General features: G+C 31.0%; 1 protein-coding gene and 2 non-coding genes across 3 annotated transcripts; 2 read left to right on the top strand and 1 right to left on the bottom strand.

Moving 5' to 3' along the window:
- Positions 1 to 16355: 16355 nt before the first annotated feature.
- LOC119607211 (cytochrome P450 4c3) lies at positions 16356 to 46209 on the bottom strand. Its single transcript, XM_037961034.1, has 7 exons — positions 45585 to 46209; positions 22645 to 22760; positions 22460 to 22576; positions 22021 to 22180; positions 21800 to 21869; positions 17192 to 17748; positions 16356 to 17106 (listed from the first exon to the last, which is right to left on the bottom strand). Exons 1-7 carry the CDS (start codon positions 45817 to 45819, stop codon positions 16766 to 16768), a joined length of 1596 nt encoding a protein of 531 aa, XP_037816962.1. The 5' UTR covers positions 45820 to 46209; the 3' UTR covers positions 16356 to 16765.
- An 18342-nt stretch (positions 46210 to 64551) lies between these two features.
- Positions 64552 to 64716, top strand: LOC119607215. Its single transcript, XR_005231716.1, has one exon. It is a non-coding gene; the product is annotated as a U1 spliceosomal RNA (small nuclear RNA).
- Positions 64717 to 70409: 5693 nt separating this feature from the next.
- On the top strand, positions 70410 to 70606 carry LOC119607216. The gene has a single exon (XR_005231717.1). It is a non-coding gene; the product is annotated as a U2 spliceosomal RNA (small nuclear RNA).
- Positions 70607 to 72089: the final 1483 nt, after the last annotated feature.

A 72089-nucleotide genomic window follows, 5' to 3' on the forward strand; every position in this document is an offset into this window, starting at 1 on the left:
ACTTTTCTCCGCTGATACAGGATCTCGCCCGAGAACTTATGTTTTCTCCTCTCAACAGGATTATCAACATCGGATGCAACGGTGCTGAAGCAAGGTCGTGGCAACATATTCCTTGCATCTATTTACCTGCCTTTCGATTCTCCGACACTACCACCAACGTCGGATCTGATGAAACTGGTTGAAGAGGCACAAAGAAAAAATAAGAAAATTGTAATAGGTTGTGATGCCAACTCGCACCATGTAGCTTGGGGTTGTACAAACATCAATCGCAGGGGACAAGCCCTCATGGATTTCCTTAATACTAAAGACTTGATAACATTGAACTTAGGCAATAAAGCTACCTTCGTCAATAGAATCAGAGAAGAAGTATTAGATATAACTATATGTTCAGAAGAGCTTATAAACGAAATTCAGGATTGGAGAGTTTCGGACGACCACTCCTTTTCTGATCATCGGTACATAAGATTCAAAATACTAAGGCCACCACCAAAGCCGATAAAGTTTCGGAATAAGTCTAAAACTAATTGGACAATGTTCGGGACCTTACTAAAGAACCGTTTAGGTCAGGACACTTTTCAATGTCGAAATAAAGAGGATATAGATGCCAAAGTGGAAACGTTCACAAGTGCCCTGGTTGAATCGTTCGAGGACAGCTGCCCTCTGCGAGAGCGGAGATCTGCCCAGGAAAAACCCTGGGTAACTGGGGAGATCCGGAACCTTGGGAAGACTCTTCGCAAACTATATAACCGGGCACGGCGTAAAAAGACCGCAGTATACTGGGATGAGTATCGTAATAAACTTGGTGAATATAAGAAAATCGTTCGAAAAGCCAAACGAGACTCCTGGAAACTTTTCTGTGAACAGGTAGATAGCGTAAATGACGTATCGAAGATAAAAAAAATTCCTATCCAAAACTCATGTCCAACCGGAATCTATGATCGATGAGACGGGCAGGAGGCTTGAGGATATGGAGGAGACAATGAAACTCCTAATGGATTCTCATTTCCCACCCGGTATATCGAATAACATAGATGAACCGATATTGGAGGAAGGGGAGGGTAACACGGAAATAGTTATTACAACTGACATGGTTAAAGGGGCAATCAAGAGCTTTGCTCCCTATAAAGCTGCAGGGCCGGATGGAATTTTCCCGGCACTTTTGCAGATGGAGGCGGGACTGGTTTCCGTACATCTGTCACAGATATTCACTGCATGCTTAAAATTGGCATATACCCCAGTTAAATGGCAGGATGCAAGGGTAATATTTATACCCAAACCAGGGAAACCTAGCTATGCGACACCTAAGTCCTATCGACCGATAAGTCTTACGTCCTTCCTACTTAAAACCTTGGAACGGATAGCATGATTAAAAGCAGCATACCATACAAAGACCTTAAATATAAGCAGCATGCTTATATGAAGGGACGATCGGTGGAAACCGCTTTAAATGAAGTTGCCCACTACATAGGTGAATCTTTCGATAGCAAACTGTATACACTGGCGGTATGCATTGACATCGAAGGCGCTTTCAATAACGTGCACACTGATACCCTTATCCAATACCTAGACCAGTTTTATGTTGACCGGGTGCTCCGTAACTGGATCAATTACATGCTAAGGAACAGATGGATAAGCTGTGAGATGTACGATATAACTATCAGGAAAAAGGTATTTCGCGGTATACCACAGGGTGGCATTTTGTCACCTTTACTCTGGGTTACCACGATTAATAGCCTCCTAAGGACCCTAACCGAGAAAGGACTTAGACCTGTCTGCTATGCAGACGATGTCGTAATACTATTAAAGGGAAAGGATCCAAATTACTTGTGTAGAAGAGCTGAGGAAGCTCTGAATACGGCCTTGAGCTGGGCTCAACCGAGAGGCCTCAATGTTAACCCGGCGAAGACGGAAATCTGTCTTTTCACAAGAAAGACAAAAATTTCTACATATACTGAACCTTGCTTCCTGGGCAAGAAGATACCGGTGACAGACAAAGTTAAGTACTTAGGTGTAATACTTGACCGGAAATTAAAATGGAGACACCACATAGAAGATAGGATCAACAAGGCACATCGGTGCTGGGCGATATGTAGGAGAACCATAGGCATGAAATGGTGTCTTAGTCCTACTATGACAAATTGGCTTTATAAAAGTGTAATTAGACCAATTCTAGCTTATGCTTCAATAATCTGGTGGACTGCTTTGGACAAAAAGTGTAATATCAAACTACTACAGGGAGTTCAGCGTACATGCTGCTTGGGTATAAGTGGTGCCATGTGTACTACTTCAACCAAGGCTCTGGAAACGTTGCTAGATATTCCACCCATTGAAACATATATAAGATATGAGGCGGCGCTTACAGCCGAACGGCTCTCTACTTTAGGCGAACTGGCCAAAAACGGTTATAGGACACGTCATCAATGTATACTGGACACATTGGAAGGTTATACACATTCATCGGACGTGCCTGATCGCATACCAGACACCGAATATGTCGGAAACTTTGAAACGCTAATCCCAGATAGAATGTCTTGGTCAAGCGGAACATTAGAGCAAATACCAGTAGGAATCCGTTGCTACACGGATGGCTCTAAATCAGGGGACAAAGTGGGCCTGGGGTTCTATATTGAAGACCCAGAAACAGAAATATACCACCGTTTACCTAATCATAACACAAGCTTCCAGGCAGAAGTACGAGCAATAACGGAATGTGTAAATTGGATTAGAATAAATATGGCGCCCACAGGGCTTAATATATTTACAGACAGCCAGAAGGCAATTTGTGCGATATCAGGTGATAGAATTAAATCTAAGACCGTATTGGATTGTAAGAAAGCTTTAACTGAATACTCTCCCACAGGTAAGGTTCATATCATATGGGTACCAGGCCACTCGGGAGTAGTCGGCAACGAAAGGGCGAATGTAATAGCTTTAAAGTGAAGGGAGCTCGATGTAGTTAACCTGACAAATGCAAATCCATTCGACGCAACAAAAGCTGAATTAAAAATATGGATGAGAGAATCCCATAAGGCCTCTTGGAATAATGAAACGGTGGGTAGAACCACAAAGATTCTATGGGGTGACCCTGATGAGAGCAAGACAAGAAATCTTCTCAAAATGAGCAAGTCTGAGGTTAGTATGATGGTACGTATTCTGAGTGGACACACAGGATTACGAGCACACCTATACAAAATTGGACGTGCGGATTCAGACGAATGTAGAGCATGTGGAGAGGACAGTGAAACTCTGGAGCACTTTCTTTGCCATTGTCAGGCATTCGTCGAAATTAGATCCAAGTATCTTGGAAGTGATGTTATTCCGGAAATAACATTCTTAACCAACACCGATTGGAAGATTCTTAGGAATTACGTCCAGGAAACTGAGTTTCTAAACATGAAAAAATAATACATTCAGTGAACAATTTTTTTTTTTTTCTTGAATTGGAGCGCACAACAGGCCCGATAGTGGCCTAGGTGCATTTCTTCGGATTTGATGTAGTATACATCCTCCTATCAACCTAACCTAACCTAATAGATTTCAAATCAACAACAAGAATATAAAAAATTCACGATGTTATCAAATCGACAATAAAATAATAATGTATAACCGAAGTGACAACACTATGTTGTCAAACAGAACGATGCATTGCCGAAACGACAAAAAGTGTCAAAAAGATAACTGGGTGTTATTTAAATTTTATACACATCCGTTATCTAAATGTTTTTAACAACGGATTGCATCAATTTCGGTACTTTTCTGCCGGTTTTTTCCTTCTGTACACATAATTACAAAATTGACTTATACTATGTTTGTATCCGAAAATAAATAAAACAAACTATTCTTAAGTATTTTTTTTTAATACCACTTTTAAAATTAACAGTTCAAAAATATAATTTATTTAAAAGAAATTTTACAATTTCTTGCGCATAAATCACATTTTTAGAACAAATTTTAGGTTGGAATGGTTATCACTCACTATTGATTAGTGATGATAAATAGAGTTATTTTATATTATGCATAAGTATGGTCAAAAATAACGATTTTTCAGTTTAAATTTTAATATAAAAAGGTTCCGTCATTTCATTTTCATTCATATTTCCCTACATTCTTAATGATAAATCTTTCAGAATAATTGCAATGCAACTAAAATTTGATTTCCTCTCTATAGATGCTAATACGTATTTATATCACTTGTGATGGTAAGTTACCATCGCAACGCACATTTTACTTGGAGACTGTTCCCACACATTGATTTCAGTGCTTCTCTAACTGTAGTTTTACCATTAAAGTACTTATAATTGCATGCTTTTAGGTGTTGAGATAAAAAAATTACGCTATATATCACTCATTTAGTAAATGACTAATAAGTCTTTTATAGATTTATGTAGTTTAAATTAGTATCATAAAAACTTGTTTTTTTACATTTATTTGATTAGAAAATAATAGTTGAAATACAGGATGATTTTTAAGCTCAAAGTAGAATTTTATTAGGATCAAGGATATATATTTTGTGAGACTGTGCCACAGTTACTGTGGACAATAAATTGATGTGTTAATTTACAATTGATATGTTAAAATACACGTTGGAAGTTCTTTTTAATTTAATCTTCAAGTGTAAATTCACCATATATAAACGAACACCACTGTACTAAATATGTATGTATTAAATGAGTGGTGGAATTAGAATAAGATTCAAACTGTTCTCATGAAATATTCTACTAGCGCTTCCTAAACTGTAAATTATAAAATATCTATTGCATACTCTTAGGATGTTAAATTAACAGTAATAAAACGTGTTGCCAGAAAATATTCAACTCGTGTTAAATCATATTGCAATTTGTAAAAAAAATATAATAAAAGTGCTTTGTCACATGTAAATGACTCCAATGAAAAATCCAACACAACGGAAACTACACCGAGTGGAAATGAATCTAACCACGTGGATATGATCAACTGGTACCCTGCAACCCACACCGGCCCTTTCAACGTTCTGGTCCAATCAGTTGAGAAACTGGCGAATTCTCGGAAGAACATAGAATTGTTTCTTCATGAAAAACTTAGGAGGAATAACATTATGGTTAATGTAACAATCAAGGAGGTAGGTTTCAATTTATACAGACTAACATTTAACAGTGCAGAGGAGGCTAATAATTTTGTTTTGAACGATAAATTGAAGGAAGTAAACTTAAGAGCCTTTATTCCTGACCGGTTTATACAAAGGTATGTCATTGTGAAAAATGTTCCAATATCCTTTTCTGAAAAGGAAATTCAGGAGGAAATCGAAGATAATAATGGCCTGGATGTTATTTCGGTATATAGGTACAACAGGAAAGATGTGGACGGGAAACCTGCACCGTCATCCACGATTAAGATAGGATTTGGATCCCTTGCCTTCCCCAAATCATTGAAGATGTTTAATACTATTGTAAATGCGGAACTGTACGTGCCTCCCTTACGCCAATGCAGAAATTGTGGGCGTCTTGGCCACATTGCCGTTCGATGCAGATCGAAAAAAAGATGTTTAAACTGTGGGAAACAACTTATATGCGACAACACCGAGTGTACGGAACATAGATGCCAATCATATCTGGAAAAGAACACTTGCATCCCAGTATGCGATGAAATGAAATGTGTAAATTGCAACTCCAGGGACCACATTTCGGTAGATTCCGGAAAGTGCCCAACGTGGAAGAGGGAGAAAAATATCAGGGAAATTATGGCTATCTCTAATCTCTCCAGAAAGGAAGTAATCCAAAATTATTCCTTGAAGTCGAATTATTTCGAAATCCTATCAGAGGAAGAATATAAGGACAACTTTCCAAGCCTTAGAGGAAAACAAGCTTCAAATATTAGAAATCAAGACGACGAAATCAATCGAAGAGTCACCCGTATCAAATATAGCAAAGTTGCAGCTATGCGCCCAAAACCTCATTTCACAAGTCTCCAACCGACAACTATTGTCCCCACAGCTCCCGTCTTCTCCCATCCCGGCTATTTTAAAGTCTCGGATGTTGAGAAAATAATGAGCAACTTTATTTCACAACTTTCAACAATCCTACCACAAATTAACAGCGATATCAGCGAGAACCTCCTGGAGGGTCTAAAACAATCAATATCAAGCATTAGATTACAAAAGCAAATGGAAGAAAAACCAAGTTCATCAAAATCAACAGCTTAAACACTCTTAACCACTTTTTTTTCACATTAATTTCTTAAATATCATCTGACTAATGGAACGTATTCTACAATATAACATACAAAGTCTCTCTCGAAATAAAAACTTTCTAGAACACTACTTAAACAGGACAAGTACCGATATCTGCGTTTTGAGCGAAATCTTTAACTATGACGATACAAATAACTTTGGTAACCTTTTGAACTATAACTTATTTATGAAAAAACGAATCAACAACAACTACGGAGGAGTAGCTTGTATTTTCAAGAAATCTATTAAAGTCAAAAAGGTAGTTTTCCAAAGTCCCTTTGAAATCCTTATTTATGAAACCAAAAATCTCTCTACGAATATTACAATAGCATCCGTATACTTTCCCCCTAGCACCAGGATTGGAGAATTCAAGGACGTCATGGTCAGACTAATTGACTTTCTGGAACCGAGGGAAAACGTCTTCCTATGTGGCGATTTTAACTCCCGTTTAACTGCTTATGGAGACTCTATTGATTGCAATCGTGGGAAAGCTCTTCAATCTATCATAATGTCATCCTCTTTCTCTTGTATGAATGACAACAGTTTTACTTTCAAAAGATCTCTTACTGACCCTCTTTGTCACGGATCTGTCTTGGACTTAACTTTTACAAACTCTCATTTGGCTATGAACTGGTTCGTCGCTCAGAACACAATAGGCGGTAGTCACCACTTCCCTGTGCACATTAACTTGGAGGAGATATCTCAGCTCGATTCAAACTTTCTATCTAAGAACAAAGTCCTAACTCTTTTTAGTCAGGCCATTTTGCTACCAAACTTTGATTTCATTGAATCGGAAACAAAGAACATTCTCAAACAGTCCACTGTCAAAATAAACAACAACTCCCGCAGAATCCCGAAAAGCTGGTGGAACAAGGATGTAGAAAAACTCTTCCGTTTGAAAACTGCTGCACAAAAGTCCTTCAATATATGTAAGAATTCAGAAAATGCCAACGCCTTAGTCCTGGCCATCAAAAATTTTCAAAAGGGTGTAGCAATCGCCAAAATAACAGCTTTTGCAAAAAAAACCGATGACTTAAACAAAATTTCTAACACAAAACAATTTTATAAATTCATAAAAGCTTGTAAAAACCCGGGTTCCCGCAACTACACATCAAAATGGATTCATGACAACAACTTACCTTTCCTGGAATATTTACGTGATCAAGTCTCCGATAACTCATCCTTCTCTCAATCTACACTCATCCCAGATAATCCCGATGAACTTTTTTCATTAGAGGAACTATTGTACATCCTAAAAGGCAAGACAAAGGAATCTGCTGCGGGCATAGATGGGGTAACGTACTCAATGGTTAAAAAGCTTAATATTCAGTCAACAAAAGCACTTTTAGCTGCTATGAATCATCATTGGAGAGAATGTTCAATTCGAGATCTTGGAGATCCATTCGTATAGTACCTATTTTCAAAAAGAACAAAGATCCCGATCAATTTACGGGCTACCGTCCGATCGCCTTAATTCCCGTCTTTCTTAAGATAATCAACCTCATGTTCAAGGAAAGATTTTCAAAATTTATTGAGGAAAACAATATTCTTCCCTCAAGGTCGTATGCCTACAGAAAACACCGATCGGCTTCAACCTGTATTAATGATCTTCTACACACCATCACCACAGCGAAGGAGGATAATCGCAAAGTAACTCTGGTCGCTCTGGATATATCAAAGGCCTACGACTGCGTCAATCTTGGAAAATTACGAACGATTTTGGATCAATATTCTTGCCCATCCCACTGGATTTATTGGGTGACGGAATTTCTCAGACACCGCAAGCTGTTTTTGGGTAAAAGCCAGGTAGATATTTTTAATGGGTTACCTCAGGGGAGCTGTTTAAGCCCCCTTCTTTTTAATGTTTACACTTCTGAACTTCATAATATTGCAGACGAGATGACACACATCTTTCAGTTTGCTGATGACTTCACAATTGTGTCAATTCATGAACATTTTAACAACCTACAACGCAAGCTCACGATTTTCAACACATCTGCAAATCACCTCAATCTTGAAATCAACACAGAGAAAACTGTAGCCATGTATGTTGCAAAGGGAGCCCGCCTTGAACTTCAGATAACTTTAAATGACAACCCGGTTGCCAATGTTAAGTGTCTCAAATTTCTTGGAAGACATATTAAGAATAGTCTCACCATGAAAGATCACTTTGAGAAAATAATAGCTGAAACATCAACTGCTACGAGAGCAATAAAAATGTTAACTCCAATAAAAGGTGGCCTTCGTCCGGAAATTGCTATCAATTTAACCAAATCGCTTGTCTTCTCAAAAATTGAATATTCTCGCTCATCCATGGCTCATGCTCCGAGATACATAAATAAGAAAATTACAACTTTTCAGAACCAAATGCTCAGAAGATCGCTGGGACTAAACCCCTACACTAATGTTTTCAAAATTTACGCACTTGGCTTAATACTTCCCCCAAAACAGAGATCCGAATATCTCGCGTTCAAGGAACTATTGAAGCAGAAATTTTTTAACTGCAATCTATACGAGCAAATTGTCGCCAACCCTACAGCTAAATCTAGCTTAGGTCTAATATACCAGAAGTTCCAAACAACCTTTGATAATACGTGTACTCATGCCCACCAAACAAATTCTAATAAACTGAACATTGTGCTTAACTTATTACCTCAGTCCAAAAACAACACACCCGCGGAAGTGAGTAAGGCTATCTTTTACGAACAAATTCAACAATACAAAATAAAGGCTATGCCATTTTTGCAACGGATGCATCGGTAAACTCCGATTCGATCGGCTGCTCTGTGTGTAATATTTCCTGTGGTAATAATCTTCTCTTTCGAATCCCGAATAGAGTCTCTTCACTAACGGGCGAATTATATGCCATCGAGAAAGCAATAGAAAATATCTCAGAAAATGGTTTTACAAATGCAGCTATTTTTACTGACAGTAAATCTGCTTGCCTCCTGCTCAGGAAGAACACTTCTTACAATTTCCTTGTGGTCAACATAATACGCAAAATTGAATCTGCGCCAACTTTAAGAATAGACATAATATGGACCCCGGCACACATAAGCCTTTCCTTTAATGAATTAGCGGATAAGTCTGCCAAGCTTGCGTCGATCGCAGGTCAGGAAATTCAAGCAAGTCTCTCATTCAAAGACGCTTGCGGTATAGTTTATAATGAACTCTGGTCACAATGGAATGCGGAGTATAAAAACATCGCAACACTGAAGGATATATCCTTTCTACAATATTTCCCGAACCTGCCAAAAACACATTGGCATTCTAACTCAAACCTACCTCCTAGTCGTATAAAAACAATCAATAGACTCCTTACAAATTCCACTTACAACAAAGCCTATCTCAACCTGATTGGGGCAGAATCCACCAACCAATGTGAAACTTGTAATACTCTGGAGGATGACAATCACTTAATCTTTCATTGCATCAGATATACCAACCAAAGAGCTAATTTCAATTTCTTCTCACACTTTAACAATATTCATGATCTCCTTAAGTCCAAACGCCTTGATGTATATACTCAGCTTGCCAATTTTATTGCTGTTTCAAAAATCCAACTATAAACTTTTATTAAATCATTCAATCCTCTTGCTGCTCTGTATAATATACTCTTCCGTATCTATATACTGTATCTTGTTACACAAAAGTGTACCAACAATCACCTGTGTTTTCACTACACAATTTTACAACGCTATTTGTTCTAGCATGAAATATCCTCACCGCTTCTGGTCTGAACTTCACCACTTCAAAAGCCTTTGACTTTTGGCTCTATCTGCCTCACAAACCATCCTGAGAAACTTATAAGTTCGGTCGAATAACCTTTAACTATGTATAAAATCATGGATTAAACTAGTCCTGGCATATAAGTAATTTTTTACTTAGCCAACTCAATCAATAAAACAAACAAAAAAAAAATATTAAAATTATTTAAAACAAGTAGGAAAGTATAGTCGGGCATGGCCGACCATATAATACCCTACACCATGGGTATATTTTTAAATTTTTTATTTTTCATAAAGAAACTTTTATGTTGAATTTTACCTTAATTCCAAAGTATTTAAGCAATTTATTAATAAAAAACAAAATTTTCTAAATGAGGTGAGGAGTATAGATCAAACATGGGCCGATCCACATTAAATTTGGGAAAAGGATATATTTTTAAATAAAAGTTAGTTTTGTTGAGTTTTTTGCGATACAAATGGTTACAAATAAATTTTCGACGTTTAAGAAATTTTTTGAAGGGGGGTTTGTATGGGGGCTAGAGTCAAATAAGGGCCGATCATTACGAAAATCTGCAGTGTCATTTATACTTATATAAAACTTATTTGTGCCAATTTTTAGAGAGATAATAGTATATTTGACGTAATTATGGTATAAAAAGCCCAAATCGGGAGGTACGGTTGTATGGGGGCTAGGTGAAATAATGGACCGACTGCAACCATTTTCAATAGGCTTCGTCCAAAAAACATGCTTGGTCCAAATTTCATCAAATTATCTTGAAAATTGCGGCCTGTACCTTGCGCACAATGTTTACATGGACAGCCCGCCAGCCGGACAGACGGACGGACATGTCTTAATCGACTTAAAAAATGATTCTGAATCGATTGGTATACTTTATGGTGTAGGACCAATATTTTTGTGTGTTACAAACATCAGCACAAACTTATAATTCCCTCCCCACTATAGTGGTGTAGGGTATAAAAATTGCTATTGTTTATAAAATTGGCCGGACTACCAATCTATATATATAAAAGAGTAGCGTTACTGACTGACTGATTCATCATCGCACAGCCCAAACGGCTGAACCTAGAATCATGAAATTTTGACAGTAGATGTGTTTTTGGTTATGTAGATCCACTAAGGAGGGATTTTTGGAAATTTGTGCATTTACGGGTAAAAAGGGGAAAAAACGGGTAGAACAGGTTTTCTTAATTATCTTACACAATATTAGTGATACAAGAAAAATTCTAAATGCACTGTATCTACTCTTAAAATGAGCAGATGGGTTTCTGGTACTTTTTTGAAATTCGTACTTTTAAGGGGTAAAAATGTGTAACAAAGGTGATTTTGGTACCTTTTTGGCCCCTTATAACTTTTGAACTAATTAAATTTAAATTTTTGCTATTTCACTGGGGAAAAAAGTACCAAAAAGGGAAAAAACGGGAAATTTAATTTTATTCAAACTCATAGAGCCAATTTTTATAAAATTTGAAAAAGTTGTTTATTTACTCACACAAAATAAGCTGTTGGTATATTATTTTGGAATTCGAGTACTAAGTCCTATATAGGACCAAATTCGAGTAAATTGTTTGGTACTTTTTGAAAGCACTATTTTTCTGGAACAAATGAATTCAGATTTGAATCGTTTGAGTTTTATCTGTGATATATAGATTTAAATAAGGAACATTTTATAAACTTAATTCTCGAAATAGTATATTTCTAAGCGAAAAGGGGAAAAATTGTATTCTTTATTAGTACTTTCCACTTAGGTAAATTTTATTCCACTTTTGGTACTTTTTCTTTCTTTAAATGATACTTTTTGTATGTTCTTTAATATGAATTCAAAACACATGATTTTAAACATACACGGTTCTCATTGAATAAGATTTTTTAAGAGAGAACTTTTTAGTACTTTTTATCTCATAAATGGTACTTTTTTAATTTTCTAAAATATTCAATCTAGGAACATTAATTTTAACATACATGGTCTTGACTGAATAATATTCTGTAAGTGGGAACTATTTAGTACTTTTCTATTCTTCATATGGTACCTTTTAGATTATTTATAATGGTTAACCGCAACACACGGTCCTTATTAAATGGGAATTTATTGAGGGAGATTTTTGTACTTTTTCGTTTTTCCGATGGTACTTTTTGATATTTTTACGATATTGAACATAAAATTTAAAATGTAGGAACCTTAGTGAATGAGAATCTACTGAAAGGGACTTTTGGTACTTTTTCATTCATTAAAATTATTTTTTTTTTTTGAATTGTATATAATATTGAACACAGAAACATAAAATTTTTGATTAAATGATAATCTGTTAGAGGTATTTTGTAGTACTTTTTTTTCAAATAGTACTTTCGAAATTTTCTATAATGTGGAAGCTAAATGAATGAAACTAAAAATACAAGCTCTTACTGAATGCGAATCACGTGATATTGAACGTATAAAACTGAAACATTAAAAAAATGTTTAATCAATTTTAATCTATATATGTAAAATTCTAACGTTACTGACTGACTGACTGATTCATCATCGCACAGCCTAAACGGTTGAAGCTAAAGAGCTGAAATTTGGACAGGAGGTTGGTCTCCCACCAAATAGATCCACTAAGACGGGATTTTTGGAAATTCGAATGTTTAGGGGATAAAAAAGGGTAAAAACGGGTAAATTCGGTAACCTTATATCTCCTAAACTAGAAAAGATACAAAAACAGTTTAAAGCTTATCGCCGTTCATTTAAAAAATAAACGGACAGGTGTCTGGTACTTTTTTAAAATTCGGCCCCTTTAGGGAATAAACGGGTAAAAACTGTATTTTGGTACTTTTTTCGCACCCCATGTATCTTTTAAACCAGTGCACATTCAAAAAATATTTTTGACTCCTTCATAACTTAACGAAAAAATAAAAATATGAATTTAGTACTTTTTGGATATTCGGACGTTTAAGGGGTTAAAATTGTACCTATTTTTGATACTTTTTTCATAAAACATTGTTTTTGGTTTATTAACTTATACATATGAATACATAATAACGGGCTCCCACTACGATGTTGCAACTTTTTGGAATAGAATTTTTATTTCGTTAATGGGGAGTAAAAAAGTACCAAAAGGGGTAAAAACGGGAAATTTGATTTTATTCAACCACAATGATCCAATTTAGATAAAATTTTTAAATTTAGAAACACTAAATATCCTAATGTTGTGTTATTTGGAACCCCGGTATCAAGTGATATTTTTTGGTACTTTTCATTCTCCAACTGGTCCTTTTTGAGTTTTCTATGATATTGAAATAGAAACATTAAATTAATAATAAAGGGACTTTTCGCTACTTTTTCGTTCTACACAGGTACTTTTTTGAGTTTTCTTTAAAATTAAACCTAGAAACATGAAATTAAGCATGTAGAGCTCGGAGTAAATGAGAATCTATAAAATGGGACTTTTTGGTACTTTTTCGTTCTTCAAAAGGTACTTTTTGAATTTTCTATAATATTGAACCTAGAAACATGAAATTAAACATGTAGAGACCGGAGTAAATGAGAATCTATAAAAGGGGACTTTTTCGTCCTTCGACTGGTATTTTTTGAGTTTTCTATAAAATTTAACCTAGAAACATGAAATTAAGCATGTAGAGCCCGGAGTAAATGAGAATCTATAAAAGGGGACATTTTGGTACTTTTTCGTCCTTCGACTGGTACTTTTTGAGTTTTCTATAAAATTTAACCTAGAAACATGAAATTAAGCATGCGGAGGCCTTAGTTAATGAGAATCTATAAAAGGGGACTTTTTGGTACTTTTTCGTCCTTCGACTGGTACTTTTTGAGTTTTCTATAAAATTTAACCTAGAAACATAAAATTAAGCATGTAGAGCCCTTAGTAAATGAGAATCTATAAAAGGGGACCATTTGGAACTTTTTCGTCTTTCGACTGGTACTTTTTGAGTTTTCTATAAAATTTAACCTAGAAACATGATTTTAAGCATGTAGAGCCCAGAGTAAATGAGAATCTATAATAGGGGACTTTTTGGTACTTTTTCGTCCTTCGACTGGTACTTTTTGAGTTTTCTATAAAATTTAACCTAGAAACATGAAATTAAGCATGTAGAGCCCAGAGTAAATGAGAATCTATAATAGGGGACTTTTTGGTACTTTTTCGTCCTCCGACTGGTACTTTTTGAGTTTTCTATAAAATTTAAAATAGAAACATGAAATTAAGCATGTAGAGCCCTTAGTAAATGAGAATCTATAAAAGGGGACTTTTTGGTACTTTTTCGTCCTTCGACTGGTACTTTTTGAGTTTTCTATAAAATTTAACCTAGAAACATGAAATTAAGCATGTAGAGCCCTTAGTAAATGAAAATCTATAAAAGGGGACTTTTTGGTACTTTTTCGTCTTTCGACTGGTACTTTTTGAGTTTTCTATAAAATTTAACCTAGAAACATGAAATTAAGCATGTAGAGCCCGGAGTAAATGAGAATCTATAAAAGGGGACTTTTTGGTACTTTTTCGTCCTTCGACTGGTACTTTTTGAGTTTTCTATAAAATTTAACCTAGAAACATGAAATTAAGCTTGCGGAGGCCTTAGTTAATGAGAATCTATAAAAGGGTACTTTTTGGTACTTTTTCGTCCTTCAACTGGTACTTTTTGAGTTTTCTATAAAATTTAACCTAGAAACATAAAATTAAGCATGTAAATGAGAATCTATAAAAGGGGACTATTTGGTACTTTTTCGTCTTTCGACTGGTACTTTTTGAATTTTCTATAATATTGAACCTAGAAACATGAAATTAAGCATGTAGAGCCTGGAGTAAATGAGAATCTATAAAAGTGGACTTTTTGGTACTTTTTCGTCCTTCGACTGGTACTTTTTGAGTTTTCTATTAAATTGAACCTAGAAACATGAAAATAAGCATTTAGAGCCCGTAGTAAATGAGAATCTATAAAAGGGGACTTTTTGGTACTTTTTCGTTCTTCAAAAGGTACTTTATGAATTTTCTATAATATTGAAAATAGAAACATGAATGTATGCATGTAGAGCCTGGATTAAGTGAGAAACTATAAAAGGGGACTTTTTGGTACTTTTTCGTTCTTCAAAAGGTACCTTTTGAATTTTCTATAATATTGATCCTAGAATCATGAAATTAAGTACGTAGAGCCCGGAGTAAGTGAGAACATATAAGAGAGGACTTTTTGGTAATTTTTCGTTCTTCAAAAGGTACTTTTTGTGTTTTTTATAACATGAAATTAACCATGTGGAGCCCGGAGTTAATGAGAATCTATAAAAGGGGACCCTTTGGTAATTTTTCGTTCTTCAACTGGTACTTTTTTAATTTTCTATAATATTGAACTTAGGAACATGAAATTAAATAAAAGAGGTCTTTTGTTACTTTTTCGTACTTCATTGGTACTTTTTGAGTTTTCTAAAATATTGAATATATAAACATAAATTTAAATAGGGGACTTTTTGATATTGCAGATATATATACATTTACAATAATATTTATTTTATTCCATTACGATGAGGGTAGCGAAGCACACTGGGTATAGCTAGTTTTCTATAAAAGTAAACAAAATTTTGTATGTATTTAATTTAAGTTAGGGTAGCGAAGCACCCAGGGTATGCTAGTATTTTATAAATTTTTCAACGGCAACATTGAAAGAAATCATTTAGTAATTTCTTAATACATATGTATGTATGTACATTGAACTAATTTTGATCAGGTTAACTGACTTTCGGAAGTGTACCTTATATGAGAGCAATTATGGACTGATTCGGAAAAAAGGAATGATTTGTATATACTATTCTGATTTCATTATTTCTTAATTAGCTATATGCATTTAAGTAATTTTCGGAAATGGACCTTATAATGGAGCTATGAATAATTGTAGACCTATACAGATCTACGTTTGTAATATGATTTCCGTTGATATTATATAAATACCTGCAAATTTTTTTAGAGATACCGATATTTTTGAGGAAGTTATTAAAGATAAATTCATTTCCGGGAATTTCTTTGGCAGTTTCTGAGAAAACTACTCAAGAGTTAAGAAAAAACGTAATTTTTGTTTGGGTAGTCTGAAATTTTTACTTTTTCAAACTGCACCGGATAATAATAAATATTTTGGGTTTTTTGGCGCAGACAGTAGTAAATATTAGAAATAAAGTCAATAGAAAAGTAGGGAAAAAGGTATGAATTGAACGTCATGGAAACATATATATAAAATGATCGATAATCGACTTTTGATTTTCTAATCAACATGAATTGTTCATTAAATTTTTAACAGCGTAAAAGAAAATCTTCAAATATAGTGGAAAATTTAATAAAAATCCCTAAATTTTATGTAAATACCAAAATTCCCCAAAAATATTTTTAAATTCCCACATTTGATAGGGTAATAAAAACACCCGAATTATTTAAATTTTTCTTAATTTTGTATGCAGTGTATTTGTATTTCTCTTTGAAAACTTTTTTAAAAGTTTGCAAAACTTGAAAGTAAAACTTAAACATTAATCTTATACAACGCTAAAACTACATAAAATGAAATGTATACATACATACATACATAAAAACTTATAAAACTAAGGCAAACATAAATTTCGTTTATCGTATTTTCTTCTTATAATTAAAATTAGTTAAAATCAAATACAAACACTTAAAACAACTAATATCAAAACGTTATTTACAAAACAAACAATAAATTGAGTGCGAAGGGTTTGTAGGAAGCGGGAGAGGGAATCTAAAATTACATAAATTAATAAATTTCATACAATTAACGGCAAGATAATCTCAATTTGGCCTGGCAGAACGCTTATGCTCATAAAATTTCTCACACACGTTTCGTAATCTTAACACGTAGACCATATTTGGGACGTAAAATCAATTCACCCAAAAGGGTTAAATCCTCACGTCTATCGACTGCTTCAATTTTATATTTACGTAATACTGTAGAGAGAACGGCTTTCTCTTCGAGTATGGCAAATTTCTGGCCAATGCAATTACGGGGACCAGCACTGAAGGGTATATAGGCGAAAGGATGGCGACCAGCACAGTTCTCGGGTAAGAAATTATCAGGATTGAATTGTTCTGGTTTGGGGAAGATGCGAGGATTACGATGCAACATGTAGGTCATAATAATGGCTGTAGTACCAGCAGGAACCTTGTATTCGCCTGTAATATAAGAAATTTAAGAATTGTTAAACAAAAATTTTCTAAATTTGTAAAATATGAAGAACTAATTAAATTTTGAACTTACCAATTTGCACATCTTCACCAATTGAACGTCCCATCATAGGCACCGAGGGGAACAAACGCAAAGCATCCTTAATACAACATTCCAAATAACGCATATCCATAAGATTCTTCATAGTGGCGGGTGTATCACGATCATCACCAAATATCGATTCCAATTCTTCATAAACACGTTCTTGATATTCTGGATGAGAACCCAACAAGAATAGAGTCCATGATATGGCAGCCGAAGTAGTATCGTGACCTTCAAACATAAATGTATCCACCTCCTCACGTATATCATCGTTGGACAAATGTGTACCATTCTTAGAGTATTCAATCAAAAGATCCAAGAAAGCCAAACGTTTCTTTTTACCCAAATCATCATAAGCATCGACAGTGTTATTATTGTTGTTGTTATTATCGGCCAATTCAGCTTTACGTTCACGAATCACACGATTGGAGAAGCCGTGCAGGGTGTTGATGTAACTGGTGTGACGTTTGTAGTCGTCCGTCAAACGGAAAATGGCATCTAAATGTAACCACAATTTGGATTGACGATTTTGGATAATTTCACCAATTCTAAGGGGGGCAAAGGAAAGGAAATAAATTACTTAGAAAAGTCAAAAATGATATAGTGTTAAAGTTGTTTCCGTTTATTTTATTGTGTTAAAAGGTTGGTGGTGTAGTATAGCTGCGAAGATGTTGAGAGATGGTACATGGAAGGGTTGAAGCAGTTTGTTAATCTTATCAATGAATTGTAGTTTGAAGTGTCATTCAATTGGTTTTGTTTTCTTAAAAATAATGACAAATTGTTGCTTTTATTTGTAATCCTGAATGTCATTTATTTATCTCTTTTATAGTTTACACATCAGTAGTCCCCTTTGTTCAAACTACAACTACAACTGAGTGTTTAAACTGCTTTCTGAGTTTCAGTCTATTGAAGGCACAATAGGGTCCAGAGCAGAACACCAAGTAAAACTAAATATTCTCTGGTAATCAGAAATGGCTCTAGAACAAATTATATTTTCGTTCATTGTCCAAAAAGAAGCTAAATTAGGATAGGGCACAAAAAAAGGAACCCAGAAAGTTTATTTATGACATGAATATTTCCCAGTTTAGACTCTATATGTGTGCCTTATTTGATGTAAAGCAGATATGGACAATTCAGTACTTTTTTTAGTACAATATAACTTCGAAAAATACTGCAGTACCCCACGACATTTTATGTACTTTCTCTAACTTACAAACTTTTGATAGACTGCTAGTCTATAGTCTTGTCTATAATCTAGTCTATAAACTAGTCTAGTATATATTATTATCTATAGTCTAGTCTAGCCTATAGTCTAGTTTATAGTCTAGTCTATAGTCTAGTCTATAGTCTAGTCTATAGTCTAGTCTATAGTCTAGTCTATAGTCTAGTCTATAGTCTAGTCTGTAGTCTAGTCTATAGTCTAGTCTATAGTCTAGTCTATAGTCTAGTCTATTTTCTAGTCTATAGTCTAGTCTATAGTCTAGTCTATAGTCTAGTCTATAGTCTAGTCTATAGTCTAGTCTATAGTCTGGTCTATAGTCTGGTCTATAGTCTAGTCTATAGACTAGTCTATAGTCTAGTCTATAGACTAGTCTATAGTCTAGTCTATAGACTAGTCTATAGTCTAGTCTAGTCTATAGTCTAGTCTATAGTCTAGCCTATTTTCCAGTTTATAGTCTAGTCTATAATCAAGTCTATAGTCTAGTCTATAGTCTAGTCTATAGTCTAGTCTATAGTCTATTATATAGTGTAGTCTATGGTCTAGTCTATATTCTAGGTTATAGTCTAATCTATAGTCTAGTCTATAGTCTAGTCTATAGTCTAGTCTATAGTCTAGTCTATAGTCTAGTCTGTAGTCTAGTCTATAGTCTAGTCTATAGTCTAGTCTATAGTCTAGTCTATAGTCTAGTCTATAGTCTAGTCTATAGTCTAGTCTATAGTCTAATCTATAGTCTAGTCTATAGTCTAGTCTATAGTCTAGTCTATAGTCTAGTCTATAGTCTAGTCTAGTCTAGTCTACAGTCTAGTCTATAGTCTAGTCTAGTCTAGTCTATAGTCTAGTCTATAGTCTAGTCTATAGTCTAGTCTATAGTCTAGTCTATAGTCTAGTCTATAGTCTAGTCTATAGTCTAGTCTATAGTCTAGTCTATAGTCTAGTCTATAGTCTAGTCTATAGTCTAGTCTATAGTCTAGTCTATAGTCTAGTCTATAGTCTAGTCTATAGTCTAGTCTATAGTCTAGTCTATAGTCTAGTCTATAGTCTAGTCTATAGTCTAGTCTATATCTAGTCTATAGTCTAGTCTATAGTCTAGTCTATAGTCTAGTCTATAGTCTAGTCTATAGTCTAGTCTATAGTCTAGTCTATAGTCTAGTCTATAGTCTAGTCTATAGTCTAGTCTATAGTCTAGTCTATAGTCTAGTCTATAGTCTAGTCTATAGTCTAGTCTATAGTCTAGTCTATAGTCGTCTATAGTCTAGTCTATAGTCTAGTCTATAGTCTAGTCTATAGTCTAGTCTATAGTCAGTCTATAGTCTAGTCTATAGTCTAGTCTATAGTCTAGTCTATAGTCTAGTCTATAGTCTAGTCTATAGTCTAGTCTATAGTCTAGTCTATAGTCTAGTCTATAGTCTAGTCTATAGTCTAGTCTATAGTCTAGTCTATAGTCTAGTCTATAGTCTGTCTATAGTCTAGTCTATAGTCTAGTCTATAGTCTAGTCTATAGTCTAGTCTATAGTCTAGTCTATAGTCTAGTCTATAGTTAGTCTATAGTCTAGTCTATAGTCTAGTCTATAGTCTAGTCTATAGTCTAGTCTATAGTCTAGTCTATAGTCTAGTCTATAGTCTAGTCTATAGTCTAGTCTACTAGTCTAGTCTCTAGTCTAGTCTATAGTCTAGTCTATAGTTAGTCTATAGTCTAGTCTATAGTTCTAGTCTATAGTCTAGTCTATAGTCTAGTCTATAGTCTAGTCTATAGTCTAGTCTATAGTCTAGTCTATAGTCTAGTTCTAGTAGTCTATAGTCTAGTCTATAGTCTGTCTATAGTCTAGTCTATAGTCTAGTCTATAGTCTAGTCTATAGTCTAGTCTATAGTCTAGTCTATAGTCTAGTCTATAGTCTAGTCTATAGTCTAGTCTCTAGTCTAGTCTATAGTCTAGTCTATAGTATAGTCTATAGTCTAGTCTATAGTCTAGTCTTAGTAGTCTATAGTCTAGTATAGTCTAGTCTATAGTCTAGTCTAGTATAGTCTAGTCTAGTCTATGTCTTAGTCTATAGTCTAGTCTAGTCTAGTCTATGTCTAGTCTAGTCTATAGTCTAGTCTATAGTCTAGTCTATAGTCTAGTAGTCTAGTCTATAGTCTAGTATATCGTCTAGTCTATAGTCTAGTCTATAGTCTAGGTCTATAGTCTCGTCTATTAGTCTAGTCTATAGTCTAGTTTAGTCTCGTCTATAGTCTCGTCTATAGTCTAGATCTATCGTCTAGGTCTATAGTCCGTATATCGTAAGTCTATAGTTAGTCTATAGTCTAGTCTATAGGTCTAGTCCATGTTTGTCTATTAGTCTAGTCCATAGTGTTAGTCTATAGTCTATTCTATAGTCTAGTCTAAAGTCTAGTCTATAGTCTAGTCTATAGTCTAGTCTATAGTCTTAGTCTAAGTCTAGTCTATCGTCTAGTCTATAGTTATTCATAGTTCTGTCTATAGTCTAGTCTATAGGTCTAGTCTATAGTCTAGTCTATAGTCTAGTACTATAGTAGTCTATAGTCTAGTCTATAGTCTAGTCTATAGTACTAGTCTATAGTCTAGTCTATAGTCTAGTCATATCTAGTCTATGTAGTCTATAGTCTAGTCTATAGTCCTAGTCTATAGTCTAGTCCTATAGTCTAGTCTATAGTCTAGTCTATAGTCTAGTCTATAGTCTAGTCTATAGTCTAGTCTATAGTCTAGTCTATAGTCTAGTCTATAGTCTAGTCTATAGTCTAGTCTATAGTCTAGTCTATAGTCTAGTCTATAGTCTAGTCTATAGTCTAGTCTATAGTCTAGTCTATAGTCTAGTCTATAGTCTAGTCTATAGTCTAGTCTATAGTCTAGTCTATAGTCTAGTCTATAGTCTAGTCTATAGTCTAGTCTATAGTCTAGTCTATAGTCTAGTCTATAGTCTAGTCTATAGTTCTAGTCTATAGTCTTAGTCTATAGTCTAGTCTATAGTCTAGTCTATAGTCTAGTCTATAGTCTAGTCTATAGTCCTAGTCTAGCCTAGTCTAGTCTAGTCTATAGTCTAGTCTATAGTCTAGTCTATAGTCTAGTATATTTTTGGGGTATTTATAAATATCAGTTCTAAAAGATTATCTTTTGTCAATACATTTAAAGATTTTAAAGGGAAACCAGTTATTTTTGTGAAATAACTGTTTCTATAAATGTGGATTTTTTTTAATTCGTTTAATAAATTTAAATCAATATTAATTAATCTGAACCATGTACATTTTTATGGATGATTATAAAATATAGCAAAAATTAGAAAGATATATTAAAAATTAGGAAGATTTACTTAATAAAAGTTTAGTAAAATCAATTTTATTACAAAAATTGGACAAAACTCACCCATAAACAGCTTTGACATAATCAGACTCACTATTACTTTGGGCATAAATGCTGCGACCCATGGCAGTTTCTGTAATAATCATAAATAGGAATGAGTTAAAAAAACTATAATAAAACCAAGTAAAGAATTTGGAAACTCATTTGCTTTAATATGTATTACAAACTTCCTGTCAAGTGTTTTATGAGGCACATCTATTAAAACCATTAACAATCAAACTTACCACACACAATATCTAAAGTACATAATGTAACATATGGAAAAATGTTGAATGCCTCCGAAGACAATTCACGTTCAAGTTTATGAGTCAAAATTGCACTTTGTTCGTTGAAAACATCAACGAAATCATCCAAAATTTTGAAATGAAAGGCTGGTGTTAAAATCTAAAAAAAAAAAAAAAAAACAACAAAATAAAAACCCAAAAATAAATCACAAAAAATACAAAGAAATAGTAAAATTAACAGACAGACTTAATAAAAGTACACAAAAACCATAAAAATTAAAATAATAAAAACATACAAACACAAATTAATTACAATTAAGAAATTAACAACTGTAAGCATCATTAAAATGATGAACAAAAACAAAAAAGCAGTGTAGAGAAATAAATACATAAATTAAATTAATGCCTTTTTTCAAATTTAATTTCTGACCGTACTTACCTTTCTTCTGGAGTGCCATTTCCTGCCGAAACTAGTCAAAAGACCGGTGCCCAACCAGGGACGCAAATAATCGTAATCATGACTTTTATCAATGAATTTTTGACTGTTTAGTATAGGCTGAAAGATTTTAAATTAATTAGTTATAAAATGTTTATTATAAGATGTTAGTAATAGATTTGACTAACCTCTACTGTCTCAGGATCGAATACCATGACATAGGCATTAGTGCCTTGCCATACTTTATTGATGCCAAAACGATTACCCCACAAACTTTTTGAACCAGTAATACGGGCAAATAATTCTAAAAAGATAACCAAACAGAAGTTATTTTTAGTAATTTGTAAATAAATAATTTCAATAAGATCATATCTTATGAGGAAATACTGTACATAGAACTTGTATATGGAATTTGTATTAAAGAATAAAATAAAATACTGATTCAAACAAAAATCTGATAAGACACTGGTAGCAGTTAATAAAGGGAACCGACATTTTATTACTTAATTTTAATTTTTTTTAAATTAAAATTGTTTGTTATTTGGGGGTTTACCACAAACACGATCTGTGCAATATATTTTTATGACTTTTAACTTACATATTTTAAAATAGAAATTGAAAATATGCTAATATTATGAAACAATTCTCAGGAGGAAAGGAATTAAACACAAATCTAGTTTTGTAGTATATGGTTCCTTACATACTGTTGCCACCATGTTGACAACCTGGATCTTGGGAATGAATTTCTTTGATAATAGGTACCGGGGTTCCGCTTTAAACACTTCAACTTTTACTTTAACATAATTTTAGTAAGGAAGGAACTAAAACATCATAATGTTAAATAATATATGTATGTTATTTTCATATTTGGATTAGTTTTGGACCAGTCCTAGTCTTTTGAGGAGTACTCTTTACATGCGTTTGCCACAGAAGCCCGGATATGTCCCGAATGTCACCAGTTATCGTAATTCCCACAAAAGGGGTTAAGGGGGTTAGTACGATTTCAGTCAGATTTCACATGCGTAAAGACAAAGTCTTGTCGAAGTTAAGTTTTGAGTTTAAATCCAATAAAAGGAAATTGAGGGATATCATGAAATATTTGGATACGCTGTTAGTAAAAAACTGGACTCGGATGGTTAAAAAAGCAAATGCGAATATCTCCTAAGCTATAAGAGATAATTACAGCTACCAGGACTAAACATTTAAAAGTTACAGAATTATTTCCTTATTTTTTATTCTATATCATTGTGTGGCCACGGAGTGAATCAAACTGGAAACCGTTGAACTCATATTGAGGGCCATCTAATAAGCCACACCTCTGAAGTGGCATTTGTCAAATCGCACCTAACACCAAGAGATATACATATGTATTTGATACAGAGAAATATGACGGTAACCCATACATCGGGCTTTTTAAACAACATTCTACGTAGAGAGATTTATATTCAAATAGAACATATGTAAGTAAAGTTTGAACCGAGATCAGCTGATGTTCATATATGTATGTATGTATGTGGTTGGGTTTGAAATGAAAATGTTTGGAATAAAACCAATAAGCAGGTTAATCCTGAAAGTTCTATATGTGATAAAGTCGCATCATTAGCCCGATATAGTGGTTCTCACATATACATATATGTCAAATAATCTTAGTATATCTCAGTAAATAGCTAAGAAGGGAATGACAGGAATCTGTGTATGTTTACAAATTCATTTCCTTGTCCTTATATTTACGACTTAAAGGTAAAGTCCGAATCGATGTTTTATATCCAGCAACCCGGTATCGAATTTTTACATTTAAGACACACACCCATACTAATGTTTGAACTAAAGAACCCTAGATATTAAACATACATGAATCTAAACAAGTACGTATACAGAAACTTAAAATAAATTTACTTTTTCTGTTCAATTTCTTATAAAAATTTGTATTTTGTGTGAGCATTTTTTTGTTTGTTTTTAAAACAAAACAACTTTTTTACTCCTTATTTGAAAGTACTTATTTAAGAAGTTATTTATCAGTGAGGGTGGTAAGTACATACTTGCCTCCAATGTCATTACCGTGTTAAAATAATGAGTTAAAGTAGTTATTTGCAAGGGCTTTTTCAGTTATTTTACTCATTACTTTTCAAAGTTTTTGCTGGGTGCTTATTCAAAATTATAAATAAATATTCATGAAAGCGCAATAAATGCACTATGGCACGAAAACATTTCATGGAATGCAAACATTATCATCAAAGATTTAATTCATTAGAATTTTTTATAACGAATTCATTATTAATAATTCAAGGTTTTGTAGTATAAAGTGGGCGTTTTACATTACAACAACAACATAGTAGTGTGAAAATCACAAGCTGTCACTTCTGAAACTGACCCTTGAATTTACTCACAGAGTTTACGATTAATATACAAAATGCCATTGAAAACTTCTGTTTATTACAATTTAATTACACAAACACCATAAAACTAAAAATAAAATAAAGAATCATTGTTGCATAAATTCACAAACAAAAGATTGTTGAATGAATTTTCATGATTTCAAAATCAAATTTTCTATTCCACTCTAATGTCATAAGGTGGCGATATGTGTGAATTTGAGTACAATTTTATTTCAACATTAAACAAATACAAAATTTGTTTATAATTTTTATTGGTTTTTTGGTCGCATATACAGACAACAACCAGAATGAAGTTTATGAATCAAGTCAAGAGGTGTGGAGACAACTATACCTAAGACCACAGCAGAACAAAGAGCATTAACGTCAAGAATTTTATGTTTTGAAAAAATGCGTTTTTTTATAGACAAATTTTTATGAACATTTTCGTTTAATTCTAAAAAGAAACTGGATGGCCTTCAGTTTTATTAGAAACTAAACCTAAAATAATAAAATAATTTATTTTTTTGCAAATAGTATAATAATTTTAATTTTTGTTATATCATCATCGTCAGCATGATTATCAACATCATTAAGTAACATAATTAATGTTTAATATAAAATAAATTACTACAAGACAATCGCATAAAAACTTCCCCCAATTCTAAAGAGGAGTATTCTAAACAAGATGATAAATTTACAAAAAAAAATATTATAATAAAAATCTAGTTTTTATTAAAATTCTAAAAGGCAAATTTTATAAATGACAAGTTCTATTTTTCGTGTTTAAAATTAACTACAGTTCTATGTAACTAAAACGAACAGAACATTAAATGAATAAATTGGATATATAAACTATAATTTTTGGTATTTCAAAATATTCCTAATTTGAAATAAGTCATTTATGAATCTTTTCTTTAACTTTTATATCCATTCACTTTATTCAGGCTCTACTGTTGTTGACTCTAATCGTATGATTGAGTATTTAATGGTTCTTATTCTTTTTCTACAACTTCAACTTCTTAATATTCATCTCTAATCATTTGTGTGGTTCACCTTGGTCCCTTTTGTTGTATTTTTACGAATATTTTTGTATACAACCACAAAAATTATTATTAATAGCGATTTTTTCTTCTTCTTCTTTTACAATAATTTATCTTTTGCAAGTTTCTTATATAAATTCTTAATATAATATTTTATGTTCTTTGGCTTGTGTTCTTTGAAATTTTTAATTTAAATTCTATTCACAAAAATTTACATGAAATTTAAAAATATAAATGATGTTTTATTTTTGATATTTTGGGGATTTTACCAAAAAAAAAAAAATATAATTATGTGGTCAGTGCTTTTTGAAAATTAAATTGGGAATAGCGCCTAGAGCCTGAGATACTTATTTTGTTATTAGTATTGGAAATACATAAGTATTTACATATGTAAATGTTATATTTATTACAGATTTTTATGTTGCCAGTTTTCATATCCAATTAATATTAATTTTAAATTTACTTCCTAAAATTTTGTATTTTATATAATTAACTTGAAAAATATTGCTAATGAAAATATTGGTTCCTGATATAATTCTAAATTTAATAATCAAGGGGGGATATATCAGGGTTTAGTCTGACAGAGTATTTTGTAACGATATCAAAAGCAAAATTCTGAAAGTTAATAACTAACTTTTAATATACCAATGGACCAATCAAACATGTTGTCAACAGAGTGCTGATCAAGTTTGGTTTACTAATAGGTTCAAAAAAAGTAGATGGTGAAACTGAAGCAGGTATTTGTGGACCTAACTTCTAGAAAGCAATCTCAGTCAAGCGGCGCTCAAGGCCTTACTATCATATGAAGTCAAGTCGGTATCGTAATAGACTGTGTGACATCACTAAATGAATTGGGTAAACACAAAAAAATAACCTTATGTTGGATATCTGGCCATGAAATCCATTCTGGGCGGATGGGCGGATAAAGGGGCGCCCATCGCCCATTTATCGACTGCGACAAGCCTATGCCAAAGAAAGATGCGAATCGTGGGTCGAATCGCAGTTTGCTCGCCACTGGAAAGCTACAACAGGGCTATCAAAGGGAAAATCTCAAAAGTTATTATCGCTTAACATAAACGATCTTAGACTACTAACGGGATTACTCATGGGACACTGTGGTCCCAGATATCACCAATTCAAACTAGGTAACGCCATATCAAAGATTTTGTGGCTGTCAGGAAGAAAGCTCTGAACACAAATTGAGTAATTGTTCAATGCTAGGATTACGTCGAGCTAGAATATTGGGTGCTGCTTCTCTAGCCCCGAAGGATATATACAACCTCTCACCAATGCACAAAAGATCGTGGTGCTTATTGCCCTTTCTAATCTAACTTTTAATATAAACTTACTAAACAATATAGTCTCTGATCAATCCATTCTAGGTAATCTTGATCATTCTAGGTAATCATGATCCATTTAGGTAATCCCAAAAAAACTCCCTTGTAAACGTTATTAGAGTACATGATCCGTTTAGTAGTCCTATGTAATGCAATCATGGACTATGTTGATTTTTTTTAAACAACCTGCATTACCATGTTGCGGATCATGTACTCGTATAATTTTAGCAAGGGGACGGTTTTTTCAATAGAGTGATGTAATGCATGGATGGCTTACATGGTCCTTATCTATCACATCACAATCTTAAATGTAGTGTATATTTTCCATATACATATTTAGATTAGTTTCGGACCAGGCTTTTAAGGAGTACTCTTTACATGTGAGTGCGGAGTAGTCTAAATTTGTGCAGGGTTTTAGGCCCTAATCCAAGATTTTGAAATGAAAGTGTTTCTTTACAAAAAAACACACAGTTTTTTAAATTGTTCCGTTTTGTATATTTAAAATTTTCATTTTCTATTCCAATATGTTTATTCCAAATCCTTATAGACAATGGGTTATATAAAACGATTTGGGTTTATCGGTTGAAATCAACTTTCGGGAGCCCCATAATGTCTATGAATGTCACAATGTATGAGAGACAAGACAAGTTCAAGGGTCTGTATATACAAACTAAAAGATTAATTTCGCAAAACCTAAAGATTATAAAAACTCTTTTGGTCGGAACAACGATCATATACTAAAACTTACTTTTAATTGTATGTATACCGGCTTAATGATATTGTTATGGGGTGACCCTACGAGAGCAGGACGAGAAGCCTCCTCAAAATTAGCAAATCTGAGGTTAGTCTGATGGTACGTATTCTGAGCGGACACATAGGATTACGGACACAGCAATACAAAATTGGATGTGCGGATTCAGACGAATTTCGAGTGATCGACTCGGTTTTTTAAACCATTTTTTCAGCTTTACCAGTGTCGGTTCTTTCTAAATGTTGATTTTTCGAATATCGAGTAATTCGTTTTTTTTTTTTATTTTCTAAAACCGGTTTCGAATACTTTTTTGCTTTGTAATAAAAGATAACTTAAAATAAATTTTGAAGTAAATAATAATACAGCCCGTCTAAATTTTAAAAATATTGGAGTCCAATACTTTTTTGATTTTCCTAATTAATTAGCAAATTTTATTTGTAAAATTTATTGGAATAACTGATTAATCAAATTTTATCAATCTTAAGATTTTTTTCAAATTAAAATAGATTTTGTTATTTATAGTGAAAAACCGGTTAACCGTTTTTTTTTTCTGAAATTCAAAAATGTCAACCGGTTTTATTTTAAATGTCAACTATTTAAACTATTCGAAAACCGGTTTTTGGAAAATGTCGAATAATCGATCACCCTAGTAGAGAGGACAATGAAACTCTGGAGCACTTTCTTTGCCATTGTCACATTTCCTTAAACCATTAAGTTTGCCAGGACTTGGGCTTTACACGAATACGTGATAAGTTTAATTCTGATTTTTGAGACCTGATATTTATACATTTTGTATTTCAACTGATTGCCGACAATCGTAAAACCATTATTTATCCGATGCTTTCGGCATTATATGTTATTCCAATTGTAACGCTGAGTTGATATGGCCGAGTATGAGCCGGAGCTAAGATCAAATTGCTGCGGAAACGATTGATTGTCAGATTACCCACAAGTCGTAGATCTCCAATAGGAATGTGAATAGTTTGTACTTATTTAGTACGATACAAATTGCTTATCGTCACAAATAAATTATTGATTTTAAAAATAAATCTTAATTGGACCCACGTAAGATCTGTCAGAAGTATTTTACAGTTGTAAATTAATAAGAATTAACATTAATTCCTAATAATACCGTTAAACATATTTATTAATACACACTGGTATGTAAGGAAGAACAGAAAACATGACCTTGAAATTATGTTTACACTTCCGTCATATATTTTGATGACTCTTATTTTATTGATACAAAACAGTGATCAGCTGTTAAAGTGACAATGTTAATTAAATTCACATAAATTTGAATTTTTTAACCAGTTTAAATCGTTAAATATTCATACAAAAATTAATCTAAGGTGGTGTATTTGATAGTGGCAATATAATAATAGCATAAATTCAGATACATATTTACATTCATATTTAGGCACAGATTTATGGTATTAGAAAAATTTTAACATAATTACATATTACAGAATATTTTAAAAGTATCAGGGAAATAGGAACAAAAATATCAGATTTTGAAAATCTTAATAGTTGCTGTAATTCGTTTTCGATATTATTTCTGGTGCTAAAAACAATATGAGTATTTATTTACAAACTCTACTATGCAGCCTCTTAATAGGTTAATGAACATCTTAATATCATTTTAATTTGAATAAATACATATTTATGTTTATAAATATACTACTATGACTAATTGATATTATAGGTATGTATGTAAATTTAAAAAGAAAAAAACAAAACGTACAAATAATTTGGGTTTTTGCTATTATTTTGATGTTTTTGTTTTCTTTCCTTTCCATGCGTTTCTTTCGTGCGAAAAATTCACACGAAATCTAATGTTTTGCCACCTTTTTATTATTTTACATAATAAATACGAGTTCCACCCTAAAGTCATGGGCAGTGTTGAAAAGAGTGTATTGTTTTTGTAAATTGTTGAAAAACGTTGGGGTTTATCTTCCATTTCAGGACATAATAGCTTTGCATGAAAAGGCAAAAGCCCGAGAGTTTTACGTGAGTTTGTGTTGTGTAAGCCGTGGGATATACTTTTTCAATCACAGGTTGAACTAGCGATAACTTACTATTCCGCTTTTTGACTTGCAAAGAACACTCATATAATTTTTGTTCATGACTTACGCCGGTCCAAATTATCTGGAGACTAACCACGGCTGTCCCGTTGCAATCTTCAGGCCATATGTATGTACATATCTGAAGCATTCCTCGACGACAATCTACAAACACACTTATGAGATGGCGTCTATTCCTAATAAACCAGACGATATCGAAACGATATTACATAGGTGATAAAAAGTATCATAAGTAATAGCCGAAACATACCCTAACAAAAAAGAGAACTTAATCGATATTAGAGGAATAGGATATATATATATATAAACAAAAGAACTAAATGTTAACCCTGCGTAGGAAGAAATCTGTAATTTCTCAAGAAACACGAACATTTCTGCGTACGTTGAACACTCTTTCCAGGTCAAAAAAACACCGGTTACCGACAGAATTAAGTACTAGTACACCAGTCCCACTATGACTTTTGTATTACATGTACAGGGACGTAACGGTAAGAGTACGAGAAGCCCTTTCTGAATGAGGAAGTCTGAGAATAGTATGATGGGACGTATTCCGTGTAGACAATCAGTGGGTGCATTCAGATAAATATAGAGCATGCGGAATTCTGCAACACTTTCTTTGCCATTACCAGGCATTCGTCTTAATTGCCATAAACTTGGCAGCGAATAGTGTCCAGAAAACTAAGTTTCTCAACATCGGACGATAAAGAAGTATATTCGTCGTAATTGGCATAAATTTGGGAGCGAAGAGTATCCAGGAAACCAAGTTTCTGCACGCAGAGAAAAAACATGGTTCAAAATGGTTACTGCAACTATCCCATGTTTACTGTAACAATATATTGTTTTCAAAAACATATAATTGTTATTTTAATTAGATTTTAACAATATTTAAGTTACTGTAAACATTTTCATGTTCCAGGCAATTATAAATTTGAGTATAATTCACTGAATCATAATTATTTTTACAACAACTAAATACTGATAACAAGGAAATCATATTCTGTTATTAACAACCATTTAAACTTGCAAATAACCATAATATGTTATGTTATATAACCATTGTATGTTATGTTGTTATAAAAAACCATTATATGTTATGTTGTTATATGTCTGCTGATACATCAACAAATTAATACAACAACAAAACAACTTTTGCTCACAGAGATTACTTTTTCATGTGTGTTTTTTACTCGACAATAAAATGAATAATTCTCATTTGGTTTATAGCAATAAATGTATAAGTATTTCAGTTTGCATAGAATAATGTAGTTATGTTTTTGTGAATCAAATTGAAATTTGCGAAGTGTGCTAAGTATTGTAAGTATGTAATCTTTATTTATATATATATATATATATATATATATATATATATATATTTTTACTTTTTTTAGAAACTGTAATTTTACTGCTTCAATAAAATTTATTTTGATTTCGATACATAGTTTTGAACGAAATTTTGAACACATTGGATCATAATATGATCATGTATAACAATATTATTATGATAAATAGAAAAATATTATGATGAAATAATTTTAACGGTATTTAATCATAATATGATATTTTAAATTTGTTACAATAACGATATTATGTTAAGACTACAATCATAATTTTAACCATAATATGTTGCTCTTGGAACATGGTTACCACAACCATGTTTTTTCTCTGCGTGTGTATAAAGGAGCGCACAACAGGCTCGATAGTGACCTAGGTGTATTTCTTGGAATCACATGAATTATACAACCTCCTCTCGGTCTAACCGACTTTGTTCTGCAAAGGAGACTTGATCGAAAATAGAAGAACTTTCAACAATATCAAAAAAAAGTTATAGCCATTTTTTATAAAAATAGATAAACTTATGTTAAATGTAAGTATAGTTTTACAATAAAAACACAAAATAATTATATGTTTCAGAAGTTTTTCAAATTCTATGTATTAAAATCGAGTTCAATTAAACATTTGGTATGTACTCACTCGATGACATTGAACGCAATACACAGCCTCAAATTATTCGCCAAATTCTAGTATTGTGCATATACGAACAAAGAACTCAATTTTGTTTGTGCTAGAATTTAGAGATTTTTTTTATAAATTGTTTTAAATAATAAAACAACAACACAAGTACTTGTTTAACCAAAAAAAAAATAGCTGAAATTTAATTAAATTCGCATGAAAGAAATTTAAAAAACCAACACTTAAATACCAACTCAAGCATATGTCTAAACCTGACTTGAGTTCTATTCAGCCATGTACTTTTTCTACAAATATTTTCTATACATTGTAAACGAAACGTTAGAATTTAAAAAACATAAACAAATTTTTAATCAATTTATCTATAATTGATGATTTCATGATTCAAATTGTAGGTAATGATTAGAAAGTTTTAATTAAAAAAACTTGATTTTAAAGATGCTTGCACGTGGGAAAAGAGAAGAATTTCTAACTTAAAAAAATAAGGTTGAATATATTTAAAATACAACAAATATATTTCAAGGTATTTGTTCAAACAATGTGGTTGCATTTGACACACATAATTAACAAAAATTAGTTTATATTACACAGTAACCGCTAAATTAGTTCAAATTTCTATTACAAAATAAATTCAAATCTAACATAAAGATTTCTATACAATTTAAGTTTATCTATGAAGCATATCAAATGCACGAACTTCAAAAGTACCCTTCAGTTCTTGGGGTACATCTATGACTAAAAGAATATGGCAAAAGTGAGCGTTAAGCTTATCAAGCTTGTGCTGTATTTGTTTCTTAAGATTTATTAGCCACCGGAAATGCATAAAACCAGTTTTTAACATCCTTATATTCAAAAATAATGTTTATCAATCAATCAATCAATAAAAAAAATGTTGTCTATTTTCAAAACACACTACGACAACTTTAGCCCTTGACTATAAACGTTTGTCAGTGCATGCGCAAATACTCACGTTTATCACCAATATCTTCTCTAGTTTCTAAGCAACGTACCCAAATGCAAAACAAACATCAAATAAACGTCTTTTCCATTATCGTTTGTAGTTCAATTTAAAAAAAAAAAAAAAAAACTGATTAAAAAAACAATTTTTATTACTTTGATCTCATCAGTTTGATGACGCGATTTTGTGTGTTTATGTGTGCAATTTGATCGAGCGAGGTCTAATAGCGTCAAATGCTTTGTCATCTTCATCATGATCATCATCTATCTTTCTTTGAGTTCGTAATTAAAATGGTAACAGACCACCACAAGATTCAATCAAAACAATTTGTACGTAGAAAAAAATCAGCTCAGTTTTTTTTCAAAATTTATGTAATAAACATTCAAAATAGATTGTTGTTGTTGTTTTTTTATGATTATTTTTTTGCGTCCGCTGTTATGAATCTTCAAAACAAACACTAATTTACAGGTGTAGTAAAGTACACGAATAAACTTAATACATTAGGATGGTGCTTAATGAAGAAGTTTTAAATTTCCAACTATGTAATAAACTCTTATGTTTATTAGTTGGATTTGAATCATCAATCGAATTAAATATATAATTTCAAAGTATTATGAGACTTTTGGGCTACAGTTTTATGACGAATATCAGCTTTCTATATTCCTTCTTTTAGGTCCTACCGGATTTTGCTTTTCGTTAGGCTGTCTATTTTCTCTAATAAACAGAAAGATAGACCAGACGTCATAAAATTTTCTCTCAGAATAATAAAGTTTTACTTCAAGAACTTTTTTGGAATGGATATTCAAATAGTGTTCGATGATCATTATTAATTCCAAGTAAATTATTGTCCCTCATTTATAAGTACCCACCTAACAATGACTCGGAACAAACAAAAAATGTTTTATGAAAAAAGTGATAAATAAATATAAATCATAATACATTTTTTTTTGCTTTTTTCACCCGGTCTTTATAACGAGTCTTAAATTTTTTGTTTGTATTTATTAAATGGTGTTTTTTCCTCTCTCTTAACTGTTTTTTATCCAGCAGTTTCAAAAGTCGCAGTACTTGTAGATACATACAAACGAATGCGAGTGAGTACAAATGTTTAGATTTATATTATTGTTTGTTGAACTACTTGTTGGTAGTTTTTTTTACCCTACACTACTTTAGTAGGGAGGATATATTGAATTTGTGCTGATGTTTGTAACGTATAGAATTAATTAATGGTCCTATACCTATACTTTCAAGTAAACCAGTCGGCTCATAATCATTATCTGAGACGATTAAGCCATCTGTCTGTCCAAGTAAACCTTGTAATCAAACTACATGTCGCACTTTTTAAGATAATTCGATTATATTTGGTCAACGTATTATTTTTATTTGATATCGGTCCATTTTTTCACCCCCGAAATTGCGCTTTGGAGCTCATAATTATGACAAAAATACCAATATCTCTATAAAAATAGGCTCATCTATAGATATGTATAATCATAAATGATACTGCGATTCTTATTTGACCATAGCCCCCTACAAAGTCACCCTCTTGAAATGGCTTAAACGTCTTCAATTCCCTTATAAACACTTGTATTTCGGCATAACAAGTTTTTATTTATGTCAAAAAAATCCTTTCACTAAATTTTGTTAGGATCTGTACGAATTTAATCCCAAACTATATAACCTCTTTCAGAAAATCTGAGCTTCATCAAAAATATATCGAAATAAGGCAAATTTCAACAGAAATGCTTTGTTATTAAAAATAATACACATTTTAGATATACTTATACTGGTGTAGAGTATCATATGGTCGGTCATGCCCGACTATACTTTCTTACTTGTGAAAAGGTCTACATAACGGTTTTTACACTGATTTGTGTAAATATATATATCTAGTAGAAAATTTGTTAGACTCAAAAAATTTACCGTCATTTAAACGTCATTATACTGTAGAATTGACCTTAATATTGGGATTTCATAACAGAAAGTGAAACCTTTTCTTTTAGATATGAAATAAGATTGTTTTTGGGAAATAATTCGGTAGTTAGTTAGTTTGAAAGTAGGATATATCAAATCCGAAGTAATACACCTAGGCCTCTATCAGGCCTGTTGTGCGCTCCTTAACCAGTGGTGTATAGTGTTCCAGTCTGGTAGACCGGAGGCCACTAATTCGGTAACTTCGTAGTAATATTCTTAGTTGGAATCTGAACAAGTTGACGGGGTAGTTGATATTTCTTGGGCTTGATTTTTGTTTTTTTATACAAATTTCTTTATCATTACATCCTACTAAGTTTTTGATAAGATGTTTATTCATGAAATAGTCCTCATATTTCAAACAAAGTTAAGTACTGCTATACTTCCGATTGTTGTGTTCTCTAAGATTCTAAATTTGGGCAAAATACATAAAACAAATAGCCCTGCTTTTCTTAATACTCCGATTACATGTTCTACCCTTAAATACGGTTTAAATGACCTGTAAAATGGGTCCATAACTAATACACTTAATTTTTTTTGGAACCCCTAAGATTGGATCAGGTATTGGCAATGGACTGAATAACTTTGGAATGCTTAATCCGATTTCAAAAAGTACCTTTTGTAGAACAAAAAGTCCCTTTTTATAGGTTCTCACATAATCCGGGGTCTACATACTAAATTTCATGTTTCTAGCCAATAACAACATACTGCTTCATTCGCAATTGTTGTTCTTGCTTTACTTTTTTTTGTTAACAATTAATACAATAACAATATTTACCTTATGATTAGGTGTATTGTTGTAGTTTGTTTATTATTCTGTCTCTGCATGCACGAAAAATCTAAATTTTTGATGAAATTTTCAGAGGTTGTCTTGGATTTTTGCTCATATCTCCGTTATGAACCGATTTTGCTGATTTTAAATAGCGATCTTCCCGAAAGCATGTTTGACAGAATTGTTGAAAATTTGGATCCCGAAGATATCTGGGTCTTCAGAAAATTAATTTCAACAAACAGGCAGACAGACGGACATAGCTTAATCGACTCCGCTATCTATAAGGACTCGGAATATACATATATACTTTATAGGGTGGATCGGAACATTATAGAAATTACAAACGGAATGACAAACTTATATGTATATACCCTTCTCACGAAGGTGAAGGGTATACAAAATTCAGCTTTTGTAAATTTTTGGTTTTTTCTAAGTTTAGGTTAACATATCACGATGACTGAAGAATATACAACATAGGTCAAACTCTTAAAGGTTATAATGTCTTAACTATAGCGCGAATCTCAATCCTTATAAAAGTATACTTTAGTATCGTTTAATTGTTTACTTGCAAATAATACTTAAATGAATACAACTGTTACTGAAAATCCATTACACAGGCCGACAAAATTTGAAAAAAGTCGAAACCCTGAGACTAAGTTAAACTTTTCTGTGTCCGAATCTGAAATCAGACTTTCTCCATCACATCTGGAATTCGAGATATCATGTCCTGAAATTTGAAAAAATGACATTTTTTGACACTTTGTGACACATTATAAACGTGTCTAAACAATTTAATTTATAAAATTTTGTATGCCATCTGAAAGTTCGTTCTGTCAACTTTAAAATAAAGGCTTAATATCTGACATAGCTTCTTGCTTCTTCGAGATATCTACACCCAAAGTATGAAAACACATGGCTTTTAGTATGTTCATGGTATTTAAACCTCACTTTACTACAGTGAGAGGGGAAGGAAGAACAAGGAAGATATTTCAGATGTTAAGCCTTTATTTTAAAGCTGACAGATGGCAGATGGCATACAACATTTTATAGATAAAGTTGCCTTGACGCTGTTATAACGTCTCAAAAAGGGCCAAAAATGGCGTTTTTTCAAATTTCAGGACACGATATCTCGAATCCCAGAAGTGATGGTAGTATACTACGGTATCTGAGCTAAAAATTTTGTCGCCCTGTGTTATTGATTCAAATGTGCTATTAATGATTAATAATTTAAGAGCAAATAAATGGTTTAACAATTTGTTACAAACCCGTTTAACAAATAAGGTTCTTGACTTAGTTTTTGATGTGTAAAAAGAGTGTGTTTTTGTGATATTAAAATATTTATTAGATATCCCCAGAGTTTTTGATATTAATTGCATAAATAAACAAAATATTTTTTACATTAGTTATAAATAAAATAAATCAATAACCTTGACTTTTCTTACTAAATGAAGTGATTAAGAACAAACCTACATACAAATCTTCTATAAACATTTCAATTCACACAATAAATATTAGCAGTTTAGTGTTATTTATAAAATAATAATAATATAAATAATATTTAAATAAAGCCAGAATATTTATTTTATTTTTATTTAAAATGCATTTAAGAATTTTATAAATTTTATTCATTCCATTGTTTGCTCCATTAACAATTTATTTCCTTAAATTGACACACATCAACGGCATTATTAAATGTTATTAATGAATGGATCAATGGATGTTTATTTAAAATAAATATTAACAACTATTTTATGAAATCTTTATGTAGAATCTTAACAAAAAATACACCCACAAATTAGCAATAATCCATAAATATTCCCACATTAATTATTCTAAACCACACGCCAACTGTCAAAAAACCGATTTTTTTATTTTGCTTAATCTTTTAGTGTTTTTTCAATATTTTTTATAAAACAAACAATATTATTTGTTTAAAATACAACAACAACAAGAAATAGTGGTACAAATTTACCTTAAAAGTTTTTACGAAAAAAAACTCCAAATTTAAAACATTTTTTAAATTTATTAACCATTAACAACAACAAACAAATATTTAAGTGGCAAATTTAAAATATAATAAAAAATTAAATCGAAATTTATTGCTTTTGTTGTAGTTGTTGTTGTTATTATTTTACGGCTTAGTTTTTTCTCACGCACAACAAACAAACATTTAAAACAATATAATGATGATAAATAAATAATTTAAACAAAAATAGTAGTTGTAGACATTAAAACAATTAAAAAGCCTACACAATTATTTTTGAATAATTATTTGTAGCTACAACAACAACAACAAAAATAATAATAATAATGATGATAATAAAAATTGTTAAATTTAAATTAAGTAAAGTACAAACAATGTTGTACTAAGTAGTAATAAAATTTGAATTAAAAATAAATTATTTGGAGACCCCATTAAGTAATGTATTTGGCATACAGTGGCTAACAATAGTGAATGCGTTAAAATTATTGTTAGTATAAATGGAGTCCAACTAAAGTCGTCCGACAACAAAGAAAACTTTATATTAAGACAAAAACTTAGCCAAACTCACGCAGCAAGAAGTCGACTTTACGTACGAGTTTTTCCAATGTTTAAAATGTCGTCTTTTTGACCATTCGCCTTTCTTTAAGTAGACAAAATTAGAAAAAGTCGTCTTTAACATACATACGTCGAAAAACTCGCTTTTAATGAAAGAAAAGTCGAATGATCAAACGACGTCGACTTTTTTAACGTTTCGTCGACTTCTTGCTACACGTTCTTATAGGTTTCTATAGTTGAAACGACTTTTCGACTTTTTGCATTTAGTTAAAAGTCGACTTTTTGCATTTTATGAAAAGTTGATTTTTCGACTTTTTTCATTTAATTAAAAGTCGACTTTTAGTATTTTATAAATAGTCGACTTTTTCCGACTTTTTTCGACTTTTTCCGACTTTTTCCGGCTTTTCGACTTTTTGGCTATTTTCGACTTCTTTAGACTTTATCCGACTTTTCGACTTTCTTCGATTTTCGACTTTTTTCGACTTATCGACCTTTTTTGACTGTCCGACTTTTTTCGACTTTTATTTACAAAGTCGACTTTTTTCATAGACGATAGTCGAGTTATCGACTTTTTTGGAACAAAATAGTCGACTTCGACTTTTCGACTTTTTTCGACAAAAAGTCGATTGTTCGATTATTAGAAAGTCGATTTGTAAAACCCTACTTTCTTATGAAAAGTCGATTTTTCGATTGTCTTATTACAAGAATAACGAGTTATCGATCTTTTCAACAAAAGTTTGCTATGGGGTTCAAAAAATCGTCTTTCAAACATTGTTGACATTTCGAACATTTTAATAGCGACATTTTGACTTTTGACAAAATTGCTTACAATTTTGTTCAATAAAGTCGGTAAAACTACTATTTTCAATAGCCGAATTTGTAAATAAAAGACGGAAGCATTATAAAATAAACATTGCACAAGATTCAAAATATGTCAAAAAATAACTAAAAATCGACTATTTTAAATAAATTATATAATCCTAATACGAATTTGTAACCATTTTTGCAGAAAAGTGTTGCCAACCAATAAAACAAATTGCCAGAAGACTGTAAAAAGGACGTTTACACGATCACACTTTACGTGCGTAAAGTCTAATGAAAAAGTAAAATGAAATTCCATCCGTATGACAAAAAAGAGAATAAAAGTTGTATGATTTATATTTTTTGTGTTTACTCAATAACAATAACAAAGTAAGATGGAAACAGCTGTTTCACTTTTTTTGTATGTGTTTAGTAATACATCCCTGATCTAATGGGACTTGCTTGTTTTTTTAATCATTTCAAAAAGTGAATAGAGCCATACGACTGTCAAATTTTCCATCCGTATTTTCTCCCAATGTGTGATGGTTTCATTGCAAATTAAGTATATACGAATCCATCTGTAATCTTCTATACAAAATTTTGACAGGTCATATTACTTCTGTGCTCGTGTAAAGAGGGCATTAGTTTAATTAAAAAACGATTTTAAAAGAAAAATATCGAAATTTTTTATGGAAGGTTGACTACCGTTACCGCTAAAATACCTTTTTGGAAATAAACCAAAATACTTTAACATTATTCGGATTCTAAGCTTTTTGCTTCCATTATTACTTTTGAAGAGCCCTTTCAGCTCTCTAATGTTGCCCTTAAAATAACGCTTCCAATTTACCATTGCCGCTTAGATACCGTTAGTAAGCACAATTACCGTTACCGCTAAGATATCGCAATTGATATAAGTCTAAATATGTAGCGAAACCGTTACCTTTTCATTCGAAACTGTTGCTAATCTTTGTTTAAATCACAACCTTATCTTACAGGGCAAGTTTCTGTAACAATTTAAATCTAAACATTTTTGTATTGCTTCTTTCTTAATATTATTATTATACTACATTTTGAGCCCACTGTTTCCTTTGTAATTGAATATAATTTATTGGGAGAAAAATGTGAAATTATTTTTCAATTATGTTGCATGGTACATTTTTCTCATCTCATTTTTTTCTGTTGTTTTTTCTGAAATAAATTATTTATTTAATGATGCTAATTGTGTGTGCGTTTTTATATTTTATAAAATAGATTTATTATGTTCCCCTTCTCCAGTACTTGAATGTTCATAAATAAAAAATTAACAATAATTTTGAAGTACAATTTTACTTTTACGGACAAGATCATGGTAATTTTAAAGATTTTACCAGAAAATAAATTAAAATAGAAAAATAATTTTAAAAGAAACTAACTTAAGATTTGTGGGAAGAAGTCTACATTAAAAATATAGTCATAGGTAAATTTAATAGGTTTCATTTAAATTTTGGAAGATATGAAATCTACATAGGTTCCATACCGATTTTCACAGTAGATCATGGCATTTTTAAAGATTTTACAAAAAAATCAAAAAGGGAAACAAAAATTAAACTTTTATTGATTTAGGCCCATAGGTAACTTTTATTGATTTAGGCTCATTATTACAACTTAGCAATAACTAAAATTAAGATTTTATAATATATATTATATATATGCAGATAACTCGTTTCTAGTTATTATAATTGTACTTATTTAAACGATAAGGAGATAACGAGAACAAATATCGACATTATAAAATCCTACCTTTAGTTATTGCCAATTTGTAATAATGGGCCATAATTAAAATTTTGATTTGTATTTATAGCAATCACTTTAGTGTTCTGATGTTTGCAACGGCTTAAAATATGGATCCGAAAGTTTACGAATCGTTTTGGAATCATTTTCAAATTCCTCTTTTTTTGTCTGTCTGTCCATGTAATCAAACTACAGATAATTCATTAAAATTTGAATTAATGGCTTTATTTTTATATCAAAGTTATTTGTGCCAGGTCAAGCTGGCTTTATGTTTATATCAAGGTTATTTGTGCCAGGTCAAGCTATGGGTCAAATGAGGCTCGATCGTTACCGAAATCGGCAATATTACAAATTTTTGTAGAGATTGTAGAACATTTAACACAATTATGAGGTATGTCCGGTTTTATGGGGGCTCGGTGAAATAATTGACCGATTTCAATCATTTGCAATAGCTTTCGTCCTTGAACGAACCTGCCAAATTTCATCAAATTATCTTAAAAATTGTGACCTGTGGAGTGCGCAAAAGGTATACATGGTCACACAGACAGACGGATGGACATAGCTTAATCGAATCAGAAAGTGATTCTAAGCCGATTGGTATACTTTAAGGTAGGTGAAGGATCAATATTCTTGGGTGTTACAGGGTATACAAAACAATGATATTGAGAAATTTTGAGGCAAGATTCAGATTCATTGCAGTTCAATCTTTTAGAAAAGTATATCATGATATCTGGGTGGTAACATTTTCCTTGGGCCATGTTATCTCCAGTAATATTCAAAGCCAGAAGGAAAGATGTTATGATGGTGATGTTGTTGTAATTATTGTGGGAATAGATTACAGTAAGGCTTGTGTTGTTACAAGAAGAACACAAATACCTTTTCAAATATAGCGTTATATAGGGTATACCTAACTGACCTTTCTGATAATTTAAAATTCGCTTTAACTAGATTGTATAAGTTTAATATTTCAATGGCAAATATGTCAAATTAATACTGTTTCATTTGTTTAATTGTACTAACAATTTATTTAATTTTGTTTCACTATAAAAACAAATCAACAATTTTGGACATTTTAATTACTTGATTGTTTGGGAGTTTTAAATAATTCGCGGGAATATATAAGTATAGTTATACTTTTGATTAATTAAACAAGTCAAACTAGGGGTTTAGGAGCACGTGTTACAAATGGAATGAATGTAACAATTCATATTTTTGACGGTGGAGGTATTGAACCTATCAACCGGTTTTCAAAGGTTATATAAAGGCCTTTGTCTTCAAACATTTAGCTCTTTAGTTAAGGTGAAAAATCCAACGTAAGTTAATTGAAGATAAATAACATTTCAGATTAAGATAAATACAAACGGAAGTAAAATAATTGATCAAAAATACTCACTACATGCGAGTTTGAATACTTGTAATTCTCTCAAAAACACCCGACAAACAATTCAAACACATTTAATTACTATTATTAATAAACCATAACAGCAACAAAACTTCCTTAATGATTTAAAGTTTCTCTAAACAAAATATTAAAAGAGATGAAAAAATTCAAAAAAAAAAATACCTAAAATAAAATCTAAATATTTTTGTATTTTGCATTTAATACTTCAAATACAATTAAATAATATTTCCGCATTTTGAAACCAAAACAAAAGTGAATAAAAAATACAACAAAAGATAATCAATGAATAATTTTAGCTGGGGGTAATAAAAAACATTTTGAGATAAAAAATAAAACTAAAAATTAAACACACACACTCTAAAACATACATATTAACAATTTGAATTAATTAATTTATTTTGAAAAGATCGATCCATTCATTAGTTCATTCAGCCCAACAGCATCATTATTTGCAACAACGAAAAAAACTGCAAATAATTTTATTACACAGACTTTATTTGTTTTTTGTTTATTTTTTATATAAAAAACATAAATATAGAAGAAATAATTTTTTAATGAATTTATTAAAAATCATATAAATTCTTGTGAAATAAAAAAAGAATTGCATAATTTATTAATTTTATTTTTAAATAAATTAGTTTTATAGAATCAAGTTTAAGGTTAATTGGTTTTCAGCAACAAATACTAATAATATATTCTATAACTAAAAGGTTAATTTGTATTTATATGTTTATTTATCTTATTTTAAAAAAATGTTTTTTTATTTATTTATTCATTTATTTTGTTTCGTTAGTTGCCAATATTAGAGGTCAATTGAAATAAAATCAAGTTCAATGTTTTTAAAACATTGATATAATTTTATACAAAATTTTATTCAAAATAAATTATAAACATTTAATACAACCATATACATATTACTAATAAAATTTCTATTGTATCTTTAGGCTTAATTTTGCGTTTTATTCATCCTTGAGAGTATTAAATCATGACAGGGTTGTTATAATAGATCAAGTTCTTAGGATATCAGTTTCCGATTCCAAGAATGATCAAAGCAAGATCTATAGTTTTATTTGATTTGTAACATTCCGAATCAAACTTTTAATAACTTTTATATAATAATAGATATATTTGTGTGTAAATTTTTACTAAAACAGAAATTGATATTGTGCTAGAAACAATGTCGGTCACTTGAACCGATTTTTTAAATATTTGAAATCACCTTACCTTATATTTTTAGATTTTCATTTTCCCCTTATTTTCACCTTACGTTGAAGATATTTTCATACAAAATTTTAAAAATACAAAAGCAATTTATATGAAAAATTTAGTGAAGTGAGAAAAGTTTTGAATTTCGTTTCGAAATTTCGATACCGATAAAACAGGCCGATAACATTTCACAACCCAGAGACTTTTCTATAGGATTGAGTAGTGCAGAATCTGATCCCCTCACATCAGATTATCCTCATTATAACCTACACCACTATAGTGGGAAGGGTATTATATGTTTGTGCTGATGTTTGTAACGCACTCCTCAAATAAATCACATTTAATATTCATAACTGGTGTAGGGTATTATATGGTCGGCCACGCCCGACTATACTTTCTTATTTGTTTTTCATTATGATTAAGAAGTTATAACTGCGCGAAATCGCCTTTGTTTAAAAAGTATGTCCGTCTGTCTATATGTTGTAATAAATATTCTGAAAACACCAGATATCGCTGGGATCCAAGTGCTTCCGAGAAGTTTCATATTTAAAATCTGCGAAATCTGTTATGAACAAAGTTCCGAAACAATTTAGGAAAATATGTTTAAAAATTTATATTTTTTTTGTCATTGCATGTTAACAGAATAAGGACAACAACAACATACAACAACAAAGCTATTTACAACAAAAACCACATGAAACATATGAAGCTGTTTCGTTATTGCTAAACCTAAAGATGGAAAGTCAGGGATGGATGATTGCGTATGATGAAAAATTAGAAGAAAACTAAATTATAAAAAATTTAAATTAAAAAAATTAAATTAAATTTTAAAAACTTTTCAATTTCAAAAAACATATTTTATTTATAAATATAAAACTTATTTGTGTTAAATTTTACTGTTAAATTATTTTAAGACATTCAAGTTGTAATGATTTTCAAAAGTAGGCCTATCGTTAATGATTTAATGAACTTTTCGATCCAATTCTAAAGCGAAATTCTGGATACATCATCTTTAAGATAAGATATCTAAGAACTCAGAAAATTGGTTTTAGCACATGGATGGACAGCTTTCAATAAGGATTCAGAACATAGAATTTATAGTATAGAAAATTTAAAAATAGCCTTAAGGATTCAGTTTAAAAATTTCGTAAAAATATGACCCTTATTTATGATTTAAATATTTTTATATTATGTCGTAATTATATCCTTCAAAAAAAGGCCCATTTTGAAAAAAAAATTAAAAAAGAAAAAATTTTGGAAACAATGAGGAAATAGCTAACCTCCTTTGGACAATCGATTTTAAAAGTTGGGTCACTTGATACAAAATTCCCCACATGTATGTATATTGTATGTGTCAGTAAAGCCATGAAACCATAACCTGTTCCATGAGTTATGCTAAGAACATAAATTATATTTTTATAGAGAAATTTTAAATTTAGATTTTTTAAATTCGGTATTTTTCCTGAATAACTTAAACATGTTATTAAATAATTAACATTTTATGTGACATGCTTGATATTATTATATCATGCCATTTTCTCATATATTTATAGTTTAACACCAAACTCCCAGAAAATCATTATCGATCAATTTAAAATTTTAAACATGACTTTAAAAGGCAATAAAATCTTTACCGGAAGACTAACAATAAATTGCTTACATATCAAACATAAAAATCCCAAAAAATTTTGAACTAAAAGTTCTAATAACAATATGTATATGACACGTTAAGTATTCACTTCAACCAGAACATGTAGATCAAACTGAGTTTTTATTGTTATTACGCTTCAATCAATTTAACTATAAAATTTAAGTAATTAATTAACACATTTTAAGCATAACAAAGTAAACAACAACCACAAGAAAAAGAGTGTTACAATTTATCGATCACTCACAGAAAAAAAACCACACATGCTAAAGAAAACTTTAAAAGAGAGAGTAAAAAATTCAAATGAAAATCTGATGAGTATTCAGGGTCAAAATGGTTGACACCTTAAAAAATGTAAATTATTAAACCGTAATAAAAATGTTGTACCAATACAAAGTTATAAATTAATAAAATCTTAGAGATGGCAATATTATTAAAAGGTTAAGTTCAAAGTAGTGTTAAAGGTCATGAAACTTTATAAAATTAAAAAAAAAAAAACAAATATTTACCATCATGATCCACATTCATTTCGATGGCATTGCCTAGGAAAGGCATTGAAGCGGGACCAGGTATTTTCTCGATTAATTTTACCAAACGAGCGCGTCTTTTATTGTAGATCACTAGGAAAATTATAACGGCTGCAGTTAAAAATACCGTTATGGGAGAATAGCCGGAAATGAATTTAACTGTTTTTGAGAGTAAAACACTCTCAGTCATAAGGGTGGTTATAACACGAGATGACATTTTGTTTTTTCTTTTAATTGAACACTTTTAAATTATTATTTTTTTTAATTTTGTTTAAAATAAACTGTTACAATTTGTAAAATTTTTCACTTATTTTCTGTTTTAAACATTTAAAGCATTTTATTGCAATATTTGTTGTTTAATTTTTTAAATTATTTTTATTAATTTTATGTTTTAATTAAATACGTTTTTTTATTTATAGAATAATTACAATTTCTAATATTTTTCAAACACCCGCTTTATATTGAACACTTTTAAGGCGAATTTAATTTGTAACCGCCACCCTAATCTAATTGATGCTTTACAACAAGAACCGAAACAAATATCGAAAAATCTCTTTAAGAGACGTTACGGTTGCGCTGGTCGAATGTCAACTAACAAAAACTCATTGATTGCATAAAAATTTAAAAGAAGTGTTAACAATTTTCGACTGTTTTGAGTATTTCGACTATGTTTTGCTTGGGTTTGTTTGGTTTTGTTTTGTTTGGCTTTTTTTCTTTGTATTTCGTTGGTTTAGAGCGTGTGGTTCGTTGTTTTTGGCTCTAACATACGCGATCATAACATTTGTTTAACATTCGCGTATTTGTTTCGTTAACGTTATGCTGTTAAACTCACAGCTACAAATACCACATACTTGTGTACTTACACATTCACATCAAATACCATCTGTGAACACGCGCACACTGTTACATTCCAAAAGACCGGCTCCGGATGTAGCACTAATACTTGTATGTATTCAAATTTGCTACTTTTAATCTAAATGTTCAACTACTTGCTAAAATACGAGTGTTTTGAAAAATAATTGTGACCGTACGAGAGAATAATTGTTTGAGGCAAAAAACAAACAACTGTTGGAAAAATAGCATTAGATTGTCATGAATTTGTTTTCATTTCAGAGGTCGTTTTTAATTTTTGTTTAACGGTCACAATGATTAATTTAGTAACACTGTTTAATTAATCTTTCGCAGTTTTAATTTTTGTATATTTAACCAATGTCAAAACATTTTGAATATTCTTAAAACTAACTTGAAGGGTGATTTCTTTTGCACAGGGTTTTTGTTTAAATTGCGAAAACAATTAAATTCAAATAAAGTTTGTTTGTTTGAATTATTATTCTATGTGTTGTTTCATTTCCAAACAATTGGAAAAATGTTAATCAATACATTTTTAAAACAGTATAATTTTAATCATCTTTTTATTTATTTACTCATCTTTGTTTTTATTTATTTTAAAACTTTTTTACAACCCAGAAAAAATTTTAGAATTTGTTTGTAGTTCGTTCTAAAAAACATGTTTACATCGAATATCATCGCTATAGGTACTCGTATTTTTATGTCAGTACTAACTATACGCAGTGTGCTTTGCTAGCATAAAAGCAATATGTATAAATAAAAAACCCACTTAACGATTTTGAAGATTCTAACTACAATAGTTTTCTAGATTTACAATATGTTACATATGAGAGATGTCAAGCAAATTATTGCAAGTTCGCCTGTTTCTATCTATCACCAATCTATCTATAAAAAATTTGAAGAATATAAGAGCTTCCAAGAAATTTTGTAATTAATTCATATATGTGGTGCCAAGCCACCCATTGAAAGTCCGTCCTTTATTCTCTTAATGTTCCCATCAATGTTCTTCATGTAAAATTTGAAGATTCTAGCTCTAATAGTTTCTCAGTGGGGGCTTCAAGCTCCCCAGATGAAAGCCCGCACTTTTTCCCCAAAATGTTCAGTTGAACAGATAAACAAAGTTTTATATTTAATTCATATGGGAGGTGCAAAGTTCCCCATTAAAAGTCCGCCCGTTATACTCTAAATGTTCAGATGGATGTCAAAATTCTTCAAGTAAAATTTGAAGATTCTAGCTCTAATAGTTTCTCATTTTCAATTTAATTCATATGTGGCCTTCAAGCCCCCCCGGATCAAATACCGCTTTTTTCCTCCAAAATGTTCAGATGGATATTTAAGTTCTTCGTGCAAAATTTAAAGAATTTAGTTCCATTAGTTTCCCAGATAAACGAATTTTTGTATTTAATTAATATGGGAGGTGCCGCTCCCCTCATGGGTTGTCCGCCAATTTATTACCTTATATGTTAAAATGGATGTTAAAGTTATTCGTGCAAAATTTTAAAATTCTAACTGTAATAGTTTCCAAGATAAACGAATTTTTGTATTTAATTTATATGGGAGGTGCCATTTCCCCTAATGCTAGTCCGCCTACTTTTTGTCCAAAATAATCATATTGACACTAAAGTGGCTCCAACAAAATTTGAGGACAATAATTGTTCTATTATCTCAAATATACGGATTTAATATTTTCTTAATATGTTCGTGGCTCCCCGCCATCTTGGAATTTCAAAATAAAAAATAGCCCCTTACCTATTCGAGACTTGCAGGAATACGCTGTGAATATTTAAAGAAAATCGGTTCAGCCGTTTAGTAGTCTATAACATTTAAACATACATATAAACAAACACACATTCATTTTTATATACATATATAGATGTAATAAGCAAGGCAAGGATTTTCATGCACTAAGTTTTTGACAACAAATATATAGGTTCTTGCTGACAGAGGTACCGCTTAATGTACTCTAATACCAATTTAACATAATCACGATCTTGTGTCAAGTGACCCAACTCAAAAAATTTGGATTTGGCCAGACACATAGGTCAAGAATATTATACATTTTAAAGCAAAATGTGCAATTTACGCATTTATAACAAAATATGCAAAAATATGCAACAAAAAATCGATGCCATTTTATATATGGCGGGTAGGGTAAGTTACCGAAATTCGGTAGGAAGATTAGAGTTCCTATAAAGGTTTCTTATAAGTATCAAATTTCATAACTGTACACGTACCACTAAGTAATACAATGCTCTTAAAGGCAATGGCCTAAGCTTTCTTTTGAGCAAAAAAAAGAATGAAGAAAAGACTATCTAACTCCTTTAGACAATTTTTGCTAGGACCAATAGGTGAAAAGTTACACTCATTTGAATAAAACCTCTGGCCTACTATCCAATAGTACTAACTTTAGTGCAAATTTCGTCGAAATCGATTTTTTGAATTGTGTCACTTGACATGAAATTTTCCATATATATGTATTAGGGTGATCGATTATTCGACATTTTCCAAAAACCGGTTTTCGAATAGTTCGAATAGTTGACATTTAAAAAAAACCGGTTGATATTTTTCAAATTCAGAAAAAATCGGTTAACCGGTTTTTTATTATAAATAAAAAAAAAATATTTTAATATGAAAAACTTAATGTTTATGTTTAAATTTGATTAATAAAACATGGCCAGAAATGATTTTTAACAGTTTAAAAGATTATAACTATAGATCTAGTCGTCTGATTTACATTATTTCATTAATATAAAAAAATTAGGAAAAAAGGTGGGACACTTCTGTTAAACATAAGGTACTATGTAATCCTAGCTTATTTCAAAAGCCCTGTTTAGGACAACACTTCCATAAAATTTCAGCCGTAAATTAATTATTGTAAATTGAATATAATCTTAAGATTGATAAAATTTTATCAAACAGTTATCAATTTTACAAATAAATTTTTTTAATTAATTAGGAAAATCAAAAAAGTTTAACCAAAGGAGCTTTAGAAAAATATACGCTAGTTCCTCGACTCAAATAATTTTCAAATTTAGCTGTATTATTATTTACTTAAAAATTTCATTTAAATAATCTTTGAATACAAAGCAAATAAAAGTATTCGAAACCGGTTTTTAAAAAGTGAAAAAACCGGGTTATTCGATATTCGAAAAATCAACATTAAGAAAAAACCGACACTGGTAAAGCAGAAAAAACCGGTTTTAAAACCGGTTGAAAAATCGAGTCGATCACCCTAATATGTATATACTAGCTATACCCAGTGTGCCTCGCTACCCTTGAAACAATATAAATAAAAAAACCCTTTACGATTTTTCATATTTACATTTTCTCTAGCCGGTAAACGGTGGCTCTGATATTAATTTCATCGACCAAAAGACAATTGTTTTGTTAACATTGATTTCTATAATTTCAATGCCATAGTAAACGCATTAAAACTAAGGTAGTTAAGGTTCTAGTGTAACCTGATATAGAATTGATAAAGTTGGAATCTGTTCTCAAAATTATCTTGAACATTAGTTTTTTGCTAAAAAACGATTCTAGTAGAACCCCTTCTAAAGAATCCGTTTCTAGTGGAACCTGTTGCAGAATTGATAGGTGGCACCCTGAGTTTAATTTATATGGGAGATGCCCACTATTGATATTTTCCAAATGTTCATATGGATTTCAATATTGAGATTTCTTTTAATTAATTCATATGGAAGGTGCCATGTCCCCTACAACACGTACAAAATTTGAGAATTCTAGTTCCTATATTTTCCCAGATGTAAACATTTAATTCATATTGCTAGTCCGGTTATTATTCCGCAAATTGTTCATCTGGTTTTCAGTATTGCTCGTGTTAAATTTAAGGATTCTAGCTATAATGGTTTTCCGAGATATACGATTTTTTGTATTTAATTCATATGGGAGAGACCACGCTCCCCTTATCCGCCAATTTATAAGACACATTTGAGCATTCTAGCTCCAATAGTTTCACCGTTATACGATTTTTTTTTATTTAATTCTTATGGAAGGGATCACCCCCGAGTGATCCGCCAATTTATTAGGCAAATACTAACATGGATGTCAAAATTGTACTTGCAAAATTTGAGCATTCTAGCTACTATAGCTTCCCCGATATACGAATTTTTGTATTTAATTCACATAGGAAGTACCACGCCCCCTTTTATTAGTCCGCCCATATTTATCTTAAATATTCATATTGATATCTGTCCAAGTGGGTTGGACGAAATTTGAGCACTCCACATTGTATATTTTCCCAGAGATACGAATTTTGGTACTAACTTTATATGGGGGATGACACGCCCACTATTTATTATCCGCCCATTATTGCACAAAATTTTCATATTGACACTAAAGTTAATCGTAGAAAATTTGGGAATTTACCTCATTTGGTATTGGCTAGCAATATAGGCGTGGGATGTACCACACCCATTACTTCTAGCTTCCCCCAGTATTTATATATGTGCCAAAGTTGTTTGTGCAAAATTTGAGGACTCTAGTCGTACCAGTTTGCGAGAAATACTACATTTAATAGTTATGTAGTAAATGGGCGTGGCACTTCGCCCACTTGGAATTTAAAAATAAAAAGTAGCCTATTTTTCCTTCCGGGTATATGGGAACACACAGTGAAAATTTCAAGAAAATCGTTTTAGGAATGCAGCTGACTGCAACAACTGGAGGGTCATAACCATTTTATGAGTCGTCATGAAAGTATTCATGAAAATCATCCTAGAAAGGATGATCACTTATGTTGACAATAGATTGCAACCTGAATAAGCCGTTTTCGAGGCAATAGATCGTGTGTTGATCATATTAACACGCTCAGGATAAAAAAAACTGTTGAGATGCGCTCTCAGCTATATTTATTGTTCATTGATTATGGAACAGCTATGATGGATTCAAACGTTCAATACTGCATGAAGGCCAAATGTCTGAACTTATTAACGCCGAATCAGGAGTACGTCAAGTTTGCCTTCTGTCGCCCTTACTGTTCCTAAATGCAGTGTCTAAGCGTACTAACGAGGTCAAATCCCGAGGGATCGTGTGGAAACCAACCATTTATTAACAAGTTTTTGTTAATAAATGTCTTCGAAGAATCCTTAGAATATTTTGGCCTCGTACAATACCCCATGAACAACTTTGGGCAAGAATAGAAATAAATTACATAAATATTGAAATCCGTAGTTTCTTCTACGGATGGATTGGTCATACACTTCGAAAAACTCCTGAGGAGATACATATGTAATTATGCTCTTGACTATAACCCACAGGGTAGCTGGAAAAGGGGACCACCTTTAAACACCTGGAGAAGATTTACTTTGCGGTAAATCAACCAAATGTTTGCCAGCCTAAGACATAGTGAACTAAGTTAAAGTTAAAACATATTATGATCATTATTAGTATCAGAAAATATCATATTATGATCATTATTAATATAATAAGATATCATATTATGATTAAATATAGTCCGAATATTTCATCATAATATACTTTTTTTAAACATAATGTGATTTTGTAGCATCATTGTAACTATAGCATCAAGTAACCATATTATGGTTTTATATAATCATATATAATAGTTATATAATAGTTTCAAGTAATCATATTATTGTTTGAAGTAACCATATTATGGTTTCAAGTAATCACGTGGCTTCCTATTATGGTTACATATTAAACATTATATGGTTAATCTAATGTATTTGGCATAAATTGTAATTATTTTTTTTAGTTTTCCCTTAAACAAACACAAAAGTTCAAGTACTGATATTCCCATAAATAAAAATTAATATATCCACACTTTCATGTCAATATTAAGATAATTTACAATTTTTTTTAAATTTTTATTTTTAAAAATACCATTTAATAGTAAACGTATTTTGCTTATATCTTAAACATTATACATATACATATGTAAAAACCTACCATTTAATGGTTATTTGAAAGTTAAAATGTTTCTAAATATGTAATATTATATGTTTACATAGTTATCATTATTTATTTCTTGTAAAAATAATTATTTTTCAGAGAATCATTCTCAAATTAATAATTGTCATAAATATATACATGTTTACAGTAACTAAAATATTGATGAAATTCAATAAAAATAACAATTGTTTGGTTATGACAACAAAATATTGTTACAAAAAACATAGAATAGTTGTCCTAACCATGCCGAACCATGTTTTTTCTCTGCGTGTATAAAACCAGTTCTTTAATTGATTTTGTGTTTAAAATTTTCTCCCTCAGAACTAGACTAAAGAAGCTTTAAACAATAAATAGAAAACAAAAATTGTATTAATCGATTACTAGAAATTTTTTCGGAACTACTAATATTAAAATAGTATGGGACAAAAATATATAACTAGCAACAAAAATCTTTAATAGAATTAATAAGAATAAAACAAGTTCTAAATAAAAAAATCTAATTTAAAAACTGAAAGTATTAAAAAACTAGATAAAATGTTTCGTTCTTTATCTATATCATGGACAAAGACGCATCTCACACTTCACGACTGATTCAGCAAATTTTTAAATTTTAATACCAACCAGCTTATTAAGTCTGCTAAAAATTCAAAATTTTGAATTTAGTTTAAACCTGAAATAAATAAAATACAAATAAAATACGTTTATAACAAAATAATTTGTTTCTTCCTTTGTTAATTCTAAAGAAACTTAAATTCTGTGCTGCTTAATTAACTATTTGGTTGCTAGATTTAAAACTAAAAAAAATATTGAAAAAATTATCAATTAATAAAAGTTTTTTTTTTTTGTTATACACCAAAGATTTTGACTACAAATCTTTTGGCCTAGTGATTAAGGAACAAGTTTAATGTGAACGTTCGTGTTCTTAACATTTAACGAACTCGTGCATTAAGCTTGTATCTTATTTATAAGTTCTTTAAGCAGGTTTTTTTTAAGATTCTTAAACGTTCTTCTATATTCTTCATTTTTAACACTAATACTTAAGAATAGTTGTTATGTAATAAAATGCTTAAGATTTAATAACACCAAAAGCAAAATTCTAATTTCGTTTTCATTTGACTAATTTATAAAAAATATACATTTATTTGTATTTGCAGATAAAAGAATAAATTTGAGTGATTAGTGGTTACGAAGAAGACCCATTTATCATGAATACATATACATACATATATGTATGTATGTGTACAAATTGTATACTCTAATATGGGTACGTTCATTAGTAAGTAATAGCTATGAAATACAACTTAGTAACTATTTATATGAAACAGGAAGTTTAGATCTATAAAATCCGAAATTTACAACTTATTTTAGTTGTTAAAGTCTGCAAATGATTACGAGGTTCGTTGAATAAGTTAAACTTTAAATTTAATGAAATTTTTGTTGGGTACTTAACACATCTTAAGACCATTAGGGTGTTTTTGTGAGAATTGGGTTGAATGTGAATCGTATTATTGTTATAATAACCACCATTACCCAGAAGAAACTACATTTAAAAGTAAGGGCTTACAATGCTAAATTTTAAGTAATTATTTTAACATTGTGATGACATTGGAGGCAAGTACTTACCACACTCGCTTACAAGTATCGAAATAGGTAAGTATCCTACTACGATCGTCTAAAAATATGGAGTTAAGTAAGTAGTTTTGTTTTTGTGGAAAAAATTGCCTACGATAATACGTTAACTATTAATTTTGACAAAAAAATTGTTTTTGTAAAAAAACAAAATGTCAAGTAAGTACTTACATATAAAGTAATTTGCAAGTTATTACTAAACTCCTTCTAAGTAATGTTTTCGGTATGTAATAGTGAAGTAAGTTCTTGAGTAAGTACAAATAATTACTATATTTTGCTGAGTAGCAATAAACTTTAACGTATAGTTAAGAATTCTTTCACAATTTAAACTTACTTCGACTTCAATTCTACAGATTTTCGGAAAATGCAGTACATATTTATTAATTCAATTAACCAATAGGCTCTTATTGCGTCTAATAGTTTAGAACTGGAGTTCCCATCGCTTTTTTATATATGAGGGATAACATTTTAATCTAACTGTGTTCATGTATGAGGTCGAAGCAAAAAAATTGTAATACTTCTATTGAGTGAAGAGGAATGTTATATAGAGACATCTTACTTAATGCGAGATCAAAATGTATTGAACTTATTGCGATATTTCTAGGTTATAGAGAAACAGCTAAGTTCTCCATAAATTATGTTCAAGGCCACCAGTGATAAGACCAACGAAACCACATACAGATCATGCTTTCCCCACAGGTATAGACTCCATATAGTATACAATAGACTTGTTTAGGCCATAATTTAGTTAAAAGTATAGTGCAGAGAATATTCTATAGAATAGCCCACAGTCTAGTCCATGGAGTATTTTATAGAGTAGTTCAAATAATAGTCAAGACTAATAATCCATATACTAATCGATATGATATGGTTAATTTGAGGACACGATGTACATATGTTAGTGAAAAATGTTATATCTGGAATAGCATTACTTCCAAGATATTTGAATCTAATTTTGTCAAAAGCCTGGCAATGAGAAAAACAGAGTCAAGTCTAATAATCCATATACTAATCGATATATCACATATTTATTTCATTATTCCAAGTGACTATATGGGATTTTATCGCCTATGTTTTTAATTCTGACGTTGCATCAAACAGTTTTACATTCGTTGTGTTAACTTCCTCAAGTTCCCTTCTTTTATAGCAAGTACATTCGGTCTTTGGAATATTCTCGAGTGGCCAGGTACCCTTTTGATGCAAACCTCACCCCTGGAAGACTATTCGGTTAATGCTCTCTTACAGTCCAAAACGGTTATAAATTTAAACGTATCACCTCTTATATATAGCTAGAAGTTAATAATGTAATAGGAGGACTAAGGATGAGAAACTTATTTTCACTTATTATTTATTTTAATAATATTTATAAGTATTATTTCTGTATCTTCTACGCGGACCACTATAATGTGCTTTAAAACCCCTAGAGTTCACTGACCGCCATTCAGTTTAGAGTATTGTGTACCGAATAAAGTTGAACATAAATGTAGCGGAACTTGTAGTTTTTATTAGAGGGTATTATGCGTTTGTGCTGATGTTTGTAACGTACAAAAATATTGATCCTATATTCGCTTAAAGTATACCAATCGACTCAGAATCACTTTCAGAGTCGATTAAGACATATCCTGCTGGTTGTCCATGTAAACCTTGTGGACAAGGTACAGGTCGCAATTTTCAAGATATTTTGATAATATTCGATACGGCACATGGACGAAGTCTATTGAAAATGATTGAAATCGGTTCATTATTTCACCTAGCGTCATACAACCGTACCTTCCGGTTTTTAGGTCACAACTACTATATCTACGTTTTATATAAGCATAAATGACCGAAGCCAATTTTTGAAGCCGATTTTTGTAATTATCGGCCCTTATTTAATCCTAACACCCATACAAAAATGTACAAACGTCTCTCCTCTAAATTTTATGATCCTAGGACTAAGTCTGTTGAAAATGGTTGAAATCGGACCTTTATTTTACCTTACCCCTATACAACCGCACCCGCTAAATGGGGACTTTAAGCTTTTATTTGTATTATTATTAGATTTGTTTGAGCAACCTAATACATTTATATGTACTTATGTATATAAAATTGCAAACTTGAACTTGACCACTATCAAATAACATATGTATACAATGCACGGCCCTCGTTTAAACGGCCATAAATTATGAAACGCACGCCATGTGTATTTGAAATTCAGTCTTTATCGTCCGTCGTCATCCTCTTAACAAATAAAAAAATTTTGTTTGTTTGGCTTTTAGAAAATGATTAAAAAGCAAAAAATTATAATCTAATTGTTTTGTTCAAATAAAAAATCACTAATTGCACAATTATTGTAATTAATTTCATTTTTATAGTTTGTTTTTCTTAAATAAAATTAAAAAAACTAAAACAAATTGAAATACAAAGAGTAAAGCCACTTTAAAATCCTACACAAAAATTATAAGAGTATGAACTCCAATTACTTTATTTGCATTTAATAGTTTAGTTAAGAGGAACAATTTTAAATTTATTCTTAAGCTATTTTTACACGGTTGTCAGACCTAGCAATGTGCTGACAATGACCTAACAATAATATATATATATATATATATATATATATGGCATGACAATTACCTGACAATGTTGTCAGTCAAAAAATTGCCAGTTCACAGTTTGTTTACATTTTTTTGATTTTGTTTTTCATCTGACAATGTAAAATGATCTCATCAAAATAAAACTACAAATATAGTAGTATATAGTAGTAAATCGCTACTTTTCCAACAACCAATTCATAAGCAAAGTTCAATATATTCACTATAAACCCACAGATGGATGACATAGTTATACGTGCCTTGATTAACTGATCACTATTTGAATCTCTTATCATTTTAATGTTTTAGATTTTCGAAATTTTTATTCAAATTTGCGTGTGCTAAAATACCTTAAGGTAGTAAAATATTAAAAACAGAACTCACGCATTTTAAGTGATTTTTTTCATGTCCCGGACTATTTTGTTTATTAAAATAATTGCAAATTATTATTACGTTCTTGTTCCCCCAAGCAAAAAATCATTTACTATTCTAAAAATGTTTTATTATACGCGTACATAGTTTTACCCGGTATACACCTCTTATTATGAGTTTTTTTAAATATAACAGTATTATTAATTATATTTATTCTTTATTTTGTGTTCATTCTTTTCTTTAGCTTCTTATGGATTTAATTCTATCGATGAGTCCATAAATATTTATTAATTGATGGTATTTTCCATTGTTACACTCATTGTTGACATATTTTATTTTTAGCATAAAAGTTTTTTGTTTAGAATAATTAATTTTAACTGGATTCCAATACTTATTTTTATATGTAGCAATTTTTGATTGTAAGTTTTTTTATTTTAGTCGATCTTATGAGACCCGCTATAACCCATCCGTACTTTTAGCAAATTTAATTAGTTGCGCATCTTTAACACTGCCAAGATTATAAAACAGTCTCGTATTAAAACATCTTAGCGATATCTCTCTAGTAGAGTGGCACAGTTCACTCGAAGGCCTTATGCTTTCCCTACCTAATTTCGTTGGGAGGGAAACCCGTCGGTACTTCTAATAAATCTGATCATATTTACTAGTGACACATCTCTAAGACAGTCCAGATCATGGAAAGAGCTCTACCAAAATGTATTGCTGGGCAGTCACATAGAAGGTGTTGTACCGATTCCTCCACTTCCTCATCTAAAGAACTTCTACAATAGCTATAACTTGGGTAACCCATGCGTTCCGACATATGTCCAACTATACTGTGCCCAGTAATTATACCGAATTCTTAGTAAAAGATAAAAGAGTCATATCTTTTGTCAAAGTGTGACAGAGCAGTCTGGATATTCTGGGAGTGGTTGTATTTGACCAGTTGAGTTCCGTCTCACTCAAAACCCATTCATCCATCAATTTCGATAAGGAGGAGTGTGAATATCCCTTTGTGCAAGAGTTAAGTCTAGGGACGACCCTTGGGTTGCGTATTCATCAGATAATTAATTTCCCGAATGCCAATTGTACCAATTGAGCCAGTGATTGAATAAATTGGATAGACATTTCAACTTAATAACGTTAGAGTTAAGAGCTGTGATTGATGCAAGTCTGTCCAAGTAGATATGCATTAACGAATTTTCGAAATTCAGTTCCCAAATTCTTCTCGCGGCTGTATCAATGGCATATATCTCTGCCTGAAAGACCGTGCAGGTATCGGATAGTCAAAGAGACAACATAAGGTCCAGTTTATCGGAGACAATTTCCGAGCCCGTTCCTCTTTCTATCTATGAACAATCAGTGCAGATTGAGATCACCTCGTCCCTTAGGACAGTGTTCGAGACACAATCATCCCTTGTCGGTATTCTGGTCCTGAAAGTCCTATTGAAATTCAATGTAGGTGCTATGTAGTCCGTTTCCTGCCCCATGATTGGCCTGACTATCTCTTGTAGGATGATGCCGTATCCAATATCCGTCCGTTCGACTCTTTAAGTCGCAGAGCAGAAATGCATTTGATATCTATCAAAGGGAATTATATGTAGCTAAACTGGCCTGAGGGATGGAATTAATAGAGCCAGTGGTTGTAAGACATGATAATCTTTGTATCTTGTTTAAAAAAGAAAGGTGAGTCATGGTATCCACCGCTCTCCACCAAATAAGAGCCCCATGGGTCAAAATAGGTCTTATGACAGCGGTGTACACCGAGTGTGCAATATCCGGTATAAGACCCCATCTCTTCCCAAAAGATTTCTTACATATACTCTCAGCACTACGTTTCCACAAGAGCTTAGTCTAAAAGTATTCAAAAAAGTACCATCCAATCGTGGAGGTCTGAATTCTGAGATTTTGTGAAAAGAACCAGTTCGGTTTTCCCTGGCCCATGATATCAGAACGCTGAGAGCTGATTCCATGATGGTGTTAGAACCACTAATTCCTTATTAGACATACATATGCTCAAAACAATTGGCTAATAATTATATTAAAATATGTTATTGAGAACTAACACTTATTACCAAGTAATGCATGAAATAACTACATTATTCATTACCAAATTTTGAGAATATTGATACGTTGTTGATATGGCTTAAAATTCCATCAAATTTAAATTTTATACAAAAATCCTATAAATTATAATTAGTACGCTTTTTAAACCGTTATATTTCTTCAAAATAATCTAAAATAATTTGAATTGTAGAAACAAAATTTTATGCCACAATTTCTGCATTTTGCAAGTTCATTCAGAAAAGAACTAAAGGAGGTCAAGAATGTTTTGCAAAAACTATTAAAACGCTAAGAAGTAGCCGTATTACAAAAAGAGGCAAATTTAAACTTCACATATCTACTTCTAAATACCATTAATATTCAATACAAAATCTAACGTTTTTTCTCATATTTAAAAATATACACAAAAGAAAGAAGTAAAAAACACGGAAATGAACTTGACCTTTGTGAATGGAATATAACAGCACATTTTGAAAATTATCATAAAACAACAAGATTTTTAACCAATAAAAATATACAACATAAGTAAAAACACACATGAAAGTCAAAGAAGTGGTTTTACTGCATTATTAATTTAAAACAAACTAAAATCAACTAAACTAAACTCAAATGAATTGAACCTTATGTATTATTGGACCAATATAAAACCACAACTATACACATACAAAGTATATCGAACCTCCGATACAGCAGCAACTAAAATCAATACAATGTGTTTGAAATAAAAAGTAAAAACAATAATAACAATAAACACATAGCAAAATTTATACCAAAAGATACATCACACGTACGCAAAAAAGGTTTTTTATTTAAATTTTTATAACTGAAAAAAAGATACAGACAGCATCATCAAACGGCGCACACGAGATCAGAGTTTTTTTAAACGGCTTCATTTAGCGATGTTGTTGTTATAATCAATGTTAGAAAACACAAAGACGAAAAGAAGCAAAATAAAATATACACTCATAGTATACTAAGTATTATTAAATATACAGTTAAATAAAAAAATTATTAATGATATTCAAAAGAATCACCAAACAATATGTAGTATAAAGTAATAAATATTTTTTTAAAATCTTTATAAACAAAATTAAGAAGTTTCAAGTACAAGTACAAACAAATTCGCTTGATGGCTGTTGATCGCAATGACCCAATGAACTTCTTCCATAAAATTATTTTTTCTTATATTGTTAATCTAACAATAGATATACTTCAGTTAAGAATTTTTTGACACATTGTTATCTAAATAGTAATTCTTGTAATAAAATTTAAATTTCTAGTTTTACAAGTATTCTTCTCATATTTTTTACATGGAATTATAATTTGGCATTCGTTATTTAACCTGTATAGGAATTGTATTAGAATTTTATATATCTTTTGACTTGTAAATATTCTTTATATGAAGTAAATTTATAATGTAATGAAAATTCTGATTTATTGCTTCAATAATTAAATCTTTTTAATTAAATAATTTATTTTACAGTTTCAAAAGTGCCTTACCATCTATATACATATATAAAAATGAATGTGTATTTGTTTGTATGTTTGAATGCTATAGACTACTAAACGGCTGAACCGATTTCTTCAAATTTTCTGCATGTCTGGAATAGGTAATGGTAATGAAATTCCAAGTGGGCGGAAAGCCACGAACATATTAAGAAAATATTAAATCAGTATATCTGAGATAATATAACAGTTAGAGTCCTCAAATTTTGTCGGAGCCACTTTAGTTCAATATGATTACTTAGGACAAAAAGTTGGCGGACTAGCATTAGGGGGCGTGGCACCTCCCATCAAATATAAAAATTTGTTTATTAGAATTAGTTAGAATCTTAAAATTTTACACGAATAACTTTAACATCCATTTAAAAATTTTGGGTACTAAATTGGCGGAGTACCCATGATGGGAGCGGCTCCTACCATATTAATTAAATAAAAACAAATTCGTTTATCTGGGAAACTAAAGGAACTGCATTCTTCAAATTTTAAAGAACTTAAATATTCATCGGAACATTTTGGAGGAAAAAAAAGCGGACTTTCATCTGGGGGGGGGGCTTGAAGCCCCCATATGAATTAAATAGAAAAATTCGTATATCTGAGAAAATGTTTGAGTTAGAATCTTCAAATTTTACTTGAAGAATTTTGACATTCATCTGAACATTTAGAGCATAACGGGCGGACTTTCCATATGAATTAAATATAAAATTTCGTTTATCTGGGAAACTAATAAAACTTGATTCTTAAAATTTTGCACAAATTATTTTAATATTCATTTGAACATTTTGGGGATAAATTGTGGGCTTTCATCTGGGGAGCTTGAAGCCCCCACTGAGAAAATATTAGAGCTAGAATCTTCAAATTTTACATGAAGAACTTTGACATTCATGGGAACATTTAGAGAATAACGGGCGGCCTTTCAATGGGTGGCTTGGCACTACATATATGAATTAATTACAAAATTGGGTGTATCTTGGAAACTCTTATATTCTTCAAATTTTTCATAGATAGATAGAAATTGGCGATAGATAGAAACAGGCGAACTTGCAATAATTTGCTTGACATCTCTCATGTGTAACATATTGTAAATCTGGAAAACTATTGTAGTTAGAATCTTCAAAATCGTTAAGTGGGTTTTTTATTTATACATATTGCTTTTAGGGTAGCAAAGCTCACTGGGTATAGCTAGTTTTCTATAAATTTGTTTGCATTATGTTTTATATTTTTAACTGGATCCAGTAAGTATTTGCTCAAAGGTTTGTTTGGTCCAATACCAAAGTATAACAATCAGAATCGCTTTCTGAGTTGATTTAGCTATGTCCGTCAATGTCCGTCTATTTTGCAATTTTCAAGATAATTTGATAAAATTTGGCACATACTAATCTTTTGACCCAAAAACCAATCCTATTGAAAATGGTTAAAATAGGTTCTTTATTTCATATAGCCCCCCATACAACCGTACCTCCGATAAGGGTTAAATGTTCTTGTATCACTTCAAAAATCGGCAAAAATTAGTTTTATAAATAAATCTTAATGATACTGCTGATTTTCGTAATGATTGGTCCTCATGTGACCCTATCCATACATAGAAAATCCCTGTTTTTCAACAAATTATTAAAATAATGAATAATTTTTTAAAGTTATCAACAAATATAAAAATATCTGTATTTTGTTTGCTTTCCTTTAGACTTTGGGACCTCATTCAATCTTTTCGGCATGGAATCAACAAGCAGGAGAGATTTTTTACCATTCTTCTTTTAATGCCTTCATTATGTCTGTCTTGTTTGAAAGCAAACTTTTAATTCGGTTTGTGGACGCTAGACATCCTGGAAGTAACCATGATTCCTTCATATGGAAATCGAGCCAAGCTGACCAGTACCTCAATAATTTACATACTAATGGAAAGAAAAATTTTTGGTTATTAGGTATGTTTTAAAACCATATAACCTATCTATCTATCTATCTATCTATCTATCTATCTATCTATCTATCTATCTATCTATCTATCTATCTATCTATCTATCTATCTATCTATCTATCTATCTATCTATCTATCTATCTATCTATCTATCTATCTATCTATCTATCTATCTGTCGACAGGAGACTCCGGATATCCTCTCTTGCCATACTTGATGACTCCTTTAAGAAATTGCACCAACCAACGTGAAGAAATGTACAACAAAAAACACATTCAAGCTAGAAATACCGTTGAACGTTGCATTGGAGTTCTTAAAAATAGATTTAGGTGTATTTTGGGAGAAAGAGGCCTTCACTACGAACCAGAGAGAATTACTAAAATAATCAATGTATGCTGTGCAGTACATAATGCATGTATAGATTATAATGACATAATGGTTTCTGAAGATATTCAAATAAATGACAATTTTGAAATTAACGTTTCTGATAATGATAATGTTAACCCTGTTGGTAATGAAATACGAAGAAGTATTATTAACAATTTTTAAAAAGTGTATTTTTATTCAATGCTAATCTTTAAAAATAAATAAATTACAATCAAAATTATTAATCTGAATTTAAATAATTAAAAAACTTTTCCGCAAAAACTGCCATCTTTTCTGTAGCATCCGCCTGTTTTTTTACAGCTTCAGTATTTTGTATTAAAACTTCATAAAAATCTCCTATTTTTTCTATTAACTTTTTCTGCTGATTTACCTGTTCTTTAAGTAAATCGTTAGTAGAGTCTGCTTTTCTTTTTTCTCCAGATCTTCCACAAAATTTTTCTTTTTTGCTTGAGCTTGGACCTTCTTGAAGTAATGTTGATTGTCCCATTTCTATTCCAAAAACTTCACCGGCAGGAATGGCAGCACTTCTTATATTTGCTGCCTCATCCACCATTTCCTCCAACGTTATAACGTTACAGATTGAAATGTACCACCACCCATGGTAATTAATGATTTGTGGTTGGCAGCAATTTTCTTCTTTGTACTGCCCTTCAAATCGGACCAAACCTGCAAATGTTTAAATGTTACAACTAAAATGTTTCATTTGTATTGAAATTTTATTTACCTTTTTCCACTCCACAACTTCTCTTGAGGGAGGACCAACAGCATTCAACTTTGAGCATATTTCCGCCCAAAGTTCGTCTGTTTTATTTTTGTTGCCTCCAAAAATTTGTTTGTTAGAGGCAAGTTCCGGGTGTTTTCTTATTTCACTGCACAGCAGTTCAAACTGTTCATTTGTTGTCTTCTTAGTGCTTAGAAATATACAATTTATAAGTTATAAGGAAAAATAACCTTGTATACTTGTGTACTTACTTTTTTTTGTCGAAATTTTCCATTTTTATAATTTTTAATAATAATTTATTTTATAATTTATTAAATGACAATATTTTAATAGTATTGCTATATTTGAAAAATATGTGAACTATAAAACATCTGTATAAAATTATTTTGTTAAATTGTGATGTTTTTAAGGCTTGTAATACTATAATTGAAAGTTATGTATATCACAGACAAAAACCACGTAAGACAAACGAAAAAAATAAAATGATTTAGAGAATAGTAATTGCGACCGTTTACCGTTTCCAAACAAGACGCTTTATCGACATAGTGAATTGAGATATAAAATAAAGTTGAAAATAAACAATTATACTTTTTTACTCAATTGTACTGCTTTTTTAACCACGATGTACGTTTTTGCCGATTTCAAATCCGGCAAGCCTAAGCAAAATGTAGTAATGTAATGTACATTTTCGTAATAACCATTCCTTTTTTCAAAATATATGTATTTATGAAGAAAGCATCAACAGAATATTGCTTGTGCAACTATGAATAACCAGAACGTACAACAACATTATACTACCCCTAGTAGTGCTACAATGAGTCGTTTAGCATTCGAATGTGTGTCTGATAACGAATAAAGAAACAAAACAAAATGAAAACAAAAACAACCACCACACACAAAATAGATGCCGGCAAATTAGCGCATGTTTATACGAATGTATGTACCTAATTTTACACATAATTCCCATTTAGTTTATACAATTTATTGTACAAGAGATTGAAGTTGAGCGGAGAAAAGCATACTTACCTGGCGTAGGGGTTACCGTGATCATGAAGGCGGTTCCCCCGGAGTGAGGCTTGGCCATTGCACTTTCGGCTGAGTTGACCTCCGCGATTATTCCTAATGCGAATAACTCGTGCGTGTAATTTTTGGTAGCCGGGAATGGCGTTCGCGCCGTCCCGACATTAATAAATAAATTTCACTTATAATATTCCTATTGTCATTTAAAAAATTATGTTGGTGAAAATGCAACCAGTATCGCTAGATGTGGGAATTTGTCCCCAAATTGGGGATTCCAAATTTTACTTGGTGACAGATTTTCCTATTTAAAATTGTTTGCATGCTTTGACAAAGAACCGAAAACAACATTGCTTTTTGGAAAAAACAAATACATATGTTTGGATGTGTGTTGGTTTTGTTGCTTTGCGTATTTTGTTCTTGCACCGATCCTCATGAAACTTGATAGAGAGTTATATAATAATTGTTTATGTCGAATTTCGTAGTTATACATGTCTTTTAAAGGTAATGTTATGAGTCAAAATTTTTCTGGCAACACTGAATGCAACTGTAATCTTCTTGATTTTTTCCTATATACCTATTGAATGTTTATTTTATGCACATAAAATACTGAAAACGATTTCAATTACCAAAACCAATTTTTGCGATTCATACGCAAAATTTTAGATAAGTCAATAAACAAATGTATTTGGTTACCAGATTTGTCCATAGACTACCTAGTAGTCTATTAACCAGTCTAGACTAGACAACCTTAAAGACTAGATAATAGGCTAGTCTATAGAATAGTCGGTAACTAACTCATAGACTAACTAGTCCCTAGACTAATTTGTAAATTAGTGATAATAGAAAAGGCTTAGACTAGTCCAAATTCTAATAAAATATGCTTTAAACGTCTATTCGAAATAGTATTAAAAAAACCTTCAAAATTATTTAAAATTTTAGCGATCGGTTAAAAAAAGTAATACTAAAGAAGTAGTTTACTCTCTTTGTTAGAAATTATTACGGCTAGTCTTGTAATCTCTTCCAGGTTTATTAATAATAGTCCAATTCACAATTCGTGAATTTTCACAACTGTATTTATGCAATTTAAAATATTTTCTATTATTTGTGAACAAATTTTACTGGTTGCATTTGCAACACTAATTTTAAAACACAAAATACACATCTGATTGTCAAAAATAAAAATTTTCTCTTAATTTTATGATATTTTTTACAATTTATAAAAATGTCTAATGGAAGTTTGAAGGAACAAATATTAAACTCTTTAATAGACGAGGCTGCCGAAGAGATTATGGTAGATATAGAAAGTAATTATGACGCTTTAGATGAAGTTTTATAATACAGTACCAAAGTCCGTTTTTTGGAGAGATGATATTTAAACAACATTGGATGAAAATAGATTTCGGCAAATGTTAAGGGTTGAAAGGAAGCAATTCTTGATGCTGTGCGATCTAATAAGGAATGATCCAGTATTTACAAAAGCCCATTCTTGCAAGCAATTTACTGTTGAGTTACAACTAGCAATAGTTCTATACCGTCTGGGCTCATCAGGAGAAAGTGCATCTATCAAGAAAATAGCAACAATTTGGCAGAATCACCATTCGAAGATCATACGTCCTACTTTTCCAGAAATCACGTATATTCAATAAAAGCGCAAGTGGTTTGCGACTACAAACGTTAAATACATCGTATAGTAGTTGGGCACCCTGAAAGGTGGCATGATGCAAGAATATATAGAAATAGTTTTTTATTCAAACAAAAAGAGCAGTATTTTACTTCACAACAATGGATTGTAGGAGATTCTGCATACCCTCTATCGGAATTATTAATTACGCCTTACCGAAGTAACTCCAAATATCTAGATAAAAACGCCCAGATCGATTTCAATTTACGACATAGAAAATACCGGGTCAGAGTGGAGCATTGGAGATTGAATCTTAAAATTTTGCACAAAGACTTTTAACATCCATATGAAAACTTAGGATAAAAATGGGCGTTCCTACCATGCGGATTGAATATAAAAATTCGTATTAAAAAACTATTAGAGCTAAAATTTTAAAATTTTTCACAAGCTACTGTGCATATTATTGTGTAAAATATTGAATACTAAAGGAAGATAAATTTAATGAAAATAGTACTAGAGGGGATATGTTGAGTTAGAAGAAATTTTACTGGTAAACAGTCGAAGAATAGACACTGGAATTACTTCTGTACTTATCTACATCCATAAATACATACAGTGTCTCACATAAGTATTCGAATTTGGTTGTACTTTGAAAAGAAACATAATTTAATAATATTTTTTGTTTGTGAAATGAATATTTAAATTTGTTATATTGTCTAGAGAGTCCTAAGGTATAATATCACACTCTTTAAAATTTGGAAGAATTCATTTACCTAAATTGATTTAACTTTTTTTAAAAAAAGTCCATAAAATTGCCTCACAAAAGTATTCGAATTTTTCCTGTATTTCATATATGACCATATTATACGAAACACAAAAATTATAATCGAGTGGTTTTTTGCTTAAAATTGTGTTAAGGGGTTACTATCGACCGAAATTATATATTTTTGGCCCATTTGTTTCACAATTTTGGAGTATTTGTACCATCTTTTCATGTAATATCATTAAAATGGCGATTTTTTACCATATTTGCAATTTTTGTTTCCTTTTTTTCTGAAGTAAACCCAAACTTTAATATTGGGATTTAAAACACCCCTTGAGATATCTAAAAATAATAATTTTTGTTATAAGGATCTGTACTTAAAAGTTCCAAGATGTATTTTTGGTATCGTTCTTCTGTTTCTAATTGAATTGTATGGATCTTAAGTCCCTTTTCGTACCACTAGGGTCGTTATTTTCCGACAAAGTTGGCTAGTATACATTCATGTACATATTAGCACTATTATATTTCAAATTTTCAATACATTATATCGGTATACAACTCCAAAACATGCCTTAACAAAACGTCATCCTATACAGTAGATTTGAGTTTTTACTATTCGTAACTTTCACGCTTATGTTGCCCATTACAATAACAATGTAAGTCCAAAATTTTGGGTTTATTTTGATCATAGTAATCAATATTTAAACACATATCGATATTTTTGAGTTAGACCATAATGATATAGTGGCATGTAGCCTGGTATATAAAAATAATGATACTACCATTGAATGGTGTTTCTTCGAGGCATGTTTTGGAGTTGTACACTTCCACAATACATTGAAAACTTAAAATATATAAAAGCTGATATCTAAAAGAATATATACAAGAAAACTTTCACCGAAAATTTTTTACCCTAGTATTATGAAAATGGATTGGAGTTCCAACATATTGAATTAGCGACAGAATAATGATATCAATAATATATCTTGGATCGTTTAAATACAGATTCTTGTAACAAAAAATGCTATTTTTAGATACTCCAAGGGGTCTATTAAATCCCAATATCAAACTTTGGTCTTATCTCTGGAAAAAAAGAGAAAATACTACAAATATTGCCAAAAATCGCCATTTTAATGGTATTACATAAAAAGAGGGTACAAATCCCCAAAAATTGTGGACCAAATGGGCCAAAAATATATCATTTCGGTTGATAATAACCCCCTAAAACAATTTAAAGCATAAAAACCAGTCGATTCTAAAATTTGTGTTTCGTATAATATGCTCAAATATGAACAACAGGAAAAATTCGTACACTTTTGTGAGGCAATTTTATGGACTTTTTTAAAAAAAGCTAAATTAATTTAAGTAAATGTAAATCTTTCAAGTTTTAAAAAGCGTGATATCAAACCTAAGGACTGTCTAGACAATATAACAAATTAATTTTTTTTTTTGCACACAAAATATATTATTAAATTTGGTTTCTTTTCATAGTTTACCTAAATTCGAATGAGAGACACTGTACATACAGTGAATCAATTAAGTAATTTGCCTATGTAAAATTTTATAAATTTTAAGAAAAAACTTTATCTGAACAATTATTTTTAGCAAAATAAAGCAATTTGTTTGTTGTATTTTTTAAAGAAGATCTTATATTTAAATTTTCTACCATAAAAAGTAAAATCGTGATATTAATTAACAAGATTTTTGATAAAATGTGAACGTATTGTTAATCTTTAAGGTCAATAAAGTATTTTGCTTTTTTAGGTTTTTTGTTCATTTTTTGAATATTGTTGCATTATTTTATAAAATTTAATATTTTTATTACTCCTATATATTAGAGTAACATTTTCTAGATATTTTAGTAGTGGAACGACTAAGTTTAGACATTTCTTAGCCGATTTATTATCCTATATACCTATAAGAATTTTTCAATATTTGACTTAAAATGAAATCTATCGTTTCTTTGATTTAATTTCGAAAATAATAAGTAATTTTGAAATGGATACATTATTATATTAGGAAATCAATGGATTTGGACCTAGAAAAAATTTTAGTGGGGTATAAATCTATAGATTATAACAAAAATAATGTGGGTTTTTGGTCATTTTGTATTGATAAACAAATATTACATTACGGAAACCCCATCTATTTGGGGAATATTGTGTGAATTTTATTTAGAATTGTATAATATTGATTCTTATTCAAAGCTAACACTAAGAACCATCCTAGCCACTCTAAGTATGGGGATATCACCGTATACCACTATAGAACTATTACATGCTAGAAATTCGATATTCTACCTCATATTTTGAATGCATTATTTCATGATTAAAATACAGTAGGCGTAGTTATTCTTGATTTGGGTTCTTACTATATATAAGTATATGTATTAGCTGAAAAATATTGCTTTTGTGGATCTTAGGTGATGAGAACCGCCTCTATTTGTAAATATCTAAATTAAGTATTTTTCCCGTACCACACGATAGTTCATTTTATATTGTTTCCAAGCAACCTAAGGTCTGTTTGGAGGTCTAAATTTAAACATAGTGTTCTTTTAAGTATTATATGGACTTTGGAGATGATAAATGAGGACTTCAATGGTTTTTGCTTGGATACAAGTCGCTCTCCTTTGGCAGTTAAAGATTTTGAAAGACAACTCAGTGCGTTTTTTTAATAATTCTTTGTGTTATTTCATCAATTTCTATATAATTTATATTTTTTAATGATTGATTAAACATCTCATAATTGAATTTCATTGATTTATGCTTGTTCTAAAAATCTAAACTAGTTTTTTATATTGGAATTGCCTCATTATTTCCCTTTAAACATTTTTAACGCAAATAAATACTCAGTTTCACACAATAAGGATATGATTTTTGAAAATTACAATTGAAAAATACTTAACACGTGTCCTTTTAACAATAAAACAATAAATTCAAAAAAGCAATTAAAAAATAATTTGAAAAACCCAACGAAATTAACTGGAAATTTCAATATACAAAATACTTTATTGACGTGCAAATTCTGATGAAAAATAATAAAATGCAACAACAAATGCACCAAAATTTTTATTTTAATATCTTTTTCTTGGTTTTCCCATTCTACACAATCTCTATTTTCAATTGGAAAACATAAATTTACTTTTTACCTGTTTTTTTGAATTTTATTTATGAACAAAAAACAAAATTTTCTTAAAAAAAGGTAGGCAAAAAACTTAGTTGATTCACTGTATATCAGCCACCCCATAAATTGTATATGTAAGTACATACATAAATACATTTTATGAGTGACGTAAATTCATATGTATGTGCGAACAAATACTATATTTTTGTTGGCATTTTTCTTCTACCTACTTGCATATATTCATTTTCGTACTTGCACACATTTCATATAATTTCATAAATTCTTTAAAATTCTCATTTAGTTTATAGAATTTTAGAGATATGTACTACACTTTGAACACTGTTAAGTTATCGCTTCTCGGCCTTATGGCTAAGATCAAAGTGTAGTATCTGTTCTTATCAGCTTAACATCTGATAGATCCTCCATCGGAGGACAACAAATGTTAAACTGATTTTTGGAATTAGATGGAATGTTTAGGGGCTTGCTCCACTTCTGTCACGGGTTGGCCCGGTATTGCAGTACCGCCGGGATTTCGGCCCAAATTATTTTAATAAATTTCATAATAAGTAAGTTTTTTTAACTTATTTTCCAAGAAATGCAGGTCTGCCGATTTATAAAAATAAACGCCGAGAATTAACAAGTTAGAGTTGCTATATTCGGCTATGCCGAATCTTAAATACCCTCCACTAGCAAGATACTTTTTATTAAAACCCATTTAACTATCTAATTTTTAGATAACTTGGCAAAATTTTTGTTTCCGTATTTGAGGATACTAACATTTATGCATATGTCAAACTAATTTTAATTAGGTCAAGAAAAATGTGTATTAATAGACCAGTTTGATTTATCTGAACACAGAACATGAATTTTATACGGATATAATCATTTAATCACGAATTAAGTGATTTTCAGAAGTATACCTTATATGGGAGCTAAGATAACCTATGGACCGATCCGGAAAAAAATTCCGTAGAATGATTTATATATACAAAATACACACTTATGTCGAATTTTATCCCTATAATATCGACCGATAAGGAAAAACTTTCGTATAACGATTTATATGCCAAAAAAATCAATTCGAATTTTACTACAATAGATTTATTAATTAATGAAATATGTGCGTTTAGGTGATTTTCGTAAGTGGACTTTATATGTATAGGAGCTAGACCTTACACAAAACATATTTGTGTCGAATTTTATCAAGATATCTTTATTTGATAATGTAATATGTGCGTTTAAGTGATTTTTTTGAAGTGGACCTTATATAGGAGCTATTACCATATATGGACCAATCCAAAAAAAATTTGGTAGGATGATTTATATGCTCACAAAACATATTAAAGTCGTACTTTATCCCGATAGCTTTTTTATTCAAAGAAATATATGCGTTTAACTGATTTTCGTAAGTGGACCCTCTATGGGAGCCTATCCGGAAAAAATTTCGTAGAGTGACTCATATAAAGACAAAACATATTTGTGTCGAATTTTATCAAGATAGCTTTATTTGGCAATGAAATAAGTGATTTTCGGAGGTGGGCCTTATATGGGAGCTATGGCCAATAATGAACCGATCCGTAAATAATTTGGTGGAATGATTTGAATGTACACAAAACATATTTTTGTCGAATTTTATCCCAAATAGTTTTAGAATTCAATGAAATATATGCGTTTAAGTGATTTTCGGAAGTGGACCTTATATGGGAGCTATGACCAATTATGGGCCTATCCGAAAAAATTTCGTAGAGTGACTCATATAAAGATAAAACATATTTATGTCGAATTTTATCACGATAGCTTTATTTGACAATGAAATATGTGTTTATAAGTGATTTTCGGAAGTGGTCTTTATATGGGAGCTATGACCAATAATGGACCGATCCGTAAAAAATTTTGTAAAATGATTTGTATGTATACAATACATATTTAACTCGAATTTTATCACAATTACTTTATTCATCAATGAAATATGTGCGTTTAGGTGATTTTCGGAAGTGGACCTTATATGGGAGCTATGACCAATTGTGGA

Source organism: Lucilia sericata, unplaced genomic scaffold (assembly GCF_015586225.1).
Source record: "Lucilia sericata isolate MDLA Ls3-8-SP2 unplaced genomic scaffold, ASM1558622v1 Contig000677F_arrow, whole genome shotgun sequence".
NCBI lineage: Eukaryota > Metazoa > Arthropoda > Insecta > Diptera > Calliphoridae > Lucilia > Lucilia sericata.

Bases quoted from the DNA above. Each gene is read 5' to 3' on its own strand.
- LOC119607211 (XM_037961034.1), bottom strand. From the start codon at position 45,819: ATGTCATCTCGTGTTATAACCACCCTTATGACTGAGAGTGTTTTACTC. The intron at 22,577-22,644 runs GTTAGTCAAATC...AAAATCTTTCAG, and splicing joins TCGATCCTGAGACAGTAGAG to CCTATACTAAACAGTCAAAA. The intron at 17,107-17,191 runs GTAAGTTCAAAA...CTTATATTACAG, and splicing joins TGGTGAAGATGTGCAAATTG to GCGAATACAAGGTTCCTGCT.